Here is a 70,436-nt window from a genome sequence, read left to right as displayed (position 1 = left end):
TGGTTACCATGGATCGTGAGGCCTGCAAGGCGACCAGCTGTCCGATTAAGGCTGGCGTTCAGCAAACCTACACACTGACTGTTCCCATTGAGGCGAAGTTCCCCCTGAGATCCTACACCATACGCTGGGCCCTGAAGGATCCCGTCACTTCCAAACGCTGCTGCTTCACTCATGACATCAAGGTGGTGCGCTAATGCTAATCCGAGTGCCATGTGGTGCAATAAAATGCAGTTTTTTTGCTCTCAACAATTATGTGCGTTTTTTTTGTTGTTTTTAATTATTTCTGAGCTTTGTACCTCATTTAGCTTATGGTACACTGGGGCATTGGGAATGGGACAAATATTGCGTCATGGTTATCAACCTGCGAGGCTAATGAAATGCGCCCAAGGCCCAGCTGCGGGCAGCATTAAATCAACAGGGAGTAAAAAACTTTGATTGAACTTTTGGGTGCCATAAAAGCAGCCACCTAACCCCGCCCACAACCTCCAACCGCCTTCAGTCGCCCATTTTTGTCTCGGCTACTTATCAGCGTCGTCAAACAATTAAAAATTGAGCACTTAAGTTGTGGTCATAAAATCATTTGTTTTTCTTTTTATTGTTTTTTCTACATTTTTGGTTGTTGTATTGTGTTGGGTTTTCTCTCAGTGGTGGAAAATTCAAATAGCAATAATTTCAAATCACTTTTCTCTTGGTTTTTTTTTTGTTTACCTAAACGAAAAATGTTTACGCTTTCGTGGGGCTGCTCGAAATATTAGACGAGGTTTCGGTTCCCGGGCAAAAGAAAGCTGATAAGCACAGCATTTTGATCCCCAACCACAGGAACAATAACAACAACGACAATAACCGTCACATCGATAACAACAACAACAACCACAGCATCCACTTGAGTAAATAATAAACAAAGCAATGACATACAAAATTATTGAACACGGTTTTTTTTTGTTCAGTCTTCGAGGCAAGTTTGTGGCGCGTAACATTTAATAATTTATGTGGAAATGGAGATTGTAATCGGAGCAGCAGGCCATTCAGTCGAGTGCGCTATTCTCGCTGTACTTGTAGCCCAGGACATAGGGCGTCTTGGTCAGCTGCGACATGATGCGGCACTTGACAGTCTCGAAGCACTCGGTGGCATCCACATAGAGCACCTCGCGACGACGGCTGAGATAGGCATTTAGCGCGGGCTCACTCTTCCGGAACTGATGCATCTGATAGTCCAGATAGGTGATGTTATCCTGCGGACTGGGCCTATAGCTACGCATCAGCAGGCGCATGCGTGCCATTTGCTCATCAATCTGAAGGAAGATCAGGCGATTGGGCGGCACGGTGAAGCCCTCGAAGAGCTCGCGTGCCTCGCAGCGATTGTTCGGATAGTTGAACAATATCCAGCCACGATGCAGTGCATCCTCCTTGAGCAAACGCTCCTGTATTATGTTGCCAACGGCTTCCGAAAGTTCATAAACGTTTAAGTTTTCTATACCCCGATTCAGCAGTTCCTCATTCTTATTCCGCACAGATCCATTGATGTGATGATAGGCTAGGACATCAGCATCTATTATGAGCAGATTCCAGCGCTGAGCCAGCACATGGGCCAGCGAACGCCTGCCCGAGCCGGCTCGTCCATGCAGCACAATACGATGAAAGAAGTTCTTCGGCAGCTGATAGAAGTCACCAGCTACACCCAGATGAAATGCATTCATAGCCTTCGTGTAGATGTCTTGGGCTACGTGCCTTATGTTCTCGCCCAGCCAGCGACGCACATTCTCAATGTTGTGCAATGTCGCTTCCGCCAAGAGGCGACTCATGATATCCAACAGCTTGTGCTTCTCAATGTAAAACATGTAGGAGGCGCTGAATTCGACAAGCATGGCCTTATCCATTTTGGTGGCAGAGGACATGATTTCAATATTAACTCAAACAAAAATAACCGATTAAATATTGAATGTCTATGGGACTAGGGTAAATAACTGCAATGTAAATTTTATAGTTTTTATTTCGTAAAAATCTTATTGAAATTGTATACTATGCTTGATGATAAATGGATTTGAAAATAATTACTAGGCTTTCCTAGAATGATTAGCTTTGTTCCTTACACTGGGCGAAAAATATACTATTATTTCAAATGAAAATTTATTGGAATTTCAATAATCGCATGGTTTTCGGAATTGCTGTAATGCCCAGTTTGAATAGTCAGCCTTTCTTCCATAATTTGTTTACAAATTATAAAATTCTTAGCGTTAATAATCATGAGATGCATTTTTTAGCATTAACCTTGCAAAGCTTCATAATGGTACATTTTATTTAGAATTCCTCATATATCCTTGTTGAGAATCTAAGATACATATTTTTGTTTTTTCTTTATTTGTTTCAAGAATCGGACAACCACAGCCAAACTGGCATAGATAATAAATATCACTTCTGGCTTGCTAAAGTATAGGAAGTTTGAAGATCCGGAAGAGTATATTCTACTTGGTTGTTGGAAATTATTTTTTTTCATTTCCCGCTTCGAAGACATTTGTTTGAGATGCTGTTAATTCTGCAAGTCGGTGATTATCTCTCATTATATGGCCATAAGGGCCATAAGCATAGAGCCAATTGTTGAAGAGTTGCCACATTCATTGCACATATTAATTACATCCGTTACATTATTAGAAAATGGCGCGCACTTCCGGCTAAAGGCAAGCCAAGACTGGCTAAAATGGCCATAATGGCTAATGTGTTGCCAGGCGTTGTAAATTGGCATCATGTAAGTCCTTACACATAAGCTGGTGACAATATTTTGCTGCGAATTATGACAGCTCTTTTGTCTGAGCGCGCACATTAACAATTTAAAAAGTTATCTTGGCCTCGGCTTGGCTGCTCTTGGCCCGAAGGAGGTTTTGGTGACGCTGCTAACGGCCTGCAAAGTGTTGCCAAATGGCTGTCATACTTTATATTGTCTTATGAGACATGCCAGGGCATGTCCTGGTCCCGGTCCTGGCCAAGGCACTCGCTAAGCAAAAATGCAAGCATGCCACAGAAGACTCTGCTGCATAGTCATAGCTATAACGAGTATTCGCCTTGCTGTTGTTGTTCTTGTTGCTTCTCATTTGTATAGAGTGGGCGGCTAATAAAGACTGGAATTCTATGAAAAATTGTTTCCTGTTGCTTGCCTGGCATTGGCCAACGTCTTATATGGCCATATTGTAATGCCAAGTATGCTGTTAATATCTTTCACATACTAATATTGCTTAGTGCATTTGCTTTTCGGTTTACTTGACCAACAGCAGCAGCTGCTGTTGCTGCTGCGAGTTGCTCCAGCTTTAAGCAATCATAACAACTGCAACATCAACAACTACAAAATTACTCTTATTTTAATAACATAAGGCGCGATATAAAAATCTGAATATGCATATGAATCTGAATGCTGTTGGCTGTCGCCTGGCACAAAGCGCAACTTTTTAATTAAAGCCAAAGTCAAAGCAAAAGCAAAAGCGACTGCGAATGCGAATGCGTTGGCCGCAGCGGGCGACAGCTTTTCAGAGTTCCTCAATTTTGTCACATTTCCCAGAAATGTGCTAAATTACATTTCATCACATATACGAAAATGTATCCGTTATAATCATCCAAAAAACGAACAAAAAATAAGTAAGAAATTAACTATTAAGGAGTACCACGACTATGGATACCATGTACCCAAGCCTTGAGTGTCCCAAAACATTAGTTATTAATCCATTGCATAGGGTTCTTAGATAATGTGGGCTCTTTTTGTTAAATTAAATGGCTGCATATCATTTAATCTTAAGGATAGACTACTAACTTTCTTATAGATAGACTACCCCTCATATTAATAATAGTAGTGTTATTATTTTTGCTTTTATTATAATTATTGTATTACTTTCATTAATTTTTTAATAATTATTTCTTTTATTTGAATATTAGAGAATGTTAAAAACTAGCCAAGGCATCACTTTATCTCTATGCGCCTGGGATTCGATGCTAGATATTATGTATACAATAATTGAAAGATGTATTGCTTATTATTATTATATTAACATGCATGCAATGCATGCAATAATTGTGAGTTATATGTAGCCAGTGTATTTCCTCTATATATATATAGTATGAGGCAACCGCCTAGGCTATCGAAAAATCTGCACCGAAATGCATTATCTCAACTTTATGATACCTCCATTTAACCCATTTTTGTTACAGGGTATTAAAAAAGCCAAAAACAAATATATGCCACAAGCAACGCTGCCGTTTGACGCAGTTTCGCTTATCAGAAAACATTTCATATTTAAAAAAAAAAAGGGAAAAGATTTCGTAGCGGTTTTCTATCCAACAGACGCTCTGATTGAATGAAGCTGCGAAACGAGCACACGCAAATGCTCAAAGCGGGCTACCAGGGGCAGCCCTAGGGGCAGCGAGGGGCTGCGGCTAGGGCAGGGAACATAGAAGACTCATCGGACGGCGGCTGATAAGCGAAAAAGTGACGGGCTGTGCTTGGCACTTGGCACTTGGCACTTGGGACTGGGCACTAAGCCTGCTGCGAGCAGTAGTTAAAACTATGCCTCGTTTAGATTGCTGCGCACTTAAGTTGCCGTTTTTCATGTTGCCGCACGTTGCAACTGTGGCCGCAAAAAAAAAAAAGAAATAAGAAAGAAAAGGGAAAAACTTTATCGCATTGCTGAAAAGTCAGCGGCCTTTTGAGTCAGCTTGGCGGCAGTTGCATCTCTACGTCTGCGAGCGTGTTATCTGGTCGCTTGTATCGGCACACACACTCACACCCACACACACAGACACTTCCTGCGGAAACTGCGTGCAACGTGTGGCGCAGTCACTCGTCTTGCGTTTATCAATTTCTGAATTGCGTCGAGGCGAATTTATCAGACAGACGCCTGCATAATTTTTGTGCTGCGGTTAAACGCAAAACATTCAACAATTAAAAAGCGTTTTTTCCACTGCGTGCCACACAATTGCCAGTCAACGTCAAACATGATTCCCTTGTGTGGCAAATGCCTCACACCCCTCCAAAAAAATGAAAAAAAAATGAAGCTCAGCCACACATCAACAAGCAGTCAATGTCCACACCTCGATATTTGCACCAGCACCGAGGACCTTTCAATCCTTCGACAATTTGCCATTGGCTGCCAATATTTTTGTTCATTTTTTGTGGACATTTTTTTTTTTTGGCTTCCATACTGTGCAGCATACTTTGCAGCTGCGGCACGTGAGGCATTGTCCTGCGTCGTGTGCGCTGGTTGCCTTCAATTATGCAACAATTGAAAAATTACGACGTGCACAACAATTTTTTCACTGCGATTTGTTGAAGGGTTGCCTTAGCTCCGGCTGCCACCTCCCACACGGCAATGACAACAGGTTTTAAATTTGTCACCACAACAAACAGTGGCAACGACAACAACAACAACAACAATAAAGACAACGACCACGTTGTTCATGACAAACGCCAAATGATGCACAAATTTAATTACGCAATTTTATTGGATTAACAGCGAACCTGAATGTGGAGTAGCTGCCCAGTCACTGGCTGCGCCATGGCGCATAAAAACAAATTTAAATAAGCCGCACATATACGCAGATATCACATACGAACACGCATTCATACACCCACATGCGCATATGTGTGTGTGCGAGGCAGCTGTCCAGCTCAAACCCCAAAGATTTTTCCATCTTTACAGCTTCTAGTCGCGTAGGTGAGCCGTAAATTTGCGCGCCATTGTTGTTGCTGTTGTTGTCGTTGTTGTTGTTGTTGACGCCAATGTCGTGTGTCCTGGCCACATGGCCACATGGCTCTGGGGTTTGGGGCTGTCCGCCGTTATCTTCCTTTTTGGCCTTTCACTTATGCAAAACGAAACATTTGAAAAATATGTTGGCAGGATAAACAGAACGGCAACAAAGTGCAGCTGATGCCAGGTCTAGGGCAACAGTTTCAGTTCCAACTCCAACTCCATTTGCACTGACATTTTAATGAGTATGCAACGTGCAGCATGCAACTTGCCCCTGCTGTCCAGACAAGGCAAAGCCTTGTTAAATTCATTAGTAAAACGTTGCACCTCAACGCACAGACCGAGGCTCAGGTTGGGGGCGACTGCCACACGTTTGGCATCATGTTGCCGCACACGAAATTAAAACCCCATGCCACGCACACTTACCTACCTCCCTCTCACCCATACACACACACACACACACACACACACACACACGCTCAGGCAATCTGTGGAACAACATGACATGATACCGATACTAAACTGACACTTTGACATGGACTTAACCCTAAAAACGCTTTGTTGGCTTTATTGGTGTCGGTTGCCGCCAACACCGTGTTTACCGTGTGCCACCACGAGGGATGGGCATGCGCATTTTGGGGCCAGGGCATGGGCAGGGGCAGGTGCAGGTCATGTGGGCTGTGTCGCTGTCGGCACAAGCCAGCAAATGGCGGCCAAAGGTATCGCATCCACTTGATTTTTGCACTAATTTACGTGGATTAAGCGCTTGGCGAGGCCGTGACCTGGGTATTATGCTTAAATACCTTTTAATTGACAATTTGTGTTCAGCATCATCTGACGGTTGATTTTGTTTAATTATATGTGTACCTTACCTATTATCAGGGGCAACACGGTACACATGTGAGCTTAATGTTTGGTGATTCATTAGTTACGGCAAACATAGTTGGGCAGCAGAGATTAATTGACTCTAGCTGGGGAATAGTTATACTAACAACGGGGTTCTTTAATCGGAGATGTTAGAGGCATAAAGCTGAATCGAATCGAAAATGCTTTCAGACCTTTTACAGCATGATTACTTATCGAGTTAATAGTGCTAGCACTAAATCAGGCTTACACTAGGAATGGATATTTTGTCAAGGGTATCCTGATTGGATGATAGGAATTGTGGGCTAGGATTCCAATTGGAGTGTATATAACAATATTGACCATTTATGTTAATTAATATTCTAAAATTATGTTAATATTCTAAAATTCCAATTCTTATCCATTGATTCAGATTTGATTCTTCTCATATTTCTTTTGATTGTACACAAAAAGTAAACAAATTGTACGTTCCAATTTTAAATTATTTAGTTACCATAACAGATAAGTTGTGAGCTTACCGGGAACTTTTGCAGCATGCTGAAACTAATTTGTACGTCACAAGCTTGGAAAACCTTTTACGCTAAAAGACGAATCGAAACATAAGAAGAGCTCTCTCAGTTAGCTAAATCTTAAATTCATAGTTACTTGATCGACTTAAAAGTCGTTGATAGAAGTAAATCTGCCTGACTTTAGAAATTGGCTTTTGCTCAAGCATAACGTGGCTTAAGCAATATAAACTGTGGACTACGAGTCCAATTGGATTATATCTTAAAATAATGACAATTAAATTTTAATAATAATATATCTCTTTCTTAGTGATGCATAGTTCATATTCTTTGAACATACCCAAAATAAGTAAGGAAATTGTAAGTTTGGCACAAAAAGTTTTAGATTTCTGATTGGTAAGCTGTTAGTTTGGCAGGAACTTTAGCTGCAGGTACGCTGCAACTCATTTGTATGCCACAAGTTTTGGAAACTTTTTAATTTGCACTAACAATCGTATCGAATCGTATCAAGCGCTCTATCAGTTACCAGCCCTGGCCCGGTCAACCTCAACAAGCCGGCAAGTCAGCCACACACAGTCCAAAAAAATGTTTGCAAAAAGTGCTTAAATAAGCGTATTTTCTTTTTTTTTTATTTACCATTGCTCAACACTGGCAAAGTTTTTGGCTGCGGCGATTGTGTGGGCAGCGCTTAAGTTGCCGCACGGTGCGACCGACGACGCCAAAAGTCGCCGTCTAATTGAACCCAACAGATATTTTCAATTAGCAGCAAAACATTTGTGCGCTAAAAAAGTTTTATTCAATTTTTTATTTTCCGTTTTTTCTTGACTTGTCCTTTTTTTTTTTTTTGCTTTTTTTACGCCACCTTGAGCCAAATTCCTGCGGGGCGAACACGTCTGGATACAGGCGGCCAATAAAAAAGGCACCTTAGTGCTAAAAACTTTGGCTAAAAGCGAGCAAAAACTTTTAATGGCATTAAAAAACATGAAAAAAAACAGTCAAGCTCGGATTGGCGACTTATTAAATACCCTGGCTTAGTTATCATATGCTTTGCTATACATCCGTGTGATACAGTGTGAGCTCTATTAACGAACAGCTCTTTTGGGAAAAGATCTCTATTGGATCTCCAAGTTATTTAGCTGTAATTTTTTTAAGCAAGCCAAAAAACTATAGCCGTGGGAGTCCGCTTAGGATATATTTTGCTTTCTGGTTATATATATTCTCTACCACGTTATTTAAAAAGAGCTCGCTCAGAACTATGAAACCCCTCATATAGATACAAATAATTAAATATGGGATTAAATTTGCTTTATTTAGAACGTAACACATTTCACAAGAATCTCAATATACCCTTCGCATAAAATGATGAAACACGACGCTTCAAGTTTATCCTTGCGTCTGACTAGAAAAGGTGACCAAAACCCATAGACCTGGACATTTAATTTGTTGGCAAAGTCTGGCAGCAATAACTGAACGGAAGAAATTTAAGCAGCATTTGTAACTGGCGCATATTATATCATATTTTCAATATTCTAATGCGTTGCGTAAATTTTATTGATAAAAGTGTCGCAATCGTTTTTGGTGCCGTTTTGGCAAAATGCAAATGAAAATGGCCAAAATGCGTTGCGTGTCCGACGAGGCATCCAAAAATGGCTACAAAATGCCGAAAATCTACTACTTGAGATAAGCGTCGAGTTCAAACAAACTAATTCAAAGTGCATGCGTGTGGCAGTTGTGCAGTGTCAACTGTGACTGCAACTGCAAATGCAGCTGCAGTAGCAACAGCAACTGTGTGCCACAAAGCATGCAACACAAATCAGCGCATAATGGCGTCCATGACTGTGTTTGCATTTTGGAGCTTTGCAGCAGGAAGCACGCAAACAGGCACAGGACCTAGAACCCTGAATGCAGCAGCAGCCGCCAGTAGCAGGCCACGCATTTCAATAATTCTAATTAATTTATTAACGTTTATCAGTTACAATAAATTTGCAACGCAGCACAATGAACGAGATGGCAAGAAGCGTGCCACATAAGGGCGAGACAGCTGCCATGTCCGCTGGATTGCTGGCAACTGAGAACTCTCTGCCGTGTAGCTACTGCTGATACGTCACTTGGCTGGGCTCGGCTTATCCCTGGAGCGCATAAAAACCTTTTATTGTTACAGCGACCAAGCGACCAACTGACTCAGTCCCTGAAACTCCATCGCCATCTCCATCGCTGTCTCCATCTCTGGAATGGCTGGGCAGATGCACATCGGGCGATAAGTTTGAGCTCATTCGCAGCCATAAATGAAATGAGAAACTTAGACAATGCCCTGGCGAGTACCGAACGGGATACAACTCGTAAATAAGCGGGCGTTGATTTTAAAATGAGCCCATTGATAAGGCCAAGACTAAGACTAGAACTCTGACAAACTTGCTGAGGTGGCAAAAACCAAAAAAAAAACCTAGTCAGAGCATAAAGAGTTCCAATTGGAAGTGCTAGACTAAAAAGTACCCTGTGCACACATGTAAGGAGAATGTGTGTAATCGAATAACTGCAAAAAAGGGAAGAATATCGATATTTATTGATTTGACATTGGGTATTATTGTGCCTATCATTTTGCTGCATTTGGTAAGTTTAACTTTTAATTCACACTACATACCTCGCTTGCATTAAAAATTGGTATAAGAACTCGATATTTATTGATCTTAATGTAGGGAAACACGTCGAAGATCGTACTCACAACACATTTGGCAAACCTTCGTGTTATACTCATAGACATTTATGTAGTTAACCTTAAAATTGAGGTGAATAATTAAAGCTTCAGATATATTTTTGAGGGATTATTTATACAATTTGTTATCTCTTGGCTACAAAGTCTCCCTTTCCAAGAATATGTTAACTTTACAGCACCGTTTTTTTTTCTTTTCTCTGTCACATACATAGGCACAATGTGAGTGCCGGTTTATGTATGCTCAATGATTACAGGGTATAACAAAATGAGTAAGAAAGCAAACTTGGCGGCTTTTTTATTGTTAGCCCGAAATGACTTTTGTTTCTGTCTACCAACTGAAAGTGTTAGAATTTATTGACGCATTTAGATCAAAACTAAAAATTGTACGCCATTTTTCTGCCGAGTCGACAGCTTTGGCAACCCTGCAGCACGGGATTGTGTGTTTTGTTTTAAGACGAAAATCCCTCAACTTATGCGCCAAGCAACCACTGGCACGCCCTCCAATTTCAGCCCACCGTCCCACTAGATGGCCGGCGGCTACACAAATCCCAGCGTGGGCAAACAAAACGTGGACCTCGCCGTAGCTGAGATACCTTAAATGCATTTTGCTCATATTGAAAAGCACTTAAAATTGGCCAGGGGGCGGGCCTGACGGCTGGCGGGGCGGTATGCGAAAATATGAATATCATAAAAACTGTGCGAGGGTTGGGGGGGTTAGGTCTTGCCCTGCCCGTCGCCTGCTGCTTATTTTATTATTATTATTTTACAGGGAATTATCTCATTTGAGTGGAGTTGCCGGCTGCCATCCTACTCCCCTAACCCCTACCCGGGAACCCTCTGCGCCGGTCCGTTGTGTAATGTGTGCGTAATAACATAATATCCTTAAGATATTTTAATATTGCCTGCCGCTGCATATTGAACTGCGGCAAGCTCTTGACTGCGCTCCCCATTTGCCATTCGCTCATCGCCCGTTCGCCCGTTCATCCGCTCATCCTGTTCCAATCTCATCCGCATCCTGGCTGGCCGCATTTCAACATATTTGACTTTGCTTGGCTGTTTGGCTTGCTTGCCTGTTTATTCTGTGCCGGCTGATGCCTGCCTCTATCTCTTTTGGCTTCCCCGCTTTTTAACAATACCTTTGTGCATCGTAAAATAATTGCCGCGGGGCATGTAATCTTCTGGATGGCTTGCAATTTGCTTGCCTCCACTTTGTATGGCACCAAAAAAAGATATATATATTTATATATAAATATATCGAGAACCTAAGAGCGTTGCTAAATAGCGTCTTCCTGGAGCGGATGTTTGCAGAGTGAAAATATGTGAAATTTTCTAAAGGTTACAAAACGAATAGATTTTTCTATGTTGTTTAACGTAAGGTATGAATATGTTGATTTAATATCTGATAGATTTTTAAACTTCATTCATTCATATGACCGAATTTGAATTTAAAGAATTAACTTTCTTTAATAAACGTATCTTATAAATGTATCTTACCCAAAAATTCAAATTCGCACAATTATTTGATTGTCATCTTTTAGTAGAAGAAAGACAGATTTTTATCCACACAGATCACTGGAAAAAAACAAAAGATGTAGGGAGCGTGTTAGAAGGAGAATTAAAATGAGAGAGAGAGAGAGCGAGAGAAACAGAGGAAGTGCAAAAGGCATACTCAAATTCATGACGATCGCAAAATAGAGCATAATTTCCAAGTACGTTTGCTTTCAAATTTGCAGTAAGGTAACTTTGTCTGGGCGTAACATGTATATCTGTGTACATAACTTCATACATTTATACATCACCTAAACATATAGACATACGCCCAACATAGAGTTTGTTCACTTTCAATACGGGTGGAATATGGAATATGGTGTGTTGATAAACAATCGGTCAGTCAGTCAATCAATCAGTCTAAATAAACATTCTTACGTATAGATTTAATAGTTACATTAAAAATGCTTAAAGTCCTGAATATCCCATGTGTATAAAAAACACGAATATGATAAATCATATAATACCAAATATACACAAGTGTTTTTTAACTATCATGTGAGCTAACTCAAGCATTATTGTTCATGCGTTGTTTATCGCTGTCATAATATCATAATCATAATCAGAACATAATTATATTTATATCGTATCTATAAAAATCATTGAGTACACTTTACATATGGAAAACAGATAGATTTCGCCTTTCCTCTATCTATTCACATTGAGTACTTATGAGTATTTGGCCCATGGCCCCACCGTCGAATATCAATAATGTGTTCTTCTCTTGTTTTTGTACTTAATAAGTCGCTCAACTCTTGGGTTCACCATATGCGGCAGTAATTTCATGTTGAGCTCATAAATAAGATGGCTCGTTCGGTGTGTGTGCGTGTGTTATGTCTGAGTTGTGTGTGAGTTGTGTCAAAGCGTCTGCGGTGACATTATTAAGAAGTGGATATGGACTACGGTTCGTACTTCGCTGGCTCAAACTCTCCGGCACTCGAGTTATTGACAAGTTTATGTGCTTAATCCTTCCATAAAGCGCACCATTAAAATGCCAACAAAAGGTACTTTATATGAAAATTTGGTTCGCTCCGCCACTTTTATCGCCAGCGTCGTCGTCGCTGTTCATATTTCAATAAACGCACCGAAATTTGAATGCCTCTCTTAAGACAATCGTCAATGATGGCCGTATCGTATGGCATACGCACAGTCCGCACAGCATAGCTGCGACAGCTGCCCTATCGAGGAAGCTATACAACGGACCCGCACCGAAATAGTTTTTGGAGTGTTCGGGCATTTTTATTGCTCCACGCTTGCATAATATTGGAAAAAAAGAAAAATTAAACAACTAGCTAGCTAGTTAGCAACTGCGAGTCTAGAGTTTACAGATTGCATGACCGTACTATACCCTAATCTATTTATAAATTCGGAATGTCCTAAAATACTTTAGTATGCACAACTGACTTGCCTTTATATGGGAACGAAATACAGAGAGCGTTACAAATTTTGGAAAACAAAGCAGAAAGCTCTAAAAGTGTATTTTCTTAGTACAAATATGGTCAGTAAGATGTCTGCAGATAAGGTAAAATGACAAAGTTTCGCAAGAATCAAAGATTTTAAACTCTTCCTGCGGATCTTTATTTATAAATTTGTTTTTCTGTAGTTGCCAGCGTTTTATTTTTTGCGCATACTTCCCAAATTTCCCATCTGCCAACTCTCAGATCTCTGAGTTATGCCTTTACACTAAAGTTCCACTTTGAGCAGGGGTATCGAAAATCATAAGCACAAGCGAGCCTCGCCGAGCTGCCATTCAGAGCAAAACTCACGAATTTGTAATAAAAATGTTTGGCACTGCAAAGAAAACGTGTGGCAAATGAAGCCGTCGAGTTCTTCAAAATGAGACAGGCATAAATTTGAATTTATAAAAAAAAAGAAGAAATTTTTGTTGTTTATAGGTTGGTTGAGTTGAATTGCCATGTGGCTGTTTAAGTCTTTACATATGTTCGAATTCACATACCCTTTCAGAGGGTATTATTATTTTCACACGAACTGTGTGATGCATGGATAAAGACCATTCCAATCGTATAGAGTATATATATATTTCTAGTGCCAGGTCTAGAGCCGAGTCGATAGGCATATTTTCGGGTACTTGTTGTAGGCAGAACATAATTGGGAAGAGGCCGAATCGGTTCACTATATCATATAGATAAATATCATTTTTCACACATATAAAGATGATTTACCCAAACTTGGTCCTTAAAGGGATTCACTATGCTCCTTGTATATGAGCTAAATCTAATTAACAAACATATATTTTTGAAAATGAAACTATTCTCTCACTTCATCTGCATTAAGCTTCTATAGTATTTAAAGGGTATTTAATTGTCGGCGTGGCAAAGAAAGCTTGTCTTTTTTGTTTTCCTTTCATTTTTTGCGAGTACCCCCAAAAAGCTGAGTTTAGCTGGGGCTGTCGCAACGTCTTGCGGCCATATTTAAGCGATTTCACATATCTTAATGATTTTGACAGCTGAATGATGTTTCATTTGGTGCGGCAAGTTTTGTTTTCTTTTTGGGGCACCATATTTTGTTTAATTTTTACACAATTTGAGTCAAGTGGCGGTCTTTAGTTAATGCCAGTCAAAAGGCGGCGGCAAAGGCGCGGGCAGATGTTGCCTCTCGTCACTTGGTTGCGCCTCCAAGTGCTGCGTAATTTGTTGCGCATCTTTGTGGCTTACTTAACGAGCGGCACCAGCCTTAGAGAGAGAAAGAGAGAGAGAGAGAGCGACATATATGACTTTTCGCTCCAATTGCTGTGCTATTTTGTTGCAGGATTAATTAGGCGAGCCTGTCTGCGCAGCGACCCAACTTACAAAGGCTTCATTAATGGCAACCTGAGCAGGCACAGCATAAGGGTGTGAGTCTGGATTGGGTGCTGGCTTCTCTGACTGCATGTCAAATGCTGACGGACAGCGCTTTTAATTTTAATTCGAATACATCATAATGCGTCAGACTGAGGCAAAGTCAACACCCCGCAAGGTGATCCACCCCACACTCCTCTCGGTCGGTCGGTGAAGTCGTGCGCCCGTGCGTGTGTGTGATAAGTCTGGCAAAACACAAAAACACACGTACAAATTTCACAACAGTTGGTCCTGGCCGACTTTTAGTGAACCCCCCTTTACGGCACACTGGTGCGAAAATCAAGCCCAAGGCAGCAGTGGTGCACTTTGTGGTGGTTGCAGCGTTGCGACGTCAAGGTGAAAGCCGCTTAAGGTACACACCACGCACGCACAACCCTGCCACGAGGGGGTGGCAGTGGCAGTGGCAGAGGCAGTTGCCGGCCAGAGGCAGCGCTCATTGTTAGAGCTCAACATGTGCGCGATTGGATTAAGTGGCAACGGGCAACGATTCAAGGACAATCAGCTGCACAGCGTGTGCATGCGGCAAGTGGGCTCTAAACGTGGATGAGGATTTGGACGTCACCTTCTGTCCAATTTGAAGTTAGACCGCGTAACAGAAATCCATTAAGGTGGACCGTTTTATTTGCTACATTAACAGAAATGAGGGTTAAATGCGCGTCTTTAGACATCTGCTTCGATTTCAATTGTTGCCAATTCCAGTTTTTATAGCTTACTTAACAAAAGTGTTAATTGACAAACGCGAAATGAGTTTCAAATGCAGTCAACCGAAATGGTCAGGCCTTGTGATGAACGACTTCAAAAGCTGTCTCCATATCGCATACACTCGAAGAAAAAATACATAAAATTCTAGTTAGGATTGCATGTAGTATGTCATAAGCCACTATATATACTACAAAAGGAGTTTACCGAATTTTTCAACAACCCCACCCCCTTGGCTTACTTTTGACTCAAAAGGGAAACTCTTTTATAAATAAACATATATAGATACTATATATCCACGTTTGTGAATATTTAACAATAAATAAGAAGAGAAACTAGAAAATAAGTTTAAATGAGATAATACCAGAGTTTCGAAAATATTATAGATTGTTGCTGGTTGAAAATAAGTTGAAACCCTTTAAAAAAATTGCCCAATATATTTATTATTTTTCGAAAGAGAGTTTAAATGTAGCTTGCTTTACCCACCATTTTCACAGATTTCGATTTATCTAATATATATTCACGATTCGTGAAATATCAAAAATATCTCTGAAATGTAAATGTATCATGTTTAAAGTGCAGACTTCCATCGTCATTCTCGCAGTGTTTTATTTATGCTAATGCATGAATCCGGCATGCAGCTGGTATTTTGCCGAGCAACAGGACTCCTTTTGGGGCAGCTGCTTAGCAAACGACGTTGCCGCCGCCCACGTGCGTGGCATGCAAGGAATTTCCAATCAATTTTAATTGGCACGCCATCAATAAGAACGCAGCACCAGCAGCAGCAGAGGCAGCAGCAGTACAGGCAGCAGCAGTACAGGCAGCAGCAGAAGAGATTTCCAAATCTCAAAGTCTTTCAAGATTTCCATGTTGCTTGCGACTTGTGTCGCATGGCTAAACGAATTCCCAAAATATTTGTGCATAATTTTAATTAGAGCATTTTTCTATTTTGCGCAATTTATCTTTGCCGCTGCCACTCGATAAGTATTTATTTTTATTTTTAAATTCGTGCATATGGGTATGTGTGTGTGTGTGGCAAGTGTCAGAGTGGCATGCCACTTTTAACTGGCAATGAGTGTCAGCTCATTGCAATAAATTATTTTAAATGAGCATATCGACAATGCCTGTGCCGCGCGTGTGTGCCACGCCCCCCACCAACACCGAGCTACTTCTATGCGCCTAGACATAGACATGTGTCTCTTCTGGATTCCGGTAGAGTATTTGGGGCATTTTTATGCATTGCCCTCTGACATTGTCTAAGATTTGAGGTATTTGAATTTCTGACTTTAGCTGCTTTAAGAGCGCGCAGATAAATCTTTCGGCGAGCCAATCAAAACTTGTGCCCAGCTCATTTAAATGCTCTTTGGGGCTGCACAACAAACTCATTTAAGTTTTCCCCAACAACAGCAGCAGCAAGTGCAGCGGCAGCAGGAGGAGCAGTGGGGGCAACGGTGGAATGGGTCCAGCAGCAGCAGCATTCAAGATAGGTAAAAAGGATAACGTCGACACACACACCCAAACACAGAGACGGGGCAGTCCGAAATTGTCGCTAAGGGATTGGCAGCGCCAACTTTTGCCCAAAAATGTTGTCGGCTTAATTGCCAAGTGTCCTCTCGGCCAGAAGTGCAAAGGGAGCCTTAATTGCTGAGACTCGCCGGCAACGGTCAGTTGTCGGGCAGCGTCCTAGGCCAAACTCAAATGTTTAATTGCCATTTAGTCCTTTTTAATGGACTCCACTGTACTGGCCGCTTGCAAGGCCGTGCTGCGTTCATTAAGAGCCACGTCTAGATGTGCGCTCACCTCCTCGTGTCCTGTCGATACATTATCTCCGACTCGTAGTTGTTGCTGTTGTTATGCTGTTGTTGTGCCTTTAGATAAACCTGCAAATGCTAGCATTTTAATAGCCAAAAGACGACCACTGGAGACGCAGCATTTTTGACTTAATATGCCACAGACCGTTATCTGTGCGTATGTGTCTGTGCTGCAAACTGTGTGCCCCGTCTGCTCGTTTGTGTTGCATAAATTTCGGCTGAATTGCTTGTTGTCATTGCGATTGTTGTTGTTGCTGCTGCTGATAAGACGCCGTCGATAGCATGACAATTAGCCACAACTATATTTAAAATGTGTATTACCCCTGGCAATAGCAAGTCTGGGGTTGCTTTAATTGTTTCTTGGGAATTGTTGAAAGCGCAAATACAATTTGATTCCTGATAGCTGTCATTGACCATCTGCAAATTGCAAATATTGCAAGTAGAACGCTTGGTCAAAATCTTAAAAACAGCTAACAGGGTATATTGGGCCAATGCATAGTCTCATTTGTCTGTCTGCCAACAAGAAACAAAATATTTTCCATTGTATCTACATCCTCCACAACTTTCAAGCTGTGGTCTACAAATAAGAAGAGAACTTTTGGTATTGCAGATGTAGGTAGATGTACTCTCTAAGCGATCCGGGTTCCAGTTCCAGGCTGTCTTTTCCCACCTGCCTTCAGATATACAGGAGCCGGGTATATCGTAGTCATTGGCTTTTCAATCAATTGTCAGCTGCGCTGGTCAACTCTTTGCAGACTCTGCGTATGCTGTGCCCCGCATTCCCCACTTAAATGTTTACTCATCCTGCCGCTGTTGCACTTATATTTAATGAAAAAAATAAGGCGCTTTATGATTAAATTACGCCCAGCTCTGCTCGAACTTGCGCTTGACATAAACATAAACTTGGCGCCCTTTGTGCTGGGCACAAAGCAGTAGCAGCAGCGGCGGCGGTGACTCCTGCCCCGGCCAAGTAATGTATCCTGGCCGCCGGCTAAGCAACACAACAAAAAACACCTTTAATATTTTCATTATGAAGTCATTCAGCGCGATTATGAACGCGTGACCCCCGAGGCGACTAACAGCGTCCAAAGCACAGGATTCAAGTCCGCCCGCCCGCCGTCCTAATGAACAACAACAGGACAACACTTCAACTTGGCGGCTGCTGCTGCTGATGAAAGTGGTTCAAAATGCCAGCAGAAGGCGGCTGGAAGCTGGAAAATCAGCAGCAGCAGCAGCAGCATCAACCGCCTCAGTGTGGAGCTTTTTGAGCTGAGGTAAATTACAATTTTGTTTATAAGTGGCCGTCGCCCTGGAGGAGGGTCTTGTTGCTGGCCAAGTGCAGCTGTACCCAATAATCATAATAATTGCGCCATGGGCGTCAACGTCGTCAACTTTGCCAGACGCCAACGCGGCCGACAACAATTGCTTACAAAGTGCGTGTGACACATTAACGCAAAAAAAAGAGAAGAGAAAATAGGAAAAAAGCGCGGAAAAGTGCTAAGGAAAAAGGCAAATAAAATGGGCGGCGAACTTCAAAAGAAATAAAAATAAAATGTTTGAAAGAAAAGTCCTTTAATGCCGTGAATTTTACGCGGGATTTCTATAAAGTGCAGCGCCCAAAACGGGGCGGGGGTGACTGCCCAGTTCCTCCAGGCGGGGGTCCTGCGGTTTGTGCCTCGCACCAAATTGAAAATGTTCGTGCGTAAATTGACTTTGCGACAGGGGTGTATACGCACATAGGCAAATCAGCCTGTGCCCCGAAAATTGAAATGGAAACAAACCGAAGCGGCCAGTTTTCAGTTTTTAGCTTTCAGTCCTGTTCACCTCATGTCCGGGCGGCCACTTTTCAAATTGAATTTCTTGGAGTGCTGTGTAGAGCGTAAGCAGCGGAAGCAAATTAAAAAGAAATTAAGCCAATTTGCCGGGCACAGGATGCGGCTCCATTTCAGCTCCAAGTGCCTTGTTGTGGCTCGTAAATCTTTGGCCCATAAATACCATACCAGGAGCTCCTGGCTGGGAAGCCCAGGCCCGGATCACGTCTCGCTTGGCTGCCGACATCTTCATTTCGGCGTGAAATTCTTTAATCTCATTCAATTCAATTAGTTCGAGTTGACTAGTTAATGCGGCGCGAACAGTCCGCGAATGTCCTTTTTGCCAGCTGCCCGCTTAGGTGTGCCGCAGTCCCAGTCGAAGTCCCGCTTCCTTATCCTTGTCCTAGTCGTGTGGTTATGTCGTTTTGGCGCTTATGCCTTCTTTTTGTCACTGCGCATTAACTTTTGAAATTTATGGGCCAGTTAGAAGCGGCAGCAGGCGAATTTGTATGAGATTACGTTCAATACCAATTAAGAGATACCCAAAACAGATTCGGCGTTTTGCAACAACTTGAACACATGCAGAAATTTATCTACTTTAATCATGTCAGGGACCTGAAATGTGGAACCTCTGAGTCAACTGAAAATGAAGTGTCACTAGCTCGATACCCCTGGGAGAACAATTTAATTATTATAAGTCTACCAGAAAAAAATAGCCGCGATTGTCTGGGTCAAATGAATATTGTAAAAATAAAAGTTGATCATAATAATTGTTTTTAACAGATATTGTCTCAATTGCACAAAAGAAAAAAACACATTTTCCAATTTAAATAAAAGTAAATAAATGAAATACTTAATAATTTGGTTTCACTGGGGTTCGATCCCTCAGCTTCGTGCTTGATGTGTTGACGCAACCCATTGCTTAAGCCCTGCCAGAGAGTATATTCGACAGCATTGTAGCTAATATTGATATCTCATTTGATTTTAGTCTACTTGTGAGTCTGAATCCCAGTCATTTAATTGTTATGCAAAACTTTGAAATTAAGTTTTAAGCCGAACAAACCAAAATTTACCCCAATATCTTTGAATCGAATTTTCCACCGAGGAATTTAAATTTATGAATTTCACAAGCAGCTTTGAAAATGAATTTGAGCCACTTAATTTCGATCAGCATATCCACCAAGGTGGAATGGATTTTCAAAAAAAGTGTGAGACACCCCTGAAATGTGTTTGAACAAATATCTTTGGATGCTAAGCCAAAAATTTTCATACAAACGTTTGTCGCGAGATTTATATACCTTTGGGTGGGATTTTTAAGACCCCGGTCTTATCTTTCACCTCCTTCACATAAGGTAACTAGTCAAATGTTCAGTTTCCTAGCTGCAACGGCTTGGGCCGTGCGTAGATGGACAATCAGTCAGTCAGTCGATCAATCGATATATATAGAGATTTTGTGCATAATTCCAATATGCTAAGTATATGCTGCATATACCCTGTAGAGCTTATGATGTATGCCGATTTATTGCTGTATATGAATGTGTAAATTTTGTATAAAATGAACACAGTCACATATAAATTTATTTCAATATGTTAGAGTAGACAACGAGCCGCCCCATTTTGATATGCCCTGCGGAAAGTGTACAGAGTGTATAGAATATAAAGATTAAATCAGAAGGGGAAGGCTGGTTGCTTCTTAAATTCTTAAATTTTGTGCCTCCCCGTAGCAGCTATTGTAGTGGTTGTTGTTTCGATTGAAGGTGATTAAGTAATTTTCGCATTTTAAGCTAAGCTACATGTTATGTTTATATATATATTTATATTGGGGGGTCTGGATCCACAGCTTGGTGGCTGCCACCAGGTTGCGAATCATTCAACTGCTCCGGTTCGCCATGCGGCGTATTATGCGGAGAGGGCTGACTCTTGCGGGGCTTGGCATTGCCAAAAATGCTGGCCGCCTGCTTGGTCTCGGCCAGCGCATTGATCGGTTCGGTTACGGTGCGCGGCTGTAGCACAATCTTTGGACGATCATCGTCGTCGAGATTGGCAAATGGTGGGCTGGTGCCACCGCTCAGCGATTGGTTATACCTTTCATTTGGGTTGTAGTGACCGCGACGATCTCGTGTCCGGTTTTGGCCAAAGTTCGAGTAGTGGCCGTTGTCATTGCTGATGCTTCGCTGGCGCGGAGGTCCTCCACGCCTATAGTTGTTGTTGTTGCGATCATTATATCTGGGCGAGTAGTGTGGACAGATAAGTGAAACATTGCTTCACTATAACATGCTTACCGATTATTGTTATAATTGTTGTTGTTTGTGTAGTGCGGAAAGCTACGACTACTTTGAAAGCTCGTCGATGATATGTGCGGCTCCACGCTCTGCCTGGGACTGCCCAGGCTGGACGTGTCGTGGCTGCCGCCGCCGAGGGAGCCAAAATCGCTGCTGTTGCTGCCGTCGTTGCCCTGGTAGCCATCGTTATTATGGTGGCTTCTACCTCCGCCGCCACCACCTCCGCTACCACCTCCGCCGGCGCCACCGCTGCCGGCGCCTCCACCGCCGCCCCTTCCGCCACCACCTCTTCGCTCGCCACCGCCACGCCCGCCGCGATAACCGCCTTGCCGCGGGCTGCCCTCCTGTCTGCTCATGTGAAAGTTTGTATTGGACGAACGATTGCCTACCGGACGACCTGGGCTGTTTTGCTTCCGCGAATATTGGCCCTGGTAGCTTTGAGAGCCAACACTATTGTCGCGTCGAAAGTTGCGGCGCTGATTGTGATTGCCGCCACTGCTGGACGCAGCTCCTCCGATGACGCCACCAGGGCCGCCCTGACGCCGATGATCGGCAATATCGATGCGCAGCGGCGCCGACAAATTGTCCAGTTTAATGCGTCCATTGCGGGATAACGCACGCTTTAGCTGTTCCAATGTCGTAAATTCCACGTAGCCGTAGCCCTTGAACTCGTCAGTCTCCCGATCTTTGATCAGGCGCACGCTCTTTACTTCGAAATCATCGAAAATCTTCATAACATCGCCCTGGACGAGACCCTTGGGCAGGTTGCCAACAAAGGCAATGTATGGCGGATCGGTTGGCACTTCCCTGTTGCGATCCCGAAAGTCACGGTTGCGATTGTGAAAGTTACGATATTCTTGGGAATTGCCACGATAGTCACGGTCATGATTGTTGTTACCTCTATCGTTGTTTGACCGATCTGCCATATTCTACGAGCTTATCAGTATTTAAACAATATATTTTTTAAGTCCGGAGCTCGTATTCCCAGACGCTGTGGAAACGGTCTACGAGAGACATTGGAGTTACTTTGAATTGACATTGCTTCAAAACTCACTAGATCCTATATGTTCCAGCATAGCCTTATTATTATTTAATTCTGTTTTCGAATGTTCTCCGAAACATTGTGAACATCCTGGACACACATCTATGTATATTATTAAGCTTGTCAGCCTGTATTTCCTATCCAAATTCCACGCGAAATGGGGCAATCTCAGGAGGAATCTCGTTCGTTGCGTGCGACACAATTTGTGGTAAAGGCAAGGTAAATTACAAATGAGAAATGTTAGCGCCTGGTCACCATCCCCATGGCCTTCGCCTTGCTCCTGCAGTCAGACCAACTAGAAATGCACGGAAAAACATGTGTAAGCAGAGGAGCAAATGGCTCCATCTCCAGATTCAGCGCTTGTTTGTGTTATGGATACTAAAAAGTAAAACAACGGCGACGTTGACGACGATGGCAAGTACATGAAAAAGTCAACAGCAAATAGTGAGACCAAGCAGCATCAGCATCAGCACCAACAAGAACAACTGTTTTGGGGGCAACAAGAACAACTAACGCGTTTTGTTTGCACGACGAACTCATGACTCATTTTTGTACATTTGTCAAAATTTTTGCCATATATCATTTTAAACAGTGCGCGACATCGGCGAGGCCAAGGGGCAGGACCAGAGTCGTTGTGGGTACCAGTTGGAATATTATGCACTGCCACCAGCAATGCCAGCCGAGCCACAGTGGTCAGAAAGTGGCGAAAAAAAGCAAGGAGCACAAAATTAATCAGTATTATAGTTGTACAAAATATACTAGCAAGAAATCTATAGCATGAACCATCAAGATTTGAAGATCATTTGAATATTTTCGTAAATATATCCTATACTCTCTACTCATTTTGCTGATTTAGAAACCGCTTTTTATTTCTCTAAGCCAGCTTTGAGGCGCATAGAAATGCACTCTGGTATGCTTGTAATTCTCAACAAATTAAAGGGTATAAGGTCTTTCGAATCATAGCATCGATAGCAGAGTCTGTTGATGATGGGACCGTGACCGGGATCTTGCATTTGCTACGCTGCTAAATGTTTACAATGTCATTTGATAAGGAAAAACAATTGAGTTTTAAAACTTTCACCTTTTCTAGTGCCTGGCCTCAGTGTGCCATACACAGCGTTGGCTTGGCGGGGGGTTGGATTCGGCACACGCCAACGCATGCTAAAAGATAAATCGTCAGCAACACGGAATTAAAAACTGATGTAGCGATTAATTTATCACTCACTGGCAGAGCAACAAGCAGCTGCAAGAAGAGTTGCCAGCTACTGGCAATATTTAACTAACAAGTTGCAACTGTGAGGGGCACAGGGCACAGGGCACAGGGCACAGCTCCAATGGCACGAACAGTTTCAGTGGCATCTTTAGAAGCAGCTACGTAGCTCAGTTTCGAACCGAATGCGGACAGTAAATAAATTACGAGCAACAAATAAACGCGGTCGGCTGCACCGATGGACAGTGGCAAAGCAAAGGAAAACAAAAAGCCGAGCAAAGGCAAAAGTAAAGAGCGTAGCGAAACGAGAAATGTGGACAAACAAAGACAAGAAAACGGAACCGGAAACGCTTTCAGCTGTCGAATTTGTATGAGCTGCTTGCTGCGTGCCGCCTGCCCGCCTGCTCCCGATGGAATGCCAAATGCCATGTTCATCCTGTCTTAGGCCAACAGCGAGCTTTGCTGCCCTGCCCCATTCGTAAGTGTTCAATCATTTGATTGCTGCAACAATGCAACATCAGCAGCGGCAGCGGCAACGGCAACAGCAATGGAAAAAGAAGTGAAACACCGAAAAGGATTTATGGTCATCGATCAGAATTAATGAAGATTTTGTTTTAGTGTCCTGACAAAGCTCTACCATGCCACGACATGGTCAGCGGGGTGGCTGTACCAGGGTAGGGCAGTTCGGGACTGGAGTAGGTATGCCGCTTCAAATGGAGCATTTGTTGCTAATCGTTTTTTTCCAGGCTGAACATCGCTTGAAGCACTTGTGACCGAGTACTAACCGTAACTGCTTGAGTATTACACTACATTAGCGAAATTAAATTGATTTTGTTCTGCGCCTGCTTAGATTATTCCAAGGTCTGCTTCTTTCAACTTATTCTTTTTCGATCCCCTTGCAACCCTGGCGCTTCACATGCTCAAGAGCTGTTGATACTCGCATTTCACCACCTTTTAACTCTTATTAGGGCAGCGATTTCTTTCTACTTCTCTCTCTCTCTCTCTCTCTCTCTCTCTCTCTCTCTGTCCCTCTTTTTCTCTCTCTTTTCCCCACCCCTTGCCACTTTCACTGGCTCGTCATAATGCTCTCTTTGGCTTGATTTATGCTGCAGCGCCCACAAGTATGCAGCGTAAATATTTTTATGACCCAATATATGAACCCTGCCCTGAGCTGCCCCCGCCACCACCTACCCCTGCCCAACTGAACAACCCACCAGTGCACTTCTGTCTCAACAACCTCACATATGTATCTGTATAAGTATAAGTAGACCAGGAGCAGCGGCCCACACTAATCATATTAAATGAAATTCATACGTCGCCGCATTTATGCGATTTACTCAGCGACTCACGAGCCACTAGCGAGGGTTGCTAAAACGTTTCGTATAGCGGGCAATTGTTGTTATTGCTGTTGTTGTTGTTGTTGTTGCTGTTGCCATTGTTGCTGGCTGGCAACATTTTTGTTGTCGTTTAAACTAATTGAGTGTTACAAATTTTATGTGCAAAATCTTTAAGCTAAATTGAAATTTGTTTTGTTTGCCTTTGGCCTGGTCTTGTTGTAGTTTCTGTTGTTGTTGTACATTTTTCACATATGATGCGGGTTGTATATGAACCCATTTAATGTTATGTGCACATTTCGTTGTTGCTATCCGTAAGTGCGTTGAATCATTTTAAAAGTAAGGTATGCTTCTCACTTTAAAAAATTGCCTACCAAGTGATAAATACGTTGGGATAACTAACTTATAAAAAAAACTTATTTATTCAATGCCTATCATGCCCAACCTCCAATACTTACGTATGTACTGTACTGGATTAATATTTTGTCCTTAATAACTCGAACCTAAATCTTAATTGCTTTAACAAATATTCTTACTGTATATTTTATTGCCATCTATTTATTAGTAGGATAACGACACACATAAAGGAAGATAAAGTTTCTTAGATAAAGATGTTGCTATAAGTCAAACTTAAATTCACGAGAATCGCAGAGAAGAGCAAAATTTAAAATAACTTTTGTTAGAACTGGAATGCACATATATGCACAAATACATATAAACATGCATGCATAAATGCAAACAGGAATCATAATTAAAAACGAAGTAAACTTCGTCTGTATTCGGCTTAGGATGTCAAATATAGCGAGTATTACCCGGCCTTGTCCGAAACGATGATTAAAAAAAGTTTCCCTGTCTTTTCCGGGAGTGGAATGATTTAAATCTTCCACAACTGAATAACGCTGAATAACGTTTCGCATTATATTTTGTTAGATAATAAGTTGCCGGCCGATCATAGTAGATATTGGAAAAAAATTTCGTACAACGGTTTTTCACATTTGATAGTCAATGACTAAGTCAGCCTTAGTCACCTTAAGATATATTTTTCGATATAGGTTTATGACTGAGGTAAATTGTAAATGTTTTTTTTTTGTAATTATATATTTAGAGCTATTTATTTCTTATCTTGGCTTTATCTGTTTTCCATGGGCAACGTTCATGACTTTTGGCTTGAATTGATAATTGCGTCGCCGGCAAAACGCATTTTTGGCCAATTTACATAATTTACGATGGCAGATTTTTGCGGCCCACGCGCCAAGATTGGGCAAGAAAACTGCATACAACTCGAAACTCGAAACAATTTGGTCAGATGATTTGTGCCATTGCAGCGACTTGGCTGGCGATAAGATCCAAAAATTTGGCTGCTGTCTCGTCCGAATGCATGGGTTATAAACAAATTGGATGGCCAAATTAAACTTATGTCTGAGATTTATCATTTCTGCGGCCATATATCAGCGCCCGAGTGGCAGGCCAATAAAATATGGCACTTGCTTAGGGCCTGGCCAACAGGCAATTACCAATTGCCAAAGCCGCCCAAGCGAAAAGCTGTCGCGAGATTTTGAAAAATTAACAATGTCATGTACGAATATATACCATATACTCATAGCGCTAAGAGGAAGAGAGATATAGTTGTTTAGTTCCAAACTGTAGATTTATGCCAATTTAAAGAGACAAAACTTGTACTTGTACAGCTGCTGATGCTGATTTATGGCCACTCGCAACAATGTTTCGCAAAGGGTATCTAGTACCCAGTCCCATTCTCGTTCCCATACCCCATGCCGCCAACTATTTGAAGCTGGCCATAAATTATGCGTATGATCAAATTGCTACCTTCATGTCGTAGTCGCACAAGTTTTTGTGTTGTGCTTTCAATTAAGTCAATTGATTTTAATTAGACCATGACTTAGGCATATTTTTATAAGCATATTCCAAAGAAATTATTATTATTAAACACGCGACCCACCGAGGGGCACATATTCTTAACGAATGTTACCTCGATGTCGGCGCTGTGGTAACTTAATATCAGATAGAAAATACCCTCTACCCATTCGGCTCAATTAATGGGAATTACGAGTAGATGGCCAAGTCGCCGCATAATACACCAGCAGCAGCAGAGGCAGAAGCAGCCGTTGAGTACCCACATGTAATGCCAACTGGAGGGTAGATTTGGTTCCAGTTTGAGCTCCTTAATTGGTGACAGAGCAACACACACACACAAACACAGACACACAGGGTATAGAGCGGGACTCACATGCGACGTGCTTCAATTGAGGTGATCAACGTTAATTAAAAGCCAACAAAAGACAGTGAAATTGACTCAGCCGGCGGCAACTGTTGTTGGCTCATTAAGTGCTTTGCTCGGCCACGCCCACAAGCCAGCGCACTGTACGCCCCACTGAGCGATCGAGATGAAAAATTAACATTTCGCGCATCATTAAAATTCCGACAGTAGCCTGGCAAAGGCAGAGGCAATGACTACGACTTGTGGATAGGGAACGTTTGCGGGGAGGTGCAGGGCATTACTGGGGCCATGTGGAAGTATATATGTACATACATACTCGCATCGTATATGCGGTTGACAAATGTCGCAACGTGCTCAATGTATCCATTTCCATTACCATTTGCCTAGTTTCCATCTATTGCTCTGTGATTGCGTCCGTTGTCTGCCTCCATGCTGCAAGTAGCCGCTTCAGCTGTGCCGCAGCCTGTGGCTCATTTGTCGCAGCAGCAGCAACAGCAGCAGCAGCAGCAGCCGGCGAGAAATGAGTAAAACAAATGCGTCAACACCGAATTTTCATTTGGTTAATGTGTGAAAGCGGACAAAACTAAATACGAATACGCACACACGCACACACTCGCATGCCTAAGCAGGCATCAGTGAAATAATAACATGAATTTATCAATTTGTCATGTTGATATTTGTTTGGCAATTTATTTTCCACATGCGACATGTGCCCAGAGATCGTTCCGTCCAGTTCCGTTCCGCTTTCCCAGCCGACTTGGGTTTTAGTTTTATTTTTAGGAACTTTCATGTGTGCAACTCGAGGCATGTGTAATGCAATTGTGGGCAGTAATTGATTGTGCTACTTATCCGACTTACTTCAGCCCAATGGGATACAGATGTTCAAGGTTTTCCATTGGTTCACCAACACCAAAATTCACTTTAAATGTATATTTATTTGATGTGTCAGATATTATTGTACTAAAGACGAAATTCAAGGATATTTATATGATGCTCAATATGTGTATTTATATACATTTATATGATGCAATCAAAATTTTTCCTTTTACTCTAATTGTTAATTAATTCGAGAACTGCTAAATACATCTTTTCGCTTTATCTTTAATATGTAGGTACAATAGCTCGAGGAGCTGATATGTGGCACACAACTTATAATTCCCAAGTGGTTTTAGCTTAAGAGTTCTTGTCTCAGACATACTTAATGTGACTTGTTAGACCGCATTGGATTTTGCAATAAACACTTAACTAAAATATTTAAATTAGTCAACTCATGTTTATTAACGAATATTATCGCATACACATGCACACCCACTCGATAAGTGTTTAAGCACATTGCAACTTCACTTCGAAGGCAGACAGTCACAAATCATTCAACAGCAACAAGCAAACAAACAAACATCTAGTGAGACAGGCAGGCGGAGAATTTAAACTCATTTAATTAAACATAATAAGCGGACCTGAAGTTAGGGAGCAGCTAGGTGCAGGAGTAGGCTCCCCCTGCCTGTCGCTCAACGCAGTTGATGATGATGATGATGTCAACTTATACGGCACAGTCACAGATACAGATGCAGATACAGATACAGTTTCAGAGGGGCATAGTAAACACGACCATAAAAACCATTAACATCTGTTGTGATTAACCCAAGTCCGTTGGCTCCTAAGCAGCTCCGGCTGCCCCAGCTATTCCGATTGGCGGAGCAGCTGCGTAGCCAACGCCCATTTCCCCCCATATCTTGCCCCAAAATGTACAGATCGGTGGGTTAAACTCATTCACACGGCAGCCAGTGCATCAAAACAGGGGAATCGGAGTCGGCAATGAAGTCACCCATCGGAGCCGGAGCCGGAGTCGCGTCGTCAGTTTCTTTGTCGCCAGCGTCGCTTTGGAAATTTATGAGTTTCGCTTGAAAAGTATTTTATTGCGTTTATAATTGTGTGTGTATAGCGGGCGGGTGTGTGTGTGTGCCGCATGGGAAATGAATGGGCAGCTCTCTTTGTGTGTTTGCTGTGCCGCCGTTGCCCCCCTTTTAGCCGCTACACTCCGTAAATGTTGCACATAAACTCTTTAACACTTTGCCTCTCGTTGCAATTAAAAACAAAACAACAGAAAAAAAAGATCTACTTATTGGTGGAAAGTGTTGCGGCCCCACGCTCTTGGATAAGCGACATTGTATCTGCATCTGTAACAGTCTGCATTCGTATCTGCTGTGTACATTAGGCACCGACAGACCCTCCCAACCCTCGCCGCTGCTCCACTTGCGCATTTGGGGGCACCGCATCATTTGTTTGCGTAACTTTATTAGACTCTTGAATTGCGTGTTTAGTTTTTGAACAATTTATGTGCCTGCCTGACTGCCTGCCTGCCTACTCTTCAGGCTTGTGGGAAACTTGTGCAGCCCACGAGAATGGGGCCGGCCATGTGTGCCGCCAGTTGCATTAGATGCAGAAGCAGTTTTAGTTACGGATACAGATGCAGATACATCTGACAGCCTGATGAGCATAACAAGTGTCTGTCTCGAGCCAGGTTTGGGGGCGTCTCAGCTGCTGCAGACTGACCTCAGCCGGGCCAAGACTCTGAAAGCTTCAGGCATTGACTTTTCGCCAAGTTCAGAGCACGCGCTTGATTAATAACCAAAGTAAAATTGAAAAAATTTTCCAAAACACACAAAAATTAAAACGTACAAATTGCAAGTTATTTGTTTGCCTAGCAAGCAGAGCTTCTGGGGGCTGGTCTGGCAAGTGGCGAGGGGGCTGCAGTTGCCGTGGCGTGGCGAGGCGGGGCGAGGCGGGAAGGTACCTTAAGATGGCAAACTGTGCGCTGGCTGCTGGGTTAGGATGGCGTTGGGTAAGCAAAACGTGGAACATGAAAAAAAAAAATTCATTTTCCACGTAATTACTCTGCTGTGATTAGTAAAATTAAACTTTTCTCTGCGTTTTCCTTTTGCTGCTCGTGAGTTTTGCCTTTTGCTTTTTGATTTCTTCGCGCGGCTGCAAAAAATGGCGGCATCTTTTTTCGTTCCTTTTTGGTTTTTTGTGTGTGCTTCTCAGTTTCATTTAGCGCTACGTTTTTCATGGGAAAAACTAGAAAAATGCTAGCAGGAAAACGCGTAACGGCCAATTACAAGGATTGATTGTGTATGAAAATGTTTGGGAAAAGTTTTCCGCGGCACAGTGCAAAAGTTCTCGAGCTCATTTTTTGTATTTGCTCAATGCATAAGGTGTCTAATTTTTCATAGCGGACAAAGATTGACGGCGCTCTGTCGGGCGCAATCAAAAATTTTAAATACAAAAAAAAATACGAAAAGGGAAAAAAAGCAAACGCTTTTTGCTTTCTGCGTTGCAGACACTTTAACACTTGAATAAATATTTGTGAGGCTGTCGCAGACGAAAAAGAGATTTTATAATGCCACAAAATCCAAACTAATTACTCAAGTCGCTCGCCGCTGGTCGGACGCGCGCATCATTTCACTTGATATCCTGTCGCAGGATGCGTAGCGGACACACCGTGAGGCCCGTTTGCAGACATACAGCATCATCATCCTCATCATCGAGAGCTACTTCAGCAGCCGCCCCTCGCAGGCGCAGACAAAAATAAATGTTTTGAAAATAATTTCGTGTTATTATTATTATTTTTTTGTGCCTTGAGCCTGCCTGCGAATGGACTCAAGCACTCGCTGCTGAGAAAGTGTCACTGGCGCGTGTGACAAAAATTAATATTAATTTGCTGTGTCAATGCATCCGTCATAGCGACGACGACAGTTTGTCTCAGTCCAAAAAGTGGTTATATTTCAGGGATCTCATTATCATCCCAACCCATCATACCGCCAAAAAGGGTACAAATTCTGTTGTTAATTTTTTGCCAAAATATTCAAATTTCTCTCACATTTGGGGTTTGACTTTTAACGTGGCCAAGAGCCACAGCAGCGGCAACATCCTGGCATTGTGTGTTTTTGCAGGTGTTGTTGCTGCTGCGTCAGTTGTCAGCGGGACACGCAAACGCTCTCCAGAGTGCATATTACGGGGTGACAAGGAGCTACCCTGGCACTGGTCACACGCCCGACACACGTTACTTGAAATCAATGCGCTGTTTTTCCAATTTTCCAAGTTGCCTGGAGGTGGGCAGAAGGGGTGGTAATGTGACAATTTACGGTTTGCTTTGCTCATCAGCACGCGGCCGCTGCCTGAGAGAGCTGCTTAATTTGGCCAGCTCAGTGGGCGACACGTGCCGCAAAACGTGGAAGGTGTTGGTCATAATGTGTATGCCCCCTCCTCAACTCCCCAGTTCCCTGGGGGTCACACTGTTTACATGTATTTGTTGTTAGTTATTTAATTTAATTAATGTTCAAATATGCAGCTCAGCTGGCGAGTGCGTGAGAACTCAGCCACAGATCGTTATATGGAGAGATCTTCTGCTGCAGCTTCTCCTGATGCCACGTTTGAGACGGCCTCAGGCAAAAGATGGGTGCGTGCACAAAGAGTTTCAAAAGGACGCGAACACGTACCTCAAGTAAAAACTGAATATGTATATTCGCACGTTAGACACGACAGGACTTGCATATTTCAAAACAAGAAAGGTTACGAATCGAACCGGTTTTGGTCTGGTTTTATTTATGATTTAAAGCATACCTTTACTCAACTACTTGCCTAAAAATCAACCTAGCTAAAGCCAGAAGTGATTATTCATGTTTTGTTTTTAATTATAATTTTACTGGATTTTCTTAATTGAATGTTGGAGATTGCTACAGCTTGAGCAAGCGAGCGCGTTGCTTCATCTGGTTTTGGTAGAAGGTTCAGGGTATCACCTAGTTGGACTTCTACTTGTTCAACATGACTTCATACAATTCAGTAATTTTCAGCTTTGTCGAGTTATGCAAGTCGTGTTATTTGGATATTTGGTTAAACAAGAACATGCACGATATTATTAAGCACGAACACGTCGTGTTGGAGTCGTGCATGCTCACGCTAGCAACCCAACACTCGAGTTCTCCTTATTGGTCTAACCTGTTACCATATGTTCGGCAAGTCTTTTGAATTTATCCGCAGCTTCTCTGGCGGGGCAGCAGACAGCTGCCAAGTTTCATGTGCAAATGAAATGGAAATAGAAAACTCTTCGTTTGCCGTTGCGACTGGCACCTTTCAGTGAGTGCGTCTCGTCGCGTCGTGCATTTCCAAATATTTTGATTAGTTCTTGTAAATTGTTTGCATTGCCCTGGCCAGCAGCAGCCTGGCGAGCTGGGCCTGGTCGCATGTCGCTGTGTTTGCTTAGACTCACTTAATTTGTAGTTTCTACGGCCTGTCTCTGGCAACATTTGGTACATGTTGCTTTTGGTGACAAACTCAAGAATCACATACATACACACACATAACTAAACGCACACACACAAACGCTAACACACTTGCGATGTGGCAATGTGGCTACAAGTTGTTGGCTCACAGCTCAATCAAGCGCTTAGCTTACTATTAAATTAACTTAGCTGAATGTCTGGCTTACAAGCACACGAAGAAACACCCGCAGACACACACCAGAGTATGCGTGTGCGCTTAAATTACATTTGACATTTACGAGTGCATAATAAAAATTTTTACAATGGCCGACGCCATTTTACTTGACAAATACTTTACAACAAAAGCACTTGAAGGGCAATCGAGCTAGAAGGAGCATGGGCAACACGGTAGAAGGGAGGCGGAGGTGGCCATTGGGTAAGAGGCAACGGGTAATGGGTACTGGGTAATGGGTAATGGCCATCCAAGTGCAGATCGCTCGTAAAACACATTTTACAGTTGGCACATTCAACTTTGACTGTACCCGGTGCTGCGGTATATTTGGACACGAGATTTCTATTGGATCTCTGTTTGCTGCTCGGTTGCATTTTTAATTAATTGACTGTAGTTTTTATGGCTTCATTAATTACGGAGCAGAGGGCCCTTTTTGGTCCTTGACGTCATGCCACATGTGACAAGCCGTCGTCTATTGAATTATGCATCATCGATATGTGAGCTGTAAATATCAATAATAAAAGTGCGCTGTAAAAGTTGAAGCTGGCGGGAGTAGGAGACTGCCCCAGGAACGAGTGCATTAAAAATTTATTAGAATTTGCCTGTGACGCGTGTCCATATGACTGCGACTTATTCGTGGCTGCTGTCATAAAATAATAATCTTTATGATGGCAAAATTTTAATACAATATTGGCCCGCTCCGTGCCCTTATGCCGCAGCGATGCGTCTATCTGTCAGTCATTCCGGGATTCATAAATTCACTTTAATTGCTGCAGTGATTTCTATGCTTTTAGTGCCGAGTGCCCGATCCGAACTGCACGCCCAGACCCAGAACCAGATCCCGACTTAGCCGTGTTCCGCTCTCAGTTTAAGTGATAAAAGCGTTGAAAGTGCCCGTTAAAATTGATGTTCATTAATATTCAACTATTTAGTGGCAAAGATTAAGTTCCTTAAGTAATTCGCAAGCCAGCTGGCCATTTCGATTAACCACACCATAAAAACCCCGCTGTGCTCTAATCTATTCAAAAAATATGTTTTAAATATTAGTTTGTGTGTCTGTTGTCTGTTTGCATTTTTATTGAAGCTGAACGAATTAGGCGAGCTTAATGAATACTTCATTTCTAATCTCATCAGCTTCTCATTTTTTAAAACTCTTTGTATTATTTAATGGAATATTTAAGTAATATATAATAATAGTTACGAATTCTTATATAATTATGAGTATATCCTAATCAAATAATAATAATAAAATAAAGTGCCCTAATCATTTGGTAGTGTCAATGACTGGGCCTCTAAGAAAACTCATTCGTCAATTTCGCAAATATTACTAAAATTAAAAAATAAATATGGAATAATAATAATATTTAAGTCAATTTACTTTTAAGTTCGCTCGACTTTGGATGTTAATAAATTTAAATATAGATTATGCTTTGGCTTGAATATATATTTTCCCTTCTAAAGACTTATACTCTATCAACTAGCTGGTCAACAGTCTTATTTAAACCAGTTGAAAAACAACTTTTAGTTAATCCACTTCAAATTCTTAATTTGAATAAATTTTAACTTACAAGTGGATAAGTCCTCTGCCCATTGGATAAGATAGTTGCCCGTTGAGCTCAAAGGCCGCGTAGATTATGTTGAAAGGCAAAACCCATAATTGCATCGCCGCATAGCTGCGTACTTAGCTGCATAGCTGGGTACTTGGCGCATAAGTGCAGTCATGTTTTGTTTTGACCATGCCTCATTTAGATTCATTTGCCAATTTATTTAACGATCGATCGTAAAGTGCTTTCTCCCGCCTTCATTGCTGGCAGCACCTCTGCGGCCGCCTTTTAAATTTTGTTTTATTTGGTTTCTCGGTTTTTTTGTTTCGGCAAATATGCAATGAATGGGAGCAGCAGCAGCAGCAGCAACAGCAACAAGAGCAACAACAGTTGTTGTTGTTTACGTTTTTAAGTGAATTTTCATATTTTAATGTTTGGCAACATTGTTGTCGCACAATCCCGAGACGCTGTGGAGGTCGACGCTGGTCATAATTTCCGGCGTGGAATTCGTGGAAGTTGCCAATGCGTAAAAATTGTGCTCACATCTTTGCTTGATGCACAGTCAGAATGGGTTAGGGGGTGGAGGGGGCGGTTGGGTTATTCTACTGTGGGGGCAGCTCGTAAAAGTTTGCCACGCACTGGACGTTTTATAGGTGGAAACAGCGGCCGCGCACAAAGGTGTTTTCCTTTAGCATTTTTCTAGCCATATTCATTTTCATTACTGAAAAAAGAAAAATGTCAAAGCAAATGCCAATATAAAATTGTTGCTTCTTTGATGAAGCAGCAGTTGAGCAACACAACAGCCAGTGTAAACAAACATGCCAAAGGCATGCACATTCAGATCGTTCATATGTATATATATATATAAGTATATATGTTCTTCTAGGAGCACTCGTTGTGCTCAGTCATTCAGTCGAATGGCGCACATCATTCGCATTGAGCTTGAAATTTTATATGATGTTTGTGCAAAAAGTTTCAACTAATTAGCCAAACGGTTGCCGAGAGTTTAGAGGGAGATCCGCATAGAGTGGGCTCTACAAAGAGTAGACGCCAGACTAGACGTGCGTGCGTTGGCCATTAAAAATTATTGAAATTGAATTTGAAAATAAACTGAAAAATGCTTTTTGGGGGCCGTCTTGTTGGCGTTGTAGCGTGCTCGGATTTTGCCCGAAAAGTGTGGCACACGGCGCGCTTGATTTGTGTTAGCCATGAGTTTGAGATCTTTTTTTTTCCACTTTGGAGTGGGGTTTGGGCGAATCGCCTTCGATTAAATGTACCGGCTGCATTTTCACGTATTCTCAGGAAATGTGCGTTCAATACAAAATTAGTTTCTTGCGCTGAAAAAAAATTTAATTTATTGCCGAGTCGAGAGCATTCGAACGGTGTGGCGTATTTTTAAGTGAAATGGATTGAAATGAAATGATTTTTCATTTAATTTTTTTCTCTCGCTATTTCCCCAAACGCTGCTGATGACGCTGGTGGCGACGGCAAGACGCCAACCAGACAAGCCACTCACGGCCTGGCCCCAAAAATGCCGACGAAAATTTGTTGGCCGCAAATTCGTACCTAAATGCGAAAGATTTTCCCGAATGCGAGCACCTAAGCGGCCAGCTAGAACACACCACAGCAGACCAGGCCATTCGCCATTAAGTGGTTGCACCTTTGCTAGCACAGGGTGTGCGCGCACAGCGGGCGGTTGTGCAACGCTTGGGCAAGTGTGCAGCCGTGCACCCTGTTTGCCGCAAAGGTGATTGGTGGCAACAATTTGTGGGCCGAGTTGGCGTCTATTTTCGACGAAGGCACGGGCATGCCGAAGTAGGTTGACGCCACCTAGGTATTTCGTTTCACAAAGGTTACGGATTCGAGGAGTTTCGCACCTAGAAAAACGGGCACGGGCGAACGTCTGTCAGCTCCGACGAGCTGGCGTCAGTCTCGTGTACTGCAATTATGCAGACAACATGTCAACGTGAATTGTTCGCATTGTCGAGCACCGACTACGAGTGCCCAGTGGACCGTGCCGGGGGTGTGGCAGAGGGAGTGGCAGGCAATCAGCGAGACGCAGCTGCGCCCAAGGTGCCAAAAATATCGAAATCCCAATCGAGCTGCTGTCTAATGGTCAATAAATATGAAAATTTTATTGACTTACGCAACATGATACAGCCCACAAATCGAATGGTTCGAGCAGTGCTTTATGTATCGAGCTGGAAATTTAAAATGCGCACACACCCACCCACACGCACACACATACTCGTAGATGTAGATCATCATCCTTCTCAGCTTTGAGTCTCCAAGGCTCGTATGCACGTCTCACGTTTGGCTAACAAGCTCCCTGGAGTGAAATAAAAGCGAAAGTGCAAAAGAATTCGACTACGTGATGTGCAGCTCATATTGGCCATGACCAGCGACAGCTCAGTTAACCATTTGGCCCCGTTGGCCACAGTCTGTGCTTATATGGCTCACTTGAGTAGGTGTTTCCTCTAGCCAATTAGCCAGCATGCATGCAGTCAGGAAGGCAGGCAACTGCCTATACCGTGTAACATTTTTAAATGAGTATATAAGCAGAGAGCAAAATCTCTTGTGTCGTCACCCTGCGTGGCTTCGGCTTCTGGGCGTGGAACTTAGAAGCGTGCAGTCGCCGGTTCAAATCCAGTATTCATTTTCAATATATTTTCCTTTTTTTTATTTTTTGTTATTCACAACAATTTTTGGTTCGGCTGTTATTGTAGACTAAAGGCTAGGTTAAAGATTCGGTTTCGGTAACAAATAAAAAGTATTTTCGACTTTTAATCTGCTTGCAGCCTTTTTATGAACACCCACAAAAATATTTTCGTTCCAATTAATATTTGTGTTTCTTACAGGGCATAGTCTAGTCCATCAAACCGAACTGGAGAATTCTTATTTGTTGTTGCATTTTTCTGAGCCATTTCGCCTATTGTCGCTGTCTGTACGAAATAAATCAAAAACTACCAGGAAAACTGAGATGCAATTGCGAGTTGCAAAATTCTGTTGCACTTGCCGCACTCGTGCCGTCAAGGCGTGTCCAAGTGCTAGGTGCTACATAGAACATATTGTGAGCTTCTCAAGATAAATATATGTATGTATATTTTTGTCTGGGCGCTTGTCAACACTTGCCAATTGTTCGTCTGCGCCATTGGAGGTTTCCACATAAAAACGCGCAACGAAAGACCAAAATGAAATATGAACTATTTTAACGCCTACTTAATTTGTTTTGTTTTTCCTGCTCGCTAACTATAAATTTTAATTAATTTAGCGTTGAAGTGAAAGTGTTAAGCGACTTGCATGGCAGCCACCGCGTGGCATTGTACATTGCGACTCTCCTCGCTTCAAGTGAATCGTATGGGCCAATTGGTCGTTGCCAATATTTTAATAAATTTTCTGCCTAACCGACAGTTTTTCTCTCGAGTTAGCCGTCGACCTAAATAAATAAAGATATGTTTATGTGCAAAATATTAAAGACAAACAAACTGAATGGCCACTCCGCAAGCAGTTGCCACACCCCCATATCATCCATACGCACACTCACTCTCACACTCACACATATGTCGCCGCCTGACCAATTCATAAGTCTGCACTTAAGGCAACAGCAGCTGAGGACACGGGACAAGGACAACCTGTGGCAAGGTTGAACGAGGCTGAAGTAAGGTTAGGCCGACATATAAACTGCAGGCTCGCATATACATAAAAATCATAATAAAATGTATTTACCCCAGGATCAAATTATGAATCTCCTTATGGGCAGGACATGGCAGGGCAGGCAGCTAAAAGGTGTGCCCGGCCATCTCAAGTTATGAAAGCCGCAGGCTGCTCCTGGCCGGGATAGCTCAGCCCAGCCCAGCCCAACCCGTAAAAAGGACAAACGCATATTTATGAAATGAGCAAAACTATAAAGGACACCCACACACACAGGATACAGAACAATGTGACGACGTTGACGTTGATTTTGGGTTTTGGGTCTGGCATGAAAATTTGTGCACATTTCAGCAAAAAGCGCCCCTGAGGTGTTGCGAGCGCCTTCAAGGTGCTGTCCTTAGCTCGAGTCCCTTTTGGAGCGGCCAGTCTATTACACAACTACTTTATGGCATGTAGTTACACCTAGGCGCGCCTGCGGCGGCAACATATGGTCAGCAGTCGAACAGTAGCACCGGTCCCCATTCGACCGGGGTTCTGCAAAGCAGCCGCCTCAGACCCCGACTCCATTTGTGCCATTCTCAACGTTTTACAAAGTTTATTTCACATTCGTTTTCCTTTGGCTGCGTTCATTGTCAGCATCATCAACAGCCATCAACATTGTCGCCCCCAGAATCCTCTACTCGCTCCCGAGTGACATCTGCCGCTGCTGCTGCTGCTGCTGCTGCTGCTGCTGGCTGCCCCCAGGGCGTCGGGTGTTGCTTAAATATGTGAGTCACATACGCCACCAACTGGTCGGTGGGGACAACTCAAGCAGTTTAGTTGAGGAAATTACCTTTGCTTCGAAAGCAAAGAGACTAAATAAAAACCCTAAGAAATTACCTAGCTGCGTATTAAAATGATGGTATTCTATCTATCACAGATCACGTAGCGTTTTATTAGTCAATCAAAGGATACTTTAGCATGCATCGCATTAAGCTGCTCTCTTAATACGCATAGGAAAAAAAACAAAATGCAGAAACAAAGAAAACAATTTATAATGCAGTATTTGCTATTTTTAAACTCGCCTTATTATATTTATCTTAAAACTTGATAGATGATAACAAACAGACCAAGTAGAGATGGAGCACTCTAACTAACACCCGATGTTATGTGAATCTTTTAAGTTTAACTGAATATCTCTTAAAAAATTAGACGTTCAAGATAATATTTTAGTTGCTAATACAGAAAGAAGTCTGACGACCCATAAGGGGCACTCACCTATAATTATAGTTACAAATAAGAAATTTGCAGGCCATTGATACATAAATTTGAAAGACAAGTATAAGTATTTTGGTAAAGATTGCTTTGATACATATAACATATTCCGTTTTGAACATTCATAATTTTAAGTAAAATCCAATTCATAAAATATAGTTTATATAAAGTTTATAGCAGGCAGCTCCCAAAGAATACGATTAGGGAGCATTATTTATTAATTTGCAATTTCTGCAATAGCTTTGGCACCAAAGTGCATCAAGTGCTCGGCGAACAAATCAAAATGCAATTTTCATAAAAATGCATTCTGTTTTTGTGAAATGGAATGGTTGGGGGGAAGGAGAGGGGAGAGGGTTGACTTCGAAATGGTGCACTTTGCATTAAAAATGCGCTGGCTAAAAGCTCAACAATTAGCAACAATTTTGAAATGGAAAATGGCAAGAGCAGAAAGCGGAAAGCTAAAATATAGAAACGAGTGAAACAAATTAAAGCATCTTAAATGGAACTTATTAGATTTGTATACTTTTAATTTGCATTCATAACAGCGACCCACACTCACACCCCTCCACCCCTCCTCCCATCCACCCCTCACAAGACGCAACTGAAAAGAAAACCAAAGGCGGCAGTTTTTTGGGGGGGAGTGGGGGTCTGTAAGAGTTAGGGCTAAGGCGAAGGCTATGGCAATTCCGTGCCGAGTCGTAGGACAACAGTTGCCAGTTGTGTCCTGCTCCTGTCTTTTTGGACAGGAGAGCGAGAGAGCGTAAGAGAGGGCCCAAACGCAATTGAAACCCTTTTCTTGTTGTTGCAACCCACACCCACAACCGCCAATGGTGGAGTGGCAGTGGCAGTGGCAGTGTGGACATGACGTATTTCTTTCTCCACTTGCCAGATTTAAATTTTGCTTCAGCCGGAATAAAACAAAATTAATTTGTGCATATTTCTTGAGCGCCCAGACGAAATACGAAGCTGGAGCTGTTGTTTCTGCTGCTGCTGTTGCTGCTGGACATTTATTAAAAGGCGAAAGGAGCTGGCAGCGCAAAAGGGAAATGGAAACCTTTTTGGGCAATCCTAGGAATAATAATAAAAAATATCAAGTGAAAAGAAATTTCATAAAACGAAAACAATTTGCCAAAATTAAAGAATAATAAGAAGCCGCCACAGTCAACACAGGATGACCAACAGTGGGTGACGCTGGGAAAGAACAAGAGCTATGCGCACTTAGACACATAGATTTCCCATAGTAATGCACAACTGCAGGGCATCCCGGAGGAGATACGGCCAACGGGGCACAGCACACGTGCCGTTACAATGCAGATATTAAGATATTGATATACGAATCGAACCGGATGGGTGAAGCTGCAGCCAGAGCCAGAGCAGGGCCAGGCCGGGCCATAAATCCATTAGCCATAAATAGTTTCGATATGAAAGCAAATGAAATAAAATTATTTATACGTTTCGCACGGCGCGACAAGCAGGAAAATTAGTGCGAACAGGGCATGGCGACGGGTTTCCTTTGGGTTCCCTGAATGGCAATGGGAATTGGTTTGGGCCTGTCCATAGATATGGGTATGGGTATGGGTGTGGGTCGCGCTGTCAATTTGCGATGCGCGGCAAATGAACCAAAACAAAGCGAGGCGCACTACGGCAATCGAACAACTGTATCGAATTACCAATCATTCAATACAATGCCAGTTGCTACCCCCACTACTAACCCCCGCCCAAACCCCGACACATTGTTGCAGGCAAGTTGTGACATGGTCACGCGACCCAAGCGACCGGCGGGGTGGCTTCATAGTTCACGGTGTCAGATTTACCGATCTGCCGATTTAGTAAGTTGGATTTGCACATTGCACACAAAATGCTGTGCACTGCGAAAGGCAGCGCCTACTAAAATCTTCCGCAAGCCCCGCCAACCCCCTGGAGCCTACGCTGCTAAATCGCAAACTACGATGTTGATTTTAGAATTCATATTGAGCCATCAAAGCATTATGAGCGGCTCTTACTATCACTTAGACAGCGGGCTGGTACCCCAGTCAAAGCCAAGAACAATTGAATTGAAAATGGGATAAAACCCACACATATAGCCAACAGCATGTTGACCAAATTGCCGAAAATTTGGGTTAACTGCAAATTTCACAAACGGCAAACAGCAAACGTGAAAGTTTTAACAAAAACCAGTACAAAGTGCGATTCCTCGAGTTGTCGCCAGAACATCTTCAAGTGTACAAGGGTTTCGCTTGATGTGTGTGGAGGTGGGGGCGGGGCTTGGTTGCCATAAAATTCACTGGGGCGTAAAGGATGCGATGCCTTTTAATAATAAAATGGGCGAGGAATAAAAAAAAACGTGGAGAACTACGCACTGGCTGCATAAACTAAAACTAAAGCCTCTTGGCTATGCCCAGGCACGTCTTAAATGTTCAAATTATGTAAAATAAAATGTGCGCCAAAAGGATAAACGACTAGGCTGACGTCAGCCAACGTCAACTCGGCTGAGTGACAGGCGGCCAGATGGACGGACGGAGAGGCGGGACAACCGACAACGGCTTACTCAAAAACACTCGACAATCTTTGCAAGGTGCAAAAAGTGCCATTGACGTCGCACACTTTGCGCCAACGTCCATTTGCATGTCCTTTGCTAGCGTGTCCTGGCTAATAACCGTGAGTAAGCGAACAGGTGCCGCTCAATGCGGCCTCAATGCCGTCGGCGACCGTTGTGATCAATCTTGCTAAGCTTTTGTTTTCGCTGGGTTTTTTGTTTATGAACGAAAAGGGCAGGCCAAGGCTGGGCAGGGCAGGACTACGACGCCTTAGAAGTGCCAATGGCAGCGTCAGCAGCTCCAGCTTTTACCATCAGCATCAGCATGAGCATCAGCGCAGACATTGAGACATCCTGTGACAGGCAACAACAAAGCAAACTGGGACGAGTCCTTTTCGGTGTCTTGGTCTATGATTGATTAGCAATTAATTAGCTACACAAATAACTGTAATTATATGCCAACGAGAACAATGTCAGGCCTTTGCGTCAAGCGCTCTTCGGCTCAACCCCAGTCAAGAGCCCCAAACCCACCCCCGCCCTTCCAAAATACTCAAGTTCTAAATGACAGTTTTGAATTTACTTTTTATTTTACCCGAAATGCAAAGGGTATTTTTAAGAAAGATTCTGTATGTAATGATTTTTTATGTTAATTTTGTTTAAAAAAAAGGTTGTGAATTGTAATACAAATGATAAAAAAACCCTCATATCCCGGAGTAGAAATAGTTTGCTTATAGTTTTTTAAAAATGTTATTTAATTAATTAAAATTTATAAAAAACTATCCTCATCCTATTTATCTTTAGGCGTCCCACAATTTTTATTTTTATTTTAATCGGTGAATTGTAATTTAAATTTTAAATAACATCCTCATGTGATTTACTTTTAAACGTCACAGTCTTGAATTTTTCTGCCTACATTTTATTGTTACTCTCAGTGTTACATAATTATGATCATGCTAAAAGTAGCAAGTGCGGAATGTTTTTTGACAATTGCCTTTCTATTTCTAGGGTATTTCAAAGTGCAGCAAACGCTGCGTTGCAAAATCGTTGCCACTTTTTATACGTTGCCATTGAAAATTATGTACTTGCGAAAATTTTATTTTTTGGGTAATGCTCCACCTTTTTTGCTGTTGTTGTTGTTTTGTGCTTTGTGTGAGCGAGCACAGGGCGCATCGTTAGCTAATTTGCATTTGGTTGTTGCCATTTTATGTGCTTATGAAACGAATTTGTTGTTGCTTTGGCCTGAGCGAGTGCCATTGCTTTTTACGACGCGAATGGCGGCCAATATATCCTAATGACACTTTATTGTCAGACCAAGAATTCGTCACAGAAGACATAGACCTATACAATGCCATTTCGATTTGGTATTGGTTAGCAGTCACCCCTAATTGCAGTGTAACTTTAAAAAGGAAGTGAAAAACGCAAGTTGGCTTGCAAATTTGCGCTGGTTAGCTTACCAAATTTGAATATGGGCCCGAAGAACTGCTTAAGCCATGTTTTACTGGCCAAGACGTTCGTTGTGCTTGTCCTGACATTTCGACAGTTTTTGGCCGGCCAACAATGCATGACTGACCCTGTCAATAGTCTTGGGCCTGGCTACCCAAATCCATTTAGTGCACATGCAATATTTAATGCATGGACATGGATCGCAAAAGTGCGTCCAACTCCAAAGTATTGTCAGCCTTGTCAGCAGCAGAAGTAGCACCAAAAGCAGAGCTGAGTAGACCGGGCACCCAGGGGCAGCCTGTGCCTGTGGCGGCATTGTTTCGAGTTGCGAGTTACCCGGCGACCCGGGCGACCCCTCTTTAACCAGGCGAACTGCATGTGCATTTTGCTGACATTGAGTGGTCCGACAGGCGACGTGTGCGACGACGAGAAGGACGACAATGTCGTCCTCGGAATTGGTGGCTCTTTATGGCTGAAAGCTTTTGTCGCTGCTGCTGCCGTGGCACTAAACATGTCTCTGTCGACCCGCTGCTGTCGCCGCTGTCGCCGCTTTCCCGTTGGCGCGACTCCAAAATATAACTTAAGTTTCTGGTCAAATGAATTTGGCAAAGGTAGTCGAAGGCCCGAAGCCAAGACCCGAATGCGCACAACCAAAAACCAAAACCCAACAAATTGAACATACTATGGGGAATCTTCTGAATTTATGCAGAAATGCCAGCGGAAATGTGGTCGTTGTCGGTAGGGCTGCGGTGCCGAAGGCAACGGCAAAACCACATTTTGGCACTTTAAGTGGCTTTTGTTATGGAAAAACTGTGCTTTGTTTTTGCTTTGTCACCTGTTTTCCTCGAGTGGTGGCCGCCGGTTCGCATACCGTGCAGAGTTTTTACGATCTTGTCAACATTTTGACTTGAGTGCATTTTTACGCACATGCTGCCGCCGCTGCTCTCCCCTCCTCCGGCATGGTGGCAGTAAAATCGAAAAGTAATGCAATAAAATTCGCTTTCATTAAAAGCATTAAAATAGGTTTTTGACATGCCATAAAAATTGTTTTCACGTAAACACAAAACACACAACAACTCGGAAAACTGCTGCTGCCACACTTTACTGGAAATCAGCTAGAGCGGAAGTGGGACAGGGGGAAATCAGTCTTGGCCCGAGTCTGGGGCGCTGCCGTTGGCTGTTAGCATTCGCGTCTAAATGGGAATTTTATTGTTCTGGGAGCTGCTCCCGACGCATTGCCATTAGCCGCAACACGGCATTGGCGCTCACCTAAGCGCCATAAAGCGTAAAGCAGGAATTTCCTTTCATTTTATTTTTTGTTGCCCAAGGCCATCAGGGGCAAGGCGTTGATTTTTTTGCAGATATATGATCTATTTCATCATGCCTGCATATGTGGCAGCTACAAATAACTAAGGGAATTAAAAGCAACTTCTGTGCGTGGGAGGCGAGAGATGTATATAAAAGGCAGGGTAAAGTGGAAAATGGGACTCTCATACTCAACAATTTAATGCTAGACAATATTTTTATTATAAATTCAAGGTATGCAAGTCCATGGCTCTAAATAAAAATTCGTTTTCGGTGGATCGCGGTTGAAAGTTCAGACTAATGCCATGCCCATTTTTCTCCCAGTCTTGATTTAATTAGTGTAATTTTGTACGAATTGTGCATGGGGAACTTGAGAATCTTTAAATTGGTTATGAATTAGCTAAAATCGATTTGTGTTGTCTCATAAAGTACACAGAATGCTGTCAACGCACAAATGCGCATTTGACGAGCATTGCGAGCAATTAAAAGCAGATTTTATAGGTAGTCCTGGACAGGACATTTCTTAGCTTTGCTAATGTCATGCTGGACAATTGGGAAATAAACGCAAAATGGCTGCCAAATTGGCAATTGAGGGAGAATATGATGGAAAATCGAACGTGCATTATATATTTCGGCGTTATTAACTTGAAATTACCAGCGAGAGAAGCGGCAGAATATGTCGTTCCCGGCAGGGGCAGGGGAAGGGTGGCAAAAAGGACTATCAATGAATGTTAAGGACATTGGGAAATTGCTGCTCACAGTTCTTAATTGCTGTGACAGCCTGCGGCCAAATACATATTTTCGGCAACGTTTACGTTGAGCTATTTTCATGATGTAATAAATGAAATTAATTTTAATAATTGCAGCGATTTTCATTCGGAGTACAGACAGTCGGGCGAATGTCGCCTCGTTTCGTTCGCATTGACTCGTAAACAGCGCAAAAATATGGCCAACGTTTTTATTTAGGCCACTTATTTTATTTGGCAAACATCACAGATTGCTGCGACTGGTATATGAACATATTTAATGATGACCATGAAAACTGCTTAATCGGAAGAATGAATATGGATATATGTATATGTTGCCGCAGACTGGGAACTTCCACTGGATAATAAGCACAAAACATAAATTTCCCGGGGAAATATGAAAAACCAACCAAAATATTTGCACAAATCCAAATGCTCAGTTGCCGGCTTCCTTTTCTATCTTTCTATCAATACCCTGTAGCCATTGTAAAGAGGTAAAGAAAGAGTATATTGATTAGCATCAATAGAGGAGTCAATCTAACCTAGGCTATCTATTTGAGCAGAAACTATGAGGCATGAATACTTTAAGCTTGGAATGTAAGTTATTCTATTAACTACTACTTAGCTTCAGATCCTGGTATAGCAAACACAGAACCAAAATAATTCAAATTTTGTAAAAGAAACACACATAGGTTTAGGGAGAAAGAGATTTACTTTAAAGCAAAAAATCCAATTTGGATGTACAATTTAAGACCAAAACAATTTAATATATATTAATCGGATTAATAGAACCATCAAGAATTCAAGCATGCATGACTCATGGCCAGGGTATCTCCTAGTCGTGCACCACCGACTGGAGCACCGTCACTTTTTTTTTGCGCAAACAGCAGCATTTTTAATATAGCTGTCATTTTGTAGCCTCCTGCTTCCACCGAGTCACCCATTCGAGCAAGATTTTTATTGATAATAGCAACGACTATTTTTCGCATTTATAATATAGGACCATATATTTTCATGAACACTAAATTATGAGGCGGCTTGCGGCTGAGTAGGCGCCTCTGGGGGCTCCTTTTCGTGTGCTAAAGTTGATACAAACAATTGAAAACATTTCTATACACACACGCACAAATACAAACGCATGTCTTTAAATATATTTCTGTTTCCTGGCCAAATTACGTAAAAGTGTTTTTCTCTTATGGAACATCTATGCAAATTACTTTGTTTGGATTTGTGCGGGGGGATGGGTGGGCCATGCAAATCCTCAGATATGACAGATATCTCTATGACTGCATCCTACTCGGAGCCCGTGGAGTGTCTTAGCTATACCATCCGGCATAAGTATCCCAAACGACTGGTCACCTACGATGCGGAGGCGCTATGCGAGTCACGACTCATACGCTACTCGGATCTGACCGAAAGTGTCATGGACATCATGAAGCCAGTCTGCCAAAAGCAGCAGGTGCAAAAGAGAGATAAGGTTAAGACTGGCAAGTCTGATGATAAGGTCCGGGAACTTATAAGAAAATCTTGCAAGCCGCTCGGCTCCTGCGAAAAGTTAACGGAGCAGCGACTACAGCAGCTGGAGCGTTGCGGCAAGGAGCTGCATCAAATTACAGTTAGTCGTCTGTGCGCGGGCGACGGTCAAAGAACAAAGCCCACCTGGGAGAGCCTAAAACCCATGCAGAAGTTCTGCTTCTATTGGCAGGCGCTAACTGACCACGAGCTGCGGCCAACGCCCTACGAGAACTTCAAGGAAATCTTCATGAAGCGCTATGTAAAGGAATGCCCACAGGCCAGTGTGCGGCGCCTGCGCACCCTGGTGCAGCGCACCTGGCGGCGCATGAAGGGTGAGCAGCGTGTGCCCTTTAATCTGTACGCGCTGCTTTACCATGTCAGCACCGGAGCTGTGGATCCCTTCGATCACTGTGCGGTGCGTGTGCTTTTGAATCGTTGGCGCTGACCTTGGAACAATTTTTTGGGCCTTTGGCTCGCTGTGGTTGTTTGTGGCCGCATTAAAGTGTCTGTCAGGCAGCTGAAGAAAATTTGATTTCGATTTTAATTTCGCAATTTTATACAAAACAGATGCTGGACAATATAACCATATGCGATCTATTTTTATGCAGAGTTTCCACTTTTCACTTTGCCCGACTGAAGTGATAGCCCTAGATAATCACATGTACTCTGACTCTTTTCAGCTGTTTTCATGAACTGTGCCATTTTTGCACTTGAACCACAATTGGGGAAATGTTACAAATCGAGGCGCCAAAATTATAATGGATCTCGAGCTCATTTCGCACATGTTTCAAGGTCGTCATTTGACATGACCTTGAGCTCTGTGTATAATGTATACGCCGTGGATTATCGAGTATCTATTGACATGTGGCATTGGGCATGAAAGGCAGCTCAATTAATGGCTGCAGTTGCTCAGAAAAATACAGCTGGATATCAGCATCAGGCAATGTGCTCTTCCCAAATCTCTGGGCAGCAATTTCGATGGTCAATTTTGATGGTTCGCACTTGCCGCCAACCTTCGATAATTCAATTTTACCATGCGCATAAATTAACAATAAAAAAATACTGTGTATCGAAACAAGAACTATTTAAAATGTAATTTGGATTTTTTTACGAGCTCAATGTTTAACTTTGTCGTGTCCAAAGAAAATAAAATAAAATAAAAACAATAAATAAAATTGTAGCAAATCGAAGCTGATAGCCAGCCAGGGCCTGAAATCAGATGAGTCGAAGCAACATTATGCTAATAGAAATGATGTCCGGAGGGTGAGGGCTTGTCTGCGGCTGGTGTTGAGCTTTATTGAAAAGCCTAGAGGCTGGGCGGCTTTCCACGTTTATGGCTAGCGAATTGTCGTTGACAACTTTTGGTGAGTCGCACATAAAACGAAATGAAATGGAAAACTTAAAAAAAAAAGAAACAACAAACACAAATCGAAATAGAAATAGAAATCAGCAATGACATCGATTCGCCACGTTTCCCCAGCTGTGCAACTGTATCGAAGTCGTGTGTGTGCGGCTTGAAATTTATGGTTGTAGATATTGAGTTTTATAGTAGTGGGCCCAGGTCCAAGCCGTAACCCTGCCAAACCGACCGCCCAGCCCCGTCTCGCCCCGCCCCGCCCGCAGCCGTCGCATAATGTGCCGCTCACGGATTTGCGCATTTTTAAGCGCCGAAATCGAAAAACAATTGGCATTCGCATGCCTGACACTCGCAGCATCGTCTCTGGCGACACTTTGAAGCTTCTGTGTCAAATGTAGCAATACCCCTAACCCCCTGCTCCGGCCCAAGCACTCAAACCCTTTTTTTGTTTTGCCAAGCAGACTCCTTTGGTTCTTCGTTTTTTTTATGGCCGACTGTTGCAAAAGATTTTGTTGTTTTGATATTCGGCAATTTTATTGCCTCGACCCAAGTTCGCACCTCAATTTGTCTTCGTAAATGTGAAAAATGTGGAAATTAGTTTGGTGGTCTGCAGCAGCCGGAAGGCCTCTCGGCTGCCACATTTCATCAATCACACGATGTGTCACACCTATCGGGGTAGGCGTTGAGCCAGCGTCTCGTATCAGTTGCAGCTACCAACAACTGTGGCGAATTTCTAAAAAAAAAACTGAAAGGAGTGCGTCTGCCACGCCTCTTGACTTGAGAGTCTGCTGTTAATGGCGTGCGACTGAAATTTGTGGCATACTTGCAGGCGTTTAGCCGAAACTCAAACAGCCCGTTAGCTCTATATAGCTACGGCTATACAGTATTTCAGAATCTTTATCGATACAGCAAACTTTGTGTCACTTAGCCATTTTTATGCAAAGTCCCAGCGCAAACACATAACGTAAAAATCAATGGCCAAACACATAGTTGGGATTGGGGGTTCAGTGCCACCCTCTAAATAAGTAACAGCTCCATCCTGGCAAAATGCTGGACAAGTCCTCTTTATTAACATAACAATAATTATGGCTACGTTTTGGCTGCCCATTTGCTGAGACGTTGAGCAAACAACAAGAACTACAAATGGGATTCTGCAGCCATAAGCAAAACGCGCTCAATCACAATTGACATCCTGGCGATGGGCGATGGGCAGCGGACGCTGAGCGGGCAGCGGACGGCGGACGGCTGACGGCGGGCAGCGGCCAACGGCCAACGGTCAGCAGCCGCCATCGACGCTATGCATCCGGTTGAATTGATTTCCATCTATGAAATGGGATTATTTCTTTATTATACCCTGCTTTTAGATGTCAACACACAGCATATTATATTTTTTGAGATATCCGTTCGTCCGTTATCATCCGTTGTCAAAATGGTTTAAGATTTTTTTGTCACACCTACAAACGTCACCTCTAATCAATGTTTCGTGTTTCAGGATTGAACTGCAAACTTAATCTAAAATATTCCCAAAAATGCAACATCGAACGTGTTTTAAGGATCGTGGCTTTTAGCTGGAGTAAGGTCATACAAGTTTTTCTGTTAGTTTACAAGATATCAAGGGTGTTCTGATTTCCTTTAATGTCCACAACCAACCAACAGATTATGTCCTTACTATTTTTCACGAAAAACACAGAGTATCTCCAAGTCGTTTGCTTTCGATGTAAGCGTTCTTTTTTTTTCAGTTATGTTTATTTTTTTGGTTTTTTTTTGTGTGGGGGAGTGGAACATGTAAATGGCCGACTGTAATTGTAACTGTAACTGTGACTGTAACTGTGACTGTGTGCCTCTTCCACGTAATTAACTTCAATTGAGTTTTGGGGCACGCTGCCAGCGGGCTGTTTGGCTTGTTTGCAGGCGGACAAAGGCGGCCGCTGCTCATTAGGAGCAGAGCCCAAAGAGGTCACATAAATTGCGCTTAAAAAGGCGCAAATTGACAGGCGTGCAGATTTAAGATGCCAGTTTGGCTCCCGAACAAATCCAATTTCCGAGCGGCAATTTTAAGACTTGCGGCTTGCAGCTTGAGGCTGAGGTTGCACGTACGCGCAACACTTTCAGCGCCAGTCGCCCACAACAGAGCGCATAGTATAGCACACAGGAACTGGAACAGGAGCTAGTGCAGGATCAGGTCATGTCGCGGTCATAAATACAACAATGCCGCTGGCAGCAGAAGTTTGAGCCGAGTGTCGCCAGCGCCATAAATTTGCGCGCAAAAACTCACGGATTTATGTTGCAAGAACATGCGGCAGCAGATAGCAAAGCGGTTCATAACACAACTGTGCGAGAGAGGAATATATAGTAGGGGCGCCAGGGCGTGTGGCGGGATATATCCTGGTCTTGGTGGCCGTGCTAGGCAAACGTAATCCACTTTAAAGTTTGTCGCCGCTTTCATTTGTGAAATGAACACGAAACGCGGCCTCACACTCGCCGGTCATGTGATGCGAGTGCCATATCCTTGCGGATATCCTTCAGCAACTGCTTCAGATACAGTTGCTGCTGCTGCTTCTTTTTCCTTTTTTCAAATTTTTTTCTTTTGTTTTTGGCAACCATATGCATCGCCTGGTCCTGCTTGTCGCGCTTACTTGTGGTATATAGCCCGACACGACTTCTTATCCAATTTGCATTTAACGCATTTTTGGCCAATTTTACAGGCTTCGTTCAGGACAACCACCAAATCTATGGCACTTTCTGTCTTGGCCTCTGCTTAGCTTCCTTCTCTCCCTCTCTCCCTCGCGCTGTCTCTGCTCCTGGTTTTGTTTGCAAATCCCATTTGCATTTAATACTGATGACTGTCCGTGAAATTGAGACGCGTTCGCTGAAATTAATAAAAGCGCCTGCCAAAGCAGCTGCCAGTTAGCCAAGCCAAAATGCTGGCCCATCGCGCCACCGCGCCCGAGGGAACCGAACTGAACCGCAAGTAAAAATGTTCAATAAACGTCCGGCCAAGTGCTGGCAGCCAACCGCAAACGCCTTCAATATGGTTGAAGCTCTCAAACGGCAGCAGTCAATTTTGCATTTTTAGCCGTTTTTAGCCATTTTAGTAGCACCAGCAGCAGCAGCTGACTTTGACAGCGACTGCCCGCCCGCTGGCCGTTAGTTAGTTTGCGGTTCGCTTCCAACTCATGTGTTAGACAGGGTTACGTTCTGGGCACCAATTAAAATCACGAAAATTTCCCCACTATCTCATATCCCAGATCCCAACTATGCCAGCTATCCGGCTCGTCCGCCCTCACACTGGGTAAACACTTTTGGAGCAGCTGCCCGGCAATGGACCGTTGGGCGGCTGGGCGGCGGGACGGATGGGCGAATGGGCATGTCGAGGTGCCTTTTGACAGGCCTAGGTATTAATTAGGTTGTTAATTTTGCATTTGGCGTGCGTCGTTCGCTATTCCCGTGAAAAACGCAGCGCCCGTAATGACACACGTGGCACGATGATAAATCTTGCAGCTTGTGCAACAGCAGCGAACACATGTCACAGTTGCTCAGTGTCCACATTGCTACCGCAGCAGCTCCCGGTTCCGATCCCGCTCCCGCTCCTATTCCCAGGCACCTGTCTCAATTAAGCGTGCAAATCGCGCCCATGTCAAATTTAAATGCCGCACTCTAGAAATAAGATCTTGGAGAGTCAAGATCTAAAGACGTTGCTCAACAGAGATGCAGAAGATGCTGTAGCTATGGTCCCAGATATATATCTACATATATGTGGTTCATCCATAGATAGCATAATTTATGTCATCATTTTCGTTGCGGTTGCGGTTGTGTTTTGCTTTGAACACGTCTCAGGTTGATTTTCCTAGCCGCCTTCCTTCTGAAGGAATTTCCGCTTATGCGTCAAATAGTTCGTGCTATTTGAGAAAAGTTACAATGTAGAAAAGGTGATGTATCAATTATTTGAAATTTGTCATAGTTCTTTTAGTTACTCCAAGAAGATCCATTTTTGAATAAATAAAAGGGGGTGGGGTGGGGGGCACCCAGACGGTTTATTGTGCCAGACATCTTATAGTGTGTTTTAGCGAGGAAAGTCTTATTTATTGTCGGGTTAGTGGCTTGAAGATAACAGGCAGTTAGTGACTAACAATCTGAGAGTTTATATACCAACGGGTGTTAGCCAAGTATATTACTTAACCTTCGTCCGTCGAATAAACTTGTATTACTTGCACTTCACGTCTCAAAAATACATTTTATAAAGATTTTTTAATATATTTTTGAAGTTGATCGAATATCAAAAATTTAATTTTTCTGCATATTTTACAATCGTGGTTTGGATTCGAATTCAGTCTCTTCACATTGAAGGTGAGTTTACGGCCGAGAATTAAACTTGCACTCATGCAATCTTTAATACCTACTGTTCAACCAGGAGTGGTAGATATTTTTGGATTGGATGATTGTCCAAGCATCGTATTGATTTTTTGATTTGTTTCATTTACAATATAATTTTTAGCTGTCCACCTTTTACCTTATTCTGTGTGTTGATCAGCAAAAAGTCAGTCAGTTGGGGCAAACAGTTGAGAATATATCTAAAGATAAAAATGTAAAACAAGGTATTCCCATTTAAGTTGTCTATTTAACTTTAGTTCACATTTTACGTTTTAAGACATCATAATTCTGATTCCTTCTTAATTTATTTGTTGATATCTGCATCTGCTTAGACCATTCGAGTGTTGACTAAATAATATTTGAAATATTCCATCAACGCCTCTTTAATTAAAATTCGCCTAGCCAATGCTAATAAGCCATGACAGGCCGCAATTGACAAATTAATAAATGCAGAGACGTGATTGTATATACGCACGTATAAATAAAGCCATTTATGAATGTAGACTTGCTCAAAAAACTATATTTATGTGTGGAATAAGAGAAGAAGAATTATTAAAACACATGTTCTCATCGCTGCCAGTGAGGCAGCCAAATCTTTAAATCAGATAGAAATGTCGAAATGCCGTAGAAACTTAATGATCTGTGCCTAAATGGAGAACCAGATATGACAAGTAAAAAAAATTTATGGCACTAAACAACAGCAATGACAACAAGGAGTCGCCCAAAACTAAACAACCCTCCGCCAACAGCCTCCGATGGTAAGTTTTATCTCAGTTCTAATACGAGGAAATTCGCACAAATCACGCAAAAATTTTGCACACTTAACGTGAGAGATGCGCTAAGGGTGCCAGACGGGGTGGGGTGCAGTGGTGTGCGTGTGCGTGTGTGTGTGTGCCAACGTGGAGTAGCCAAGGCAAGGCGCCGAGGGTGAGCCCAACTGATAAGGACGTGCAGCCTAATGCACCGTGGCTTTCATGATGGAGTTCGACATCGGGCAGCGGGCATCAATTTTGCACCAATTTCCGTTTTCCTCCGCCAAATGGACAACATCAACAACAATAGCAACAATTGGGGCAGCCAATAGTCCAAGTGGCAACATTTCAATTGGCCAAAAATTGAAAACTCATAAATTTGAGCGGCGTTTTGAAATCGAGCGGCACGGAAATGCGCACCATGCGTGTCCAATTATTGAAATACGACTTTAATTGAATTTCAATAAAATGTTCAGCATTTTGCATTTCCTCGAAAAATGCATGCAACTGGGGAAATGCTACCGGCTCATGTTTATTTATGGCAAATGTTAAAATTGTAGCAATAGCAATTGTTTTTATCCCAGCATTGTTTTATTATTTGCCAACGCCATTTACCAGGCCGGTTACCACAGTTTTCAGTTGCCCGCCCTTTTCTATATGCCATACAATGAGTTGTTTTCATTCAGCAAGGCCCTAAAATTATTGTTTAGAATATGAACAAGTACACGGACAGAAAATTCACATAAGCAAAGTTGCACGAATATTTTAATAAAATATTATACAAGAATAAGCTATGAACAGGGAAAGAAAATTCCGAAAGAAAAGAATTCAAGAATAAAACATGAATGAACATGGAAAGAAAATTTGCTCTAGAAAAAAGAAGAACTAAGATAGTTTCAGTGAAAATCTGGAAATTATCAGGAATCAAAAACATTTTTTTTAAACGAATACAAACTCTTTGATTATTCAAATATAAATTTCGTATGCAACCATTTTGATATGTGTATGCATCATATAACTGTGGCGTTATTTGTCTGCATATAGAACCTGATGTCATTTGCAATTGATTTATTGCTCTGATATCATCAATGGGTTCTGGCCATGCCTGATTTATGACGATCTGGCAACACAAAAGGTAGCGAACAGTCAAATGTCAGCACAGTCCAGTGCACCAACAATGGAACTAAGTAAATGCGCATTAAAATAATCATAATAATGAATAACAATATATATATTTTTTATGCCGAAACTTACCTCAACATGGACAAAAGTCAGCCAGCTGCAAAATGTCAGCGTTGCCACCCGCGGCGTAGAACGCCGTTGGCCCTGCCAGTGTCTCTGGCCAAATCAAGGGATTACATGGAACCAACGAGCAACTACAACAATGGCGGGCAATCCACATCGATGATTGAAGGTGGAAGAAACGGTGGCAGGTCCACCGCCTTTTTGGGGTGGAATTGACTGGAAACTGTTGGCATTGGCAAAGGGTTTGGGTATCCGGCATAGGTACTGGAGTAGGACAGGGGCAGGCGGTTTAAGGCCAGTGACTGACAGCGGCGCATGACAAAAGTCACATGCCCTGCGGATTAGTTACACCTTTTGCACACATACGTGGAAGGGCGGCGTAGAGGTGGAATACGGTTACATTGTTGCTGCCCGCTGAACTGTGCACAGTGAATGCATTCGCCATTCCTGCAGCATGCAGCAGGGAGAGCGAAAGCGAGTGCTTGTGAATGTGCCATGATTCATATCCCGTTTGTGCTGAGATTAACGCTAATGGCGAGGGCTGTTCGCAAAATGTGGTATATGTTTGGTATGCTCCATGTGAGTCGAGACAATAGCGAAACCTTTCAGCATAATTGAATTTGGCCATCACTTTCACCTACTTAAGCGTAGCATGAAAAATAAAGGAGAAATGTCACTGATAACTAAAACAAATATTAGCCAAGTGTAGCGCCAAGCGCCAAGACAAATGTCGAGCGTGTCAACAGTTCATCGGGGCGTCTATTACTTTGCATAAGCCAAGCGCAGTCAAGTCGAGCCGAGCCAAGCCGAGCCGAGGCAAGCGCCTTCTAATACAGCTAATGAATTTTAAGTGTTACCAAAGCAGCTAAAGAATTGGCATTGGTTTGCCTGGAGAGTGATACGTGTGCGTATGACTTAATCTGGTCTAGGACCGCTTAGAGATGCGCCATCTCTCCTCAAGTCCAAGACGCCGTTGAAGCCAACTCGTGGACGTGGATATGTGTATTTATGGAAGGCCTAGCACTCGCTAGATATTATCCGTTTATTTATTGCAGTCGTTAACATATCTTAGCCTCACTGGAGTTTATCTTATGTATGTGTGGGGAGGGGGTGGAGAGTGTTGGACAGGGGCACATCTTGTGGCTGGAAGTTAAATGAGCCAAGCTCTTGGATTGGGACTGGGTCGTTCTAAGTGATATTGTTTAGTTTTTGCACGATTTCTAATTTACAGACTCAAAATGGATGAGAGAGTAGGCTAGAGGAAGGGAGAGAGAGAGACTGAGAGAGAGAGAGAGAGAGAGAGAGAGAGAGAGAGATAGAGCTGGAGAGTGCAAGTGAAAGCTGTTTGGAGTAGGGAAAGGGAGCGAATTGCGTTATGTTAAGTACGTGACAAATTTTCTAATTTTAAGTGTATTAAAAACATATATGTGAATATACAAAGTGTAGAATTTAGCTTAACAAAAACACATTTTTTCTGGTCAAAGTAAACTATATTACTATTGAATTCGGTTTGGATTTCAATTTACGCTGCTCCAGCTGCAGCTTTTGTCAATCAATAATGAAGTTCTCCAAAATAAATGCCGTCACATTAGAGCCAATCCCAAACCTATTTAGAAAGACATTTGCACATGCCTCTGCACACACACAACCCGAAATGAGAGCCTAACCCAAAGCAATCTGTAATTGCCTCAGCCACTTGCCCACCCCTACACCACCAAAAACTAACTCGTCAGGTTCAAGTTGAGGCTCAGAACGCTGAAAGATAATGATTAATTGTCAATTTGGGTCCAACAACAGGCTGATGGACACATGGCCAGTCGACAGTTACCTTAAAAGCCATGCAACAACCGGAGCATCCGGTTCACTCTTATCAGCATCAGGCTGAGGACTTCAGCTGCAGAGCTGGACGCCAGAGATGTCCATCATCGCATGCCAAGTGCAAAATGTTGGCCAACTGGAGCTGGCCCGAGCTCCGACTGACTAGCTGACATGTAGAAATAAATGTACTAGAAAATTACCAACTTATGTAATCTTGGTTGGCATCATTTATCAAGTGGACGTTTTGCAATTTTTCTTACTTTTGCAGGACGGCATCAAAAAGTCGATGTGACGTGAACGTTAAGGTTGACGGTGACTTTGACATGTGTGGGCCGACAATGCACAGGAAATTGGCATTTGATGTGGTCATGTGGTCTTGCGGTGTCTGTCTGGGTTAGGGTATGTGGCTATTTGTCATACCTTTGCCCCAATTTGAGTGGCTCGCCCAACTAATTGAAATAGCCCGAGACTCGTTTAAATGTAAATATAAATGTTTTGCTTTTTCTGTTTTGTTCGTTGTCAAGCAATATAAATACAAAAACTGTCATAATTATGAATGTCCAAATTATCAGTTTATTGAGCTGTACGTACAAGTTATCAGATACTCCAGTCCTGTGTGTTGTCCATCCTTGTCGTGGAAAATGCTCAAGTGGTCTGTGTGCTGATTATGAGTAGCCAGCACCTGCGGACAACTTTCAATTCAAAGGAGGACTACACCACCATACTCGACAGCCTCAAGCAGGAGTTTGAGCAGCGCTGGCAAGCCCAAGAACCGTCGCCCTACACCAACCTAGAGAGCTATGTGCAGCGCGCCGTTCTTGGCAATGGCAGCTTTGGCACTGTAGTGAGTCATCCTGTCCCTAAAACCTGTCCCTATCTTAATGTATCCACCCTCAACCCCCATATGCCCGCCTGTAGTTGCTAGTCAGGGAGAAGAAGGGCAAGAATTATTATGCAGCTAAGATGATGAATAAGGAGGACCTGGTGCGACTAAAACAGGTCAATCACGTTCACAATGAGAAGACCGTATTGAACTCTGTACGATTCCCATTTCTGGTCCATCTAATTGATGCCACCAAGGACTTTGATTATCTATATCTGGTGCTGCCATTTATCAATGGCGGCGAGTTGTTCACCTACCATCGCAAGTGAGTGCTATCATTAACTTGGTTAGTCCTGCAATTATAGTCACAGTTTTTCTCCTATGCACCAAGAGTGCGGAAGTTTAATGAGAAGCAGTCCCGCTTCTATGGAGTCCAGGTGCTGCTCGCCCTCGAGTACCTGCATCACATGAGTCTCATGTATCGAGACCTTAAGCCAGAGAATATTCTGATGGATGCTCGTGGCTATATCAAAGTGACAGATTTCGGCTTTACCAAGGTGAGGCAACATTTCATTTATATCTCGAAGAATTTCATTAAAACATTCATTCACATCCTTCATTCAGCGTGTGGACAACCGTACTTCGACGCTTTGTGGCACTCCAGAGTATTTGGCGCCAGAAATTATTCAACTGAAGCCGTATAGTAAGTCCGTCGATTGGTGGGCATTTGGCGTATTGCTTTTTGAGTTCGTGGCTGGTCATTCGCCATTTTCTATGCACAATCGTGACGTTATATTGATGTACTCGAAAATTTGTTTAGCTGAGTATCGTGCACCCTCGTTCTTTACGGGCCAACTAAAGAATCTGATTGACAATCTACTGCAGGTGGATCCCTCCAAGCGGTAAGCACTCTGGATATGTTTAAGGACCGCATTTCAAGCACGCTTCTTCAGTTTAGGTAACTCAACCGAAGGCTCTGCGGATATCAAAAATCATCCATGGTTTCAAGGCGTCGATTGGTTTGCAGTCCTCAATCAGGAAATTAGCCCGCCCTATATACCGACTGTGTCTAATATTGAAGATTTGTCAAATTTTGAAAATTTTGAGGCTAAATCAAAATTGAAGTCAAAAATAAATCGCCATCCCGAGTTGTTTAATAATTTTTAAACGTTGGTCCTCCTTAATTTTATTTTTTTATAAACTTTATATACAACTATTTGTCCTGACTGACTGACTGATTGATTGACTAACTGACTGATTGGTAATCAACGCACAGCATAAACCGTAGGAGATAGCAAGCTGAAACCATATGGGGTTTCGGGAATTCCATCCGTATGTATGGCAAATTCGCGAAAATCTTTTGTATGATACTTTTTCGGCCTTAAACTAATTTTTAAAGATTTTTGTTCATATGTATTTGGTGGAAATGGAAGTCCATGATTTGGTGGGTGACGTTTCGCGTTCAAATTCATTTCTATATGAAAAATCATTTGAAACGTGTTTCACAATTTTCGCAGAATCCAAACATCTTTGGTAAAAATGCGCATTCAAAGATTTTAAGGGCAAACTTTTTAGTTGAGTCCGATTTGCTTCAAATTAATTTTCAAAGCTCTCCATGAAAACTTAATGAATAAGTGTTTCAGCGATTTGGCAATTTCCAGCTACGCGCGGATTATGCCCGCATCCATATGGCAAAATTATTAAGAAATATAGACAAAATTGGTTCAAGATATTTTTGTTAAAACTGTCCGAAAGTGCTTTTAATTGGATTTATGGATGGGGAGAAGAGAGATTGAGTCGGAAACGTCACCTAATTGTTTCATTGGGTAGAGTCCCACACAATAATCAGGGTATAATTAAATCAAGTAGCCCATGCTTTTTGTTTCACCTATCTGGTTAGTTTATGGATCTTTAAGTTTGTAGTAAATATTCGAAATTGTAAGAGTAAATTAAAAGTTGTATATTATTGAAAAATCGAGTTGATCAGAATGGGGCGGCAATCAGTTTTGGAGCCACAGTATTTTAGTCCAAAAGTTGACTACGGTGTCATCTTGGATAAACTGAAGGATGAGTTCAACAAAAGGTTTACCCGCAATACACCGTCACCATCGTGTGGTCTCGACAACTACATAATCAAAGCCACTCTAGGATCCGGGTCGTTTGGGAAGGTGCAGCTAGTCAAGGAAAAGGACACTGATGAGTATTACGCCTCGAAACAGCTAAGCAAAGATCAGATCGTAAAGACAAAACAGGTGATGCATGTCATGAGCGAGAAACGGGTTCTCAACGCAATTCACTTCCCGTTCACCGTCTATCTGATAGCTTCATTCAAGGATAATGACAGCCTTTACCTGATCCTGCCGCTACTGCTTGGAGGCGAGCTGTTCACATACCATCGCAGGTTAGTGATATAGCTATTCATCGATATATTATCGGCCAATTACCTTATCTATGTCCCTAGAGTTCGCAAATTTAGTGAAAAACAGGCTCGCTTTTATGCGGCCCAGGTGTTTCTGGCTCTAGAGTATCTTCATCATTGCAGTCTGCTTTATCGCGATCTGAAACCAGAGAATATTATAATAGACAAAAACGGCTATCTGAAGGTTACAGATTTTGGATTTGCAAAGGTCGCTGGTGGCAAAAGAAATTTCAATTGAACTTCAATCGGACTAAATTAACTAACTAAACTCCTTATTACATTTCAGAAAGTAGAAACGCGGACAATGACGCTTTGTGGCACTCCTGAGTATCTGCCTCCAGAAATTATACAATCAAAGCCTTACGGCACCAGCGTGGACTGGTGGGCATTCGGTGTTCTTATCTATGAGTTTGTTACCGGTCATTCCCCGTTTGCATCTCACAATCGTGACGTCATGGTTATGTACAACAAGATCTGCGAGGGTGACTACAAAATGCCCAGTGCATTCACTGGGGCGTTACGTCATCTGGTGGATCATTTGTTGCAAGTGGATCTCTCGAAACGGCAAGTCAATCGATCCTTTGGTAATGTGCACTCTCTCGAAACTCTTCTTTCAGATATGGCAATTTAATTGGTGGCAACAAGGATATCAAGAATCATGAGTGGTTCAAGGAGGTGGAATGGATAGCGTTGCTCAACCAGACCATAGCGCCGCCCTACTTACCAACTATATCGAATGCTGAGGATATTTCAAACTTCGACAAACATCCCGAGGGTAAGCATAAGCCGAAGGCTAAGACTATGCGGCATGAGGAAGCTTTCGCTGACTTCTAGTTGGGAGCTCGACCCAAAAAAGAACAAAATTCAAAGCCTGCTAAATATTTTACCATTGTGAATTATGAAAGAAGGCTAAGGCCACGCAACATGCGGTATGAGGAAGTTGTCGTTGACTGCTAAAGGAGACGATTTGCATCCCAATCAATGTGCATACATATAGTTATCTATTGTTCAGAAATAAAGTTCGGGTTGTTTAAGATTGTTATGCTAACATGAGCTATGTGTATCAGTCTGTTGTGGCTTTGATTTTGACACCCCCACAGAATCACTCCACTGGAGCAGCCCCTTGCCAGTTGACGTCCACATGTGTTCATTACATTTTCACGCCGCAAATGTCAACGTCGCCCTCCGTTCAGGGGCTGGGGGTTGAGAGTATTTTGAAATTCAACTTGTTTCGGTTTAGTTTTTCTTAGAAAACAGCTGGCGCAATTGAAAATTCTAGCGATTTCCCACACTTGTTGCCCGCGGGAAGACACATTTTTAATTCGGCGAACTTAACTTGTAATTAGACTTGAAGCAGAACCATAAATCTCCCAAGACGTGGCGTGACGCTTTGTTGAAATTACCATCAAGCTAAATGTTTGTCTTTGATGCATTTGGATAGATTTATGGCCATTTGGTTTATTTATGTGCCAGGCCAAATAGCTAGTGGGTGTACTGGATGAGGTAAGGGTATCTCAAAGAAATTTACACATTTCATACCCTGAATCCATTATAAAGATATATTTTGATTTTTAGACTCAAATGATTGTCATAAGAGCTAGTGCATTCAATTTGGTTGTTTTCGTATTGTATATACAGATTAAAAATTTGTTTGACTCTCCATTTCAGGCTGGAGCGCTGTTTGCAGCGGCAGCATGTTGTTGGGTATTTCTTAGTGAATTCTCCCGTTTAGAGCACTTTCACTTGTTATTCATCACAACTGATTGTTTGAGCTAAGGGTGTCTTTGCTTATGAAAACTGCACTGTCTAACAAGCAAAAGAGACGACTCACTTTTTATTCATCCGACAACTTTTGTATGGAAATTATGTTAAACAATGTTTAAACGAGTTGACGGCAAAAAAGTGAACACAAAAAAAGCGCTTATAAATCTTTTATACCTTTCGGTGGTCTTCTGCATATCTGGCAACATTGATTTATATGCAAGACTTAATAAAAATAGAGCGAGCGCCAGACAAAAACTAGACGCCAGCCTGGCCCAAAAATACCTTAGCAAACCAGCCAGCGACTCCTTTGTCCAGTGGCTAACAAAACAAGGACCCCCGCCTGCCCCACAATGCGGGGTATTCAAAGGAAAAACTAAAAAAAAAAGTTATGATTATCATAATTTTTGTTACGTGAGTTTTCATGTGGAAAAGATGAAACATCATCGTCTACTCGGCTGGCGGCAGCAGAAGCAGCAAGACGAGGCCCTGGTCTACGTTGCTGGGCACAAGCACAGCCTGGGGTGGCAGTCGTCATCACTATAATCATGGCACGCATTTACTCCTGTTTTTACCTCTGGCTTTTGGCGCCCGCCAGCCTGGCGCCTTGAGCTCCCCCTCAGGCCACGACGCGTCCGCGTCCTCGTCTACGTCTTCGCTCAGACACACATTTTTAGCATTGGCTGGTTGCTTGTCTGCTGCTCGGTTGGCTGGGTGTGTGCTTGGAAGTATGTGGAACCTGACTGGCCACCTTGGATAATGGCAAAAGAAGACATCATGCATTCTAATGAGACTTTTAATTGCAGCCCATTGACCACTTGAAGAGAAGGCTGTCAGATTCGCCAGGGCTGCCAGCAGGGGCACGTGTCGGATGCGCCGCGCTTTCGCTTGAGTAGCCTGAGAATTGATGGAACTCTGAGCTAAGTCAACAAAGCAGACACACGGCGCATAAACATAGCCAACCCCTGTCCCAAAAACCCTTACCAAAACCCAAGCCAAATGCAATGACAAATTCGCTGCACGGAAATTAGCGATGCCCGCCGCCAGATACATTTCATATTACAGACAGACAATTGAATCCTGAGGGTTGATCTTCCTGCTTCTGCTGCTGCTGCTGCCTTTGTTGTTGTTAGCAGTCAGCGAGTAAGCGAATTAATTGTTGTTTTGATTGCGCAGCAAATGGACGCCGAGTTCGCTAGACTGCCTCTGCTCTGCTCAAGTGGCTGGGAAAATCAAAACCGGCCTCATCGGGACCAGGAGCTTATTTTCCTTTTCCGTTTTTTTTTTTTTTTTTTTTTTATTTTGGGAAATTAAAAATCTCGTTTATTACTTATGGGCACTTAGGAGTATGATAATTGCATGAAGCGCATCGGTGAAAATTCGTTACGAAACTTAAAAGCTAGCGATGCATGGGAGAGACGATCTACGACTGCTCCAGCTCCACCTCAATGGAGACGGGCGGCAGCTCATCCTTGAACTCGGGCGCATACACCTTACCAGAGGCCAGGACAAACTCATTCTTGCAGTCCATTACGAAATAGACGAACGGGCGATTCACATCGAAAAGCTCTACGCCCGGCTCTGGCTCAGGTTCGGGCACTGGCAATGTGGCAGCAGTTTCGGCGGCAATAGGTGAGCGGCCCTGCATTGTAGCCGCAGACAAGGAGTTGGCGCTGCTGCCGCCCTCATCCACGCGCACATTGACAAACTGCACGATCTCATCGACATGAATGTCCTCGTCCTCGGAGAGGAGACCCAGCTGAGCCTCGGTGCGGGAGAAGAGACGCTTTAGGCCCAGCTGCTGGAGCATTGCCTCGGAGCGTGAGGTCTCCTCCACCTGGAACTTGGGCAGCGTCACATGCAGCTCCTTCAGCTGCATGTGCTCGCGTGCGTACTTGTAGTCGCTGGGCTGCAGCTGGGCAATGACCTCGCTTAGGCCTTCGGGCTCATTGGGCAGCACAATGCACAGACTGTACTGGGCATTCTCGTACGGCACTGAAAGCAGACGTGCCTTCAAGTGAGGCAGATCGGTCACGTTGTATTTGCCACGCGCATGCATCATGGGCGTCTTCACGGCATCTTCGTTTGTCATAAAGAAGAACTCATCGCTGCCATCGCGCAGCTGATAGAAAGGCTGAGCCCAGCTGCCGCGATAGTAGAGTCCGTTGAAGAGCAGCATCTTGGACTTGGAGCCAAGGTCACGACCCGTTATGGAGTTGGCGCTCAGTGCTGAGGCAATGTCGTCCTGTCGGAACAGACTGCGTGCGCTATAAGCCTAAGGGGAGAGGGCAAGAGTGTTTAGCTGAAAGAATCACAATTAAGCTACCCAACTGAGACATACCCGAGCAACTGTGCTCAGATGCGACTCGAGCGCAATCATAATTTCATCGGCACCCTCCTTGACCATTGACTTGACAGCATTTTCCAGTTTCTGCAGGGGTAGACGCACCTTCTCGGGTTCACCGGCGGTCACCTGGTTGCCGCCGTTGCTCGGCTCGTTGAGCAGCTTGCGTAGCTTTTCATCCTCCCGCACCGTCTCGTTCTCCTCGACATTTGGATTCTGTTCGGCATGGCTGCGTTTGTTCTGCTGCTTGGCTGCAACATTTTCCTCAACGGTCAGAGCAATTTCAGCTGGTTTTTCTAGTTTTTCCACTGGTGCATCGGTGCTGCTGCTGGCTGCTTCCGTTGCCGACAGCTCGGTGGTCAGCTGCTCCCGTTCCTGGTCCCGCTGCAGCTGTTCTGCAGCTTCGGCCAATGCAACTGGTTTTTCCACATACTGCTTGTCATCTACCTCACGATCGAACTTGGATGCCTCCTTGTTTAGCACCTCCTCGCCATAGGTATCACTTTGCACAAGGGGAGCATCGTCGTCCAGGTTAATGCGCTTCAGTGTCTCGAAACCGATGACATCTTTGCTATTGCTTGGTTCTGTGCTGTCGACATCGGCGCCACTGCCCTCCAGCTGCAGCGAGGTGTTGGGCTCACTCCAGTCGTACTCCTGCCTATTGATATCCTTCACCTCGACGTAATAGTGACGCTGCAGTAGCTGCTTGTAGTCCTCGCGCACGCTGTTGTTGCGATAGACATAGAACCAGGTCTGGAACGAGGGCAGGGCCACAGCTGCATCGCGATTCTGATAGCTGCCCAGAATGCGCTCAAAGGCTGCTCTTAGATCCTGCCGCTCCTTGGGAAAGCTAAAGACCTGACCAAACTCCGCATAGGTCTCACCCTCTGCAGCCTCCGCCAGCACGGCCAGTATGGAGGCCACGCCCAGCGGCGAATGCACCTGATTTGCATCGATATCTTTGTTGTGCTTCAGCAGCTGGGTAGCAATCAGCTGGGAGGCCTCACTGGCAAACGTGTTGGGCAGTGCATCCTCCTTGGCCGGAGGAGGTGGCAGTGAACACACCATGCTGGTTAAGGCCAACAACGGTAAAAGGCAGAGCGCAGCTTTCATTTTACGAGACGTTGACGATCGCGCCTGAAACGCGAATGAAGCTCAAGAAAGTTGGCCAAAGACTTTTTATAAAAGGCCAACCAAGAATCGGCGTCAACGTTGAGAATCGACGTCGACGACGACGTCGACGCCATCGTCATTAAAACTGGTTACAAAGTGGCCGCAGCAGCGCTGACAAATCCCACAAACATTGGGCCCAAAGTCAGCGCATAAGCTTGGGCCCCAAATCCATGGGCAATTGTTAAAGAAAGTCGCGCTTCGAACGAAAGTGGAAGTGGCGTGGGCACCAAGTGCTCCCCACAAATGGGTCAAGCAAATACCAATCAATATGTTAATGTCAACACCAAACAGAAGAAAAACCACGCTTTAAAAGTTCAAAGTCATTGAAATATTAACAGGTTTCCCATTTGGTCTACGTGTTGGACATTTGATTTGCTAGCTTAGCTCGCGGCTAATTGGCTTTTCATGTTGTTGTCGCTGAGGCAATCACTGGACACTCATGTGTCGTACACACAGATTAAGCAATCTATTGAAAAAATTAGCCATCAACAATGGTCCATGGTTCGTGCTACATCCGAGTCGCAACTGTGTTCTATGGCTCTACCTGGGCACGCTTAACCTAGTTTCAATGCAAATTGTCTGGAAAGAAACATATCAGTAGATACGCTCCGGCCAATTCTACTCGAAAACCGTCAACACAATTCGAGGGCACTGAACTTGGCCGTTGTCAGAGCGAGCGTCGGCGCCGGCGCCGTCGTCGACTTGGTTCTGATTACCAAATGCGAAAAGCGGGCGAAAGCGAGCAGAACGTATCGACGTCGGCGTCGCTGTTTCCAGCAACAGCAGCAGCGCCAGCTCCAAGCCCGGCACCAGGTGTGAGTCGCTAATAAAATGTTAAATTTAAACGAGCTTTAGAGGCTTGCAAACGAGTTTTTATCCACTTAGAACACACAAAAGTTGCACAATTGCAATTGTTGTTGGTGGGGAGGGATATTGTTGGCGGATGGGAAGGGGCACGTCTTGTAATGCTGTCAGCCAGGGGCAGCGAACTCTGTGTAGCTACACGGAATACAACCCGGCAGCAACTCTTATGCAATTTATTTAACAAGCAGCACAATCAATTCAACTGATATTCTTACGGATTAGTTAACATCGCTTTCAAGTGTGCTGTGTCAGACAATGTGCAAAAGCAAATGCTTTGAAATTCGCTAAGGCGAAGGGAAAAAGCACCAAAACACAATGTTGGGCATCACTTTAAAATGAGCTAGTACATAGCATATAGTCTATGGCATATAGATATAAAATTGATTTAGTAAACGGCTGCCCATGTTCTTCATCTTTAAAAGCAAGCCCTTTAAAGCTCATCTCTACTTTGAAACAAAATACATGTGACACAAAGTAGATTTATGTTCTGCATTTACTTTTAATGAGAAGCTTTCAAAGCACATGAAAGCTCACAGATATTTAAAGCAAATAGAAGCTCACTTCCTCAAAGCAGAGGAATGCTTGCAGCCAGAAATCTTTGCAATCAAATAAAAGTACCAACAAACAAATAGAATAAAGAGCATTGAATGAAGGCTTCGATTTTCTATGCTTCACACAATGTAGGTTCTGTTATATAAAATCAAGTTAGGATTCATTTGTTAACTAGTAAAAGTTAAAGCTGAATATTTGAAAGAGCTAAGTGAGTATTTAAGTTAATTTAATTTTCAACTGTCTTGTTGGCTGTCAGGAAAGCAGAGAGCCGTCACCTTAGGTCGGGTCCCTTTATTTTAAAACAAATACTTTTGTATTTTTGTGCAGTACATAAATTCAAAGACCCAAAACCATAAATTAATGAATGCGTCGAGTGGCGAGTTGTTCTTTGGACACTTTCTTTCCAGTTCTGGATGAGCATCAACCCCCACAGGGGAACCCGTTTCGGATGGGACATGCATGTGCGAGTATGTGTGATACTATAAGAAGTTATTATGGCAAACTACGAGAATGTCGCATAAATTAACAAAATAGTGCAGGACACAACACCTTCCAGTGTTGTAAGACGAGGCACAAACAACACCGCGGGGACACATTAAAGATTTTCTTTGGCCAAAAGTGGACAATGCGAGTAATTCGCATAGTTTTGGGCCCCGATAATGTAGATGCCATGACTAATTGTTTGATTTACGCAAATGTGCTGCCATCTTGGCTGTTTGTCTGGGCGGCAATTAAGCATTAAAGCTGGCAACTCCTTCGGCAAACAGCCGCTGGCTTTAATGATGTCCTGTTGCTTGCTGCCAGCTGTCAGATGTCAGTTGTCAGCTGTCATAAATCGGGCAATACATCAGCCGGTGCCGGCACTCATCATAAGTCAAAAGGTGAGCCTGGGTTTAATCAGTTGCCAGCCTGATGATGCTCCAGGCGGGACTTTGGCTGGGCAAAATAATTAAACTTCTGTTTATTGTCAAGCAATCGTGCGTTGGCTGTGCCAACTTCTTAATTATGTTTGATAAACTAACACAAAAGCACCTAAACACATGACACTCCAGGCTTGCTTGCTTTCTATGTGGAGAGGAAACGTGTGTGTGTGTGTGACATAATTACGCAACAAAAGGCTTTTGGTAGTATATGTGAGTGTGCGTATGTGTGTGTGAGTGGATTGTTCTTCAAGTTCATCCACTTCGTTTGCTTCATTTGCGCCACTTGATTTTACGCTTAAATCAAGAAGACGCAGCAGCAGACGGTGTTGTTAACTTTTTCTTGGTCACTTTTTAAACTTGAAAGTAAGTGAACATTTTGCAGTCGGGTGCAACCGACTGCGTAATGCTCGCTCACAATCGAATAACACCTTTAAAATCAGCCAGATTTATTAAGAAACAGTCGATCAGTCGGACGAATATTGCGGAAAACCAAAAATACTCTTTTCACTTTGTGCACGAGTTTAACAAGTAAAAACTGCGTTTAAAACAGAGGCCTTCAGAAAAGTGGGGGGTTGGGGCGCCTGTGAGTCGAGCCGCCTAACAAGTTGTTTGCTGTTAAGGCTCAGATCCTGGGCAGGACAGTAGCAGCCCGACGCCTGGCAATCCTAATTGATTTATGACATCAAAGACATATTTTTCGCAATGTTGCGTGGCCTACGTGCGTGACAGTAGCCACTCGGCCACACACACACACACACAAACACACGCACACACACACATACTGCAACAGGGACAGACTGTAGGCAGCTTGCAAGAACACAGGACACACGGCTCTGTGTGCCGCAGACGCCGTCGTTTGCCGTCTTGTTGATAATTTTGACTTATGGCTTGGGCTAGCGTGCGCAGGATTTGTCACATAACTCTTGCCCCGCCACCGACCAGCCGCCTTCCGCCCCTGGGCGTATGTCAAAAGAAGCCAGTGGCAAAAAGTGGCCAAAAGGTTAGCCCATTGTCAGTCGACAGCTACATTTGGCACTTGGAATTGCGGCCAGTCGCAGCTTCAACTCCAGCGATGCAAAACTTTTTCTATTAGGCGCAATTATTTCAAGGTATTATTGCTTTTAATTAATTCAATTAAACGCTTCATAAATTTTTACTTTTTGATTTCGTTTGGCTGACGGCAACGGCAATGGCAACGGCAATGGCCCCATCCCCGGTCGAGGCCCCGACCCCTGGCCCGTTCCTTTTGGCCCTAATGGAAAAACTTTCACCGTGGTTGGCCAAAAGATTTTCTCCAGCGAAGGGTTTAATTAACGGCAAATGGGCGTGGCTGGCTACGCGGAATTTGCCTACTTACATTTTGTGTGTTCAATTTCTGTTTGGCTGTTTATTAAAGGATTCCCGCGGCTTGGCCTGGCTTGGCTTCGGTTTTATCATCAAATTTGATTTCAAATTGTTTTATGTGCGTTTATTTGCATTTTTGTGTGCTCGACTGAGCAGCTTGAATTGGAGTTGGCAAAATTTCCGAATTTCCAATGGTAACAAAGTTAGGCCCCTGCCACAATAATGCTCTAGCATCTCCTTGATCAAATTATAGTACAATGCGAAAGTGAAGAAGAACAACAAAATCTTACACTTGGCTGCCGGCACTTCAATTAAAAGGTCATCAGCAGTCGCCACAGCTGCTGCACACGAGGACTTCGCTTCGGTCCTGGGATCCTGTTCACGTGAGGCAAACTAACAAATGTTATTGATATGTAAGAGGCGTGCTCACACCTTCCAGCCAATTGGCATCTATCAGTTGAAGCTGGAGTTGGAGCCGAAGCTGCCAGCCTCAGACGTGATGACTTCCGTCATTATCAGCACACAGGATGGCCGAAGCAAAAGTTTTGCCACCCTCTGGCAAAAATAATCGAACTAACGTGCAACAACAATTTGTTTTAAATGCCAAAAATGGACAAAAGGCCAAGTGGCGTGTGGAAAACAAACCCCTTAATAATTTATGAAACGGCAAAGAGCAACCGGCAACAGGCAAAGGTGCCCGACTAGCCGGACTGAGGACTGAGGACTGGAGTGGCCACTGATTCTGGACATGCAGATGGGACTCCAGGGAGTCAGGCGGATACACACATGCGGCCACGCCAAAAACTTTTCCATCAATTTTGTGTGTACTCTAATAGAGATTAAATGCATGTCGAAAAGGCAATTAGTTTTTGCCTGTACAACCCTCGATGCGGATTGTATTTTTTGGGGCTGATTGAATCAAAGTGTTTTGCCATTTTTCTTGGCCACTTTCTGGTTATTTTTTGGCCAAGGTGTTGCTAGCGGCTGGCGCTTAATTATATTGAAGTTTGGCAGCAACTGACAGCAGCAATTTGCCTTTACCCTTTTTTCGCCGGACCGTAATGAGTATCAGACGTAACGTCAATGCTAATTAAACTCGCGCTGTCGCCGCTAATGAGCAATGAAAACAACGTGTTGTTTGATCAAACTAACCCACGCAGCCACCCTCCTAGTCACCCCTTTCTCCCGTTTTCCTTTGCCCGCCTTATGCCCTTCGCAATGGGCTGATAAGGGCCAGGCCTAGTCGACGGCGTCAGGTTAAATCAACCATTAAAATAATGAAGGTATCGCCAAGTTGGGCACTTGCACTGATTTCTTTTAAATATTTTTCAACAATTTTTTGGGCATTTTTCAAGGCTGCGCCATTTAATGGGATTAACGCGGGTTTTCTAAAGGATTTAATGAGGGCTCGTCCCTTTGGCAGGGTAGTTCACGTGCTGCCACACTCTTTGGGCTAGTTTTTAATAAGCTTTGGAGTTTTTCCGTAAGCTTTTTTTAAAGTATGTGCAAAGCAGATTTTTAATTTAATTTGCTGATAGACAATTGAGTAAATGGAAATCCTGAGTTATGTTGGGAATGCGTTTCGTGGAGTATTCAGGAGTTTCAGCAGGAACAGTTTTTACAATCGTACATAAAAAGATTTCACCCGTGGAACATTCGTGGAAGTGAATTGGTTTAATACAATTTTTAGCTACCTTTCCCATTGGTGTGATGGATAATGGGGAGAACAGTTTGGGTTTAAGTTTTATTGCGGTTTTAAACTCATTTTCAAAACTGTATTATGCAGGGAATGAACGCATGCTTCGAAAATTTTGAAAGTTTCTAGAAAAATGGAAAATATTTTATTTTATGTTGTATCGACTTCAAATTTATTTAAAATATCTATGAAAACGGCAGTTGAACGTGCAGTTCGAAATGGATGAAAATGTAATAGTTTGTATAATATTCGAAGAATAAAACCATAAGGAAAACTCGGGTTACACTTGCTAGTATTTTTATATTTGTTTTACAAATTAAGCAGACAATTGCAGACAATTCAAAAGGTCTTTATAATAATATATATGACAGTAAAAAGAGTATTGCATTAGCAAATAAGTATATTATATACAACAGTCTTGGTCCAGTCAAACCCAGAGAATTACAGTTTAGTGTATATCCATATGAAATATATATCATAATGCGTCGCATTTTGCCATAAAAATTACAATTGACTTTGAACTCGGCTAGCAGCAGGGCATTTTTGGATTTTGTCAGGCAGCCAACAGGACGATGGCGATACATGGAAACTAACTCAGCTCTAGCGGCAATTGCAGCGCCGTTGACGCCATTGTTGGCCTGCTTCCTTTTTATGGCACCAAGGTACACACCAGGCCAGGCCAGGGCAGGCCGGGCCACGACAACGACAATGCAGTGGCTCGATGTCGTTTCAAGGTAGCCCAGAGCGGAGTCGGGGCGCCAAAAAATGTTATGGAAAAATTATGCGGCGTCGGTGCCCCTGGTGTGTTTATGGCCCCCCCAGCGCACAGTGCACAGCGCACGGGGCGTTGATGAGCTTGGCGCG

At 43.1% G+C, this 70,436-nt stretch overlaps 7 protein-coding genes across 8 annotated transcripts in view; 4 read left to right on the top strand and 3 right to left on the bottom strand.

Annotated features, from left to right (window-relative positions):
• Window positions 1-249, top strand: part of LOC115771831 (MD-2-related lipid-recognition protein-like) — a 557-nt gene extending 308 nt beyond the window's left edge. The window contains exon 1 of the mRNA XM_030717711.1: window positions 1-249. This exon is cut by the window's left edge and continues 308 nt beyond it. Coding sequence (XP_030573571.1) covers window positions 1-194 — 194 coding nt within the window. The 3' untranslated portion in view covers window positions 195-249.
• A 669-nt stretch (window positions 250-918) lies between these two features.
• Window positions 919-2,024, bottom strand: LOC115771843. The gene has a single exon (XM_030717725.1). The coding sequence runs from the start codon at window positions 1,893-1,895 to the stop codon at window positions 1,026-1,028; it is 870 nt and encodes a 289-aa protein (XP_030573585.1). The 5' UTR covers window positions 1,896-2,024; the 3' UTR covers window positions 919-1,025.
• An 18,028-nt stretch (window positions 2,025-20,052) lies between these two features.
• Window positions 20,053-21,832, bottom strand: LOC115772080 (heterogeneous nuclear ribonucleoprotein A1). The gene is made up of 2 exons (XM_030718033.1): window positions 20,819-21,832; window positions 20,053-20,762 (listed from the first exon to the last, which is right to left on the bottom strand). The coding sequence occupies exons 1-2, from the start codon at window positions 21,742-21,744 to the stop codon at window positions 20,351-20,353; spliced, it is 1,338 nt and encodes a 445-aa protein (XP_030573893.1). The 5' UTR covers window positions 21,745-21,832; the 3' UTR covers window positions 20,053-20,350.
• Window positions 21,833-45,721: 23,889 nt separating this feature from the next.
• Window positions 45,722-47,305, top strand: LOC115771990. Its single transcript, XM_030717912.1, has one exon. It carries the CDS (start codon window positions 45,811-45,813, stop codon window positions 46,573-46,575), a length of 765 nt encoding a protein of 254 aa, XP_030573772.1. The 5' UTR covers window positions 45,722-45,810; the 3' UTR covers window positions 46,576-47,305.
• An 8,881-nt stretch (window positions 47,306-56,186) lies between these two features.
• On the top strand, window positions 56,187-57,663 carry LOC115771989 (cAMP-dependent protein kinase catalytic subunit 2). Of its 2 annotated transcripts, none has more exons than XM_030717910.1 (5): window positions 56,187-56,517; window positions 56,592-56,821; window positions 56,888-57,053; window positions 57,121-57,398; window positions 57,450-57,663. In XM_030717910.1, exons 1-5 carry the CDS (start codon window positions 56,341-56,343, stop codon window positions 57,661-57,663), a joined length of 1,065 nt encoding a protein of 354 aa, XP_030573770.1. In that variant the 5' UTR covers window positions 56,187-56,340. The 2 variants fall into 2 exon arrangements, with proteins under 2 accessions (XP_030573770.1, XP_030573771.1); XM_030717911.1 differs by having other exon boundaries at window positions 57,455-57,537.
• Window positions 57,664-58,406: 743 nt separating this feature from the next.
• LOC115772122 (cAMP-dependent protein kinase catalytic subunit 2) lies at window positions 58,407-59,954 on the top strand. Its single transcript, XM_030718097.1, has 4 exons — window positions 58,407-58,897; window positions 58,958-59,123; window positions 59,202-59,479; window positions 59,533-59,954. The coding sequence occupies exons 1-4, from the start codon at window positions 58,485-58,487 to the stop codon at window positions 59,747-59,749; spliced, it is 1,074 nt and encodes a 357-aa protein (XP_030573957.1). The 5' UTR covers window positions 58,407-58,484; the 3' UTR covers window positions 59,750-59,954.
• A 2,145-nt stretch (window positions 59,955-62,099) lies between these two features.
• LOC115771670 (serpin B13) lies at window positions 62,100-64,088 on the bottom strand. Its single transcript, XM_030717485.1, has 2 exons — window positions 63,018-64,088; window positions 62,100-62,951 (listed from the first exon to the last, which is right to left on the bottom strand). The coding sequence occupies exons 1-2, from the start codon at window positions 64,086-64,088 to the stop codon at window positions 62,100-62,102; spliced, it is 1,923 nt and encodes a 640-aa protein (XP_030573345.1).
• Between the last annotated feature and the right edge of the window lie 6,348 nt (window positions 64,089-70,436).

Source organism: Drosophila novamexicana, unplaced genomic scaffold (assembly GCF_003285875.2).
Source record: "Drosophila novamexicana strain 15010-1031.04,08,12 unplaced genomic scaffold, DnovRS2.1 tig00000108-arrow-pilon, whole genome shotgun sequence".
Lineage (NCBI taxonomy): Eukaryota > Metazoa > Arthropoda > Insecta > Diptera > Drosophilidae > Drosophila > Drosophila novamexicana.
The sequence above is the reverse complement of the archived record's forward strand: the minus strand, read 5'-3'. Positions and strand labels throughout refer to the sequence as shown.

What these genes read in the sequence shown, in the direction of transcription:
- LOC115771843 (XM_030717725.1), bottom strand. Translation starts at nt 1,895, where the DNA reads ATGTCCTCTGCCACCAAAATGGATAAGGCCATGCTTGTCGAATTCAGC.
- LOC115772080 (XM_030718033.1), bottom strand. Translation starts at nt 21,744, where the DNA reads ATGGCAGATCGGTCAAACAACGATAGAGGTAACAACAATCATGACCGT. An exon ending in AACAATTATAACAATAATCG is followed by an intron (nt 20,763 to 20,818) that starts GTAAGCATGTTA and finishes CTACTCGCCCAG; the next exon opens with ATATAATGATCGCAACAACA.
- LOC115771990 (XM_030717912.1), top strand. Translation starts at nt 45,811, where the DNA reads ATGGAACATCTATGCAAATTACTTTGTTTGGATTTGTGCGGGGGGATG.
- LOC115771989 (XM_030717910.1), top strand. Translation starts at nt 56,341, where the DNA reads ATGAGTAGCCAGCACCTGCGGACAACTTTCAATTCAAAGGAGGACTAC. An exon ending in ATGGCAGCTTTGGCACTGTA is followed by an intron (nt 56,518 to 56,591) that starts GTGAGTCATCCT and finishes GCCCGCCTGTAG; the next exon opens with TTGCTAGTCAGGGAGAAGAA. An exon ending in CAGGTGGATCCCTCCAAGCG is followed by an intron (nt 57,399 to 57,449) that starts GTAAGCACTCTG and finishes ACGCTTCTTCAG; the next exon opens with TTTAGGTAACTCAACCGAAG.
- LOC115772122 (XM_030718097.1), top strand. Translation starts at nt 58,485, where the DNA reads ATGGGGCGGCAATCAGTTTTGGAGCCACAGTATTTTAGTCCAAAAGTT. An exon ending in CAGATTTTGGATTTGCAAAG is followed by an intron (nt 59,124 to 59,201) that starts GTCGCTGGTGGC and finishes ATTACATTTCAG; the next exon opens with AAAGTAGAAACGCGGACAAT. An exon ending in CAAGTGGATCTCTCGAAACG is followed by an intron (nt 59,480 to 59,532) that starts GCAAGTCAATCG and finishes CTCTTCTTTCAG; the next exon opens with ATATGGCAATTTAATTGGTG.
- LOC115771670 (XM_030717485.1), bottom strand. Translation starts at nt 64,088, where the DNA reads ATGGTGTGTTCACTGCCACCTCCTCCGGCCAAGGAGGATGCACTGCCC. An exon ending in ATCTGAGCACAGTTGCTCGG is followed by an intron (nt 62,952 to 63,017) that starts GTATGTCTCAGT and finishes CTCTCCCCTTAG; the next exon opens with GCTTATAGCGCACGCAGTCT.